Source organism: Muntiacus reevesi, chromosome 7, assembly GCF_963930625.1.
Source record: "Muntiacus reevesi chromosome 7, mMunRee1.1, whole genome shotgun sequence".
Taxonomy (NCBI): domain Eukaryota; kingdom Metazoa; phylum Chordata; class Mammalia; order Artiodactyla; family Cervidae; genus Muntiacus; species Muntiacus reevesi.
Window position 1 is genome coordinate 23,061,029 of NC_089255.1, and position 72,089 is coordinate 23,133,117.

General features: G+C 43.2%; 1 protein-coding gene, 2 pseudogenes and 3 gene segments (V, D, J or C); 1 reads left to right on the plus strand and 5 right to left on the minus strand.

The window, feature by feature from the left end:
• Positions 1–6,528: 6,528 nt before the first annotated feature.
• On the minus strand, positions 6,529–7,157 carry LOC136172540 (T cell receptor alpha variable 22-like). The segment is given in 2 exon segments: positions 6,529–6,887; positions 7,106–7,157. Coding segments are annotated over 2 exon segments (411 nt in total).
• A 5,865-nt stretch (positions 7,158–13,022) lies between these two features.
• Positions 13,023–14,392, minus strand: LOC136172296 (endogenous retrovirus group PABLB member 1 Env polyprotein-like; annotated as a pseudogene).
• A 1,749-nt stretch (positions 14,393–16,141) lies between these two features.
• LOC136172541 (uncharacterized) lies at positions 16,142–24,148 on the minus strand (annotated as a pseudogene).
• Positions 24,149–35,653: 11,505 nt separating this feature from the next.
• Positions 35,654–41,389, plus strand: LOC136172049 (uncharacterized). Its single transcript, XM_065941168.1, is given in 4 exon segments — positions 35,654–37,612; positions 37,615–38,371; positions 39,080–41,228; positions 41,353–41,389. Coding segments are annotated over 4 exon segments (4,902 nt in total).
• Positions 41,390–49,044: 7,655 nt separating this feature from the next.
• LOC136172542 (T cell receptor alpha variable 22-like) lies at positions 49,045–49,629 on the minus strand. The segment is given in 2 exon segments: positions 49,045–49,307; positions 49,506–49,629. Coding segments are annotated over 2 exon segments (387 nt in total).
• Positions 49,630–51,950: 2,321 nt separating this feature from the next.
• On the minus strand, positions 51,951–52,807 carry LOC136172543 (T cell receptor alpha variable 26-1-like). The segment is given in 2 exon segments: positions 51,951–52,330; positions 52,768–52,807. Coding segments are annotated over 2 exon segments (420 nt in total).
• Positions 52,808–72,089: the final 19,282 nt, after the last annotated feature.

The following is a 72,089-nucleotide window of genomic DNA, read 5'->3' on the forward strand; positions in this document are numbered from 1 at the left end:
ATAATTGTTTTCTCAGACTTTTTTCTTTAGCAATATAAGTATTTAAAAAGATAAATCTCTCCTATGTAAAATATTAACTGTATCTCATAAACATTTGTATGTATGTGTTCTCACAATATTTTCTTTCAAAACATTTTCTTATAGCCCACTAATTGTTTCTTTAACCTATGGGTTTTTTTTAAAAAGTTTAATGCCTAAATTCCAAATATTTGGGAGTTTCTAAAGATATCTTTTTGCTATTGATTTTTTAAGTCAATTCCAATTTTGATCAAAGAATAGATTCTATACAATTTCAGTTTCCTTAAATGTATTAAGACTTTTCATGCACAAACCAATGTGTGTGTGCGTATTTATCTAAATGGCAGGGTGTGTCTGGAGCCTTGCCTGCAGATCTGGGTTCAGGCTGCAGGTGCCCGGGGAGCACTGTGCACTTGCTGCAGAGGTACGTGCTGAGTCTCAAGGCTGGGAGGCTGTGATGTGCAATGAGAGCTGTTTGACACTGTACTGAGGAAAACTATGAGCCGTCCATCTTCCTTTTTATTCATAACTGAACCTATGGCTATCAAGCATACAAGGTCTTTGCCAGGGAATTGACTGTACCATGGGAAGTGTCAAATGTACTCCTCTCCTACAGTTCAGAATGGAAATCTCTCCTTCCTGGTCTATCAAAGATTGAGGGCTCTGTTTCACCTGCTGTTGGTCACTTTTTTCCTTCTCTTGTCCACCCACCCCTGTTTACAGAGATAAAAAGTCATTAGGTCCACAAATTAATATTTCCTTCTTAAAGTTCCTATCTGCATGAATTTGTCCATTCCCCAGTTTTCTCGTTCCCCCCAATTAATGAGATATCTTAGTTTTTGTCCACCACAACCCACAGTCTAATTGAAACCACAGAAGTAAAAATGATGCTCCCAGAATCTTGTCCATTGTTCTTGGCACCAAAGGTCAGTGACAACTCAAGTTCCTCTTCTGGTCTTCTCAACCAGCTAGAACTCTGACTTTAAGTTCACATCTGCTCTAATGCTTTCAACAGACCTCATCTTCTTACAAGTGCTTTCACTTAAACCTATCTCTCTCAAGGAAAGTATTCCCCATATTGAGACTAGAATTGCTGTAAATTAATTTCATTAGGAATCGGAAATACTCTGATTACACATGGGTAAAGAGTAGGTTAGAATTTCTCTCCTGCTCTCCACCTCTTCTTTTTCTTAACACCTCCTAGAAAAACTCCTATATCAGGACAGCATGATATGTTAATGGAGATTACATTATTTTATAATGGGAAAGAGAGAGAATCCCAAGAAGTTACAAATTAGTGTGCAGAGAGATAGTTCTTTTTTTATTATAAATACTAATTAAAGTTCATTGAAGATACACAGAAGCATAATATATATCATGACAAGATAAAGTCATGGATCTGAACAGAGGGACAGAACTTCAATTTTGACACAAATTTTCAGATGTGTCCACGTTTTACATGATCCTAAAAAAATGACAGAAAACCAATCAAGTTCAATTTACTTTTCCTAAAATATAAATTAGGCAAATGGAATATTTCCAAGGTGATCATAGATCCTGACATTAGGGTTGCTCAGAACACTTTTGACAAGGGTTGAAGTATAAAGAGTGAGTTTTAAATTATGAATCTGTACAGATTTAAGACATCCGCATACTCTGTCTCTTCGTTCACACACATCGATATCACAGATGTCCCTCAGCTTCTGATGTCATTAAGATCACATGACCATTTCTGCTGATATTTTATCAGAGATATTTTACCATCCACCACCTGTGGATGGTAAAGATGATTCTGGGAAATATAGTGAATAAGAGGAGCAATATCAAGGGTCAAAGAGTAAGAGGTCTGAAGGAAAGGTTGGGGAAGAAATACCCAGGGTCAGGAGAGAAACACGGGTTTGTGAGTAAAAAGTGTCCTTCATCACTTAGGGAGCAGAGAAGCATGAAGGTTTAAGTGGATAGTGCTGGGACAGTGGCTACATTAGACATTGTTGGTACCTTGCTCAAATTTTCTCAGAAACCTCATCTGTGCTCAGTCCCCAAGTTCTTTGTGTCTTGCTGCCAGCAGCTTAGATAATAACTGATTTCTGGGACTATCCAATTCTCTTGTCTAAGTGGTACAGTATAGTCTGATATGTGCTCTAGCGCTCCCCACAGAACCAGGCAGACAGAACATCAGGAGCATCTGAAACCTTCCTCTTGTTTGGCCTTTTCCTTTTCCCTAGTCAGTGGGCTTCCCAGGAGGTGCTAGTGGTAAAGAAGCCGCTTGCCAAGGTAGGAGACCTGAGACTCCAGTTCGATCCCTGGGTCGGGAAGATCCCCTGGAGGAGGATATGGCAACCCAGTCCAGTATTCTTGCCCGGAAAGTCCCACGGGCAGAGGAACCTGGTGGATCTTCCCCTCGAGGTCTGAGTCTGAAGAAGAGGACCCAAGGCAGAGAGTATTTAAATAGCTTGTCCATTATTTTCATTAGTGAAAACTTATACTACTTCTCATAATTATGCTATCTTTGATACACTAATATTAGATATTATAAAAACCAGCACTAATGATGCCTTCTGTTGAAGACTTAGAAGACATGACTGTTAATCTTTATACTATGTATAATAGCTCTAAGTACAAATAGTGTTTCAGAAAAGATATGATATTCCTGTTTTTCAATATTAATACTCTCAGAAAACATGATTGTGTTAATATGGAGATCCATGGTAGAATTATTTTTGTGGCAGGTTTAAGCTAAAAACAAGAAGACAGCTTTTTTTGTCCATGGAGAAAGCCAATGAGTCTCAAAGAAAAACTCAACTTTTGATTATATTCTGTCTAATCCTATTCTATTTGTGCTAATAATGTAAATAGCAGATTGTACCTTCCAGAATGACTTTGTGAGTTGATTTATGGATACTCTCTCCAAAAAAACAGTTAAAACAGATGAAAATTATTTTTAAGAAACTAAACCACTGGACATAGTCTTTAGGTTATAGAGCATATAAAAAGGGTAATAGAGACACATTTAGTCATAAAATCTACTAAATCTCCATGACAGCAGAAAGAATCTGTGACAATTGTACCATGACTCACTCCCCGGCCCCAGCTCAAGATGATGGAAGTTCTACTCAAGGTAGAACCAAGGACACAATGTTCCTCCTCCCTCCAGTCCGCAGGGCAGGGCTATCGTATCTCCTACCGAGGGGCTGCCTGCTGTCCTTTCTTACCTCCCCCAGTCCTGTGTTACAGAAACTGTGTTGCAAACAAGAAAAGCTGACAGCTCTATGGCCACTTCTCACCTCACTTACAGCACAGAGGTTCTATGTCAGGCATGGTAGGCTGAGGATACTGGGTCCTCTCGCTCTCATTCCAGCTCATATAGTGGTGATTTCATGCTGGCAAAGGCAAGCCAAGAAGACAAGCAGCTACTGTTCCCTTCCATCACGCTTCTCATAACACAGGGATGTCACTCTGAGACAAGCAGCCAACTGTCCCTTATTACAGGTTCAGAGCAGTGACTCAGGTGCTGTGCCCACGGAGAGAAGCAGCTGTAAAAACAGAGGTCTCCCTTTGAGATGACTTTATTTGAAACCATCATTGGGAAGCCCAAGTTTAAGGGTGCTGTTGGAAACAATGGAGATGCTTATGGTAAACAATTAAGAGGAGGCTGGCAACTCAAAGAAAGCAACAAGTTAATTCATAGACAACAACTTAAAATCTTAACAGAAAGTACAGGAAAGGGGATAGATAGCAAAAGTCCTCTCTGGTCGGAAGACCTCAAAGAAAAGTTTCAAAGGCTGTCTCTGCAAATAGGCTTGATTTAATTAGATGAGTTCAGGGAACAATTTTTGGCTTCATAGCATTGTTGGAAAAAATCAGCTAGCGATTAGTGGAGTCTATTGCTTAGGTACCAAAGAATTGATGCTTTTGAACTGTGGTGTTGGAGAAGACTCTTGAGAGTCCCTTGGACTGCAAGGAGATCCAAGCAGTCCATCCTAAAGGAGGTCAGTCCTGAGTGTTCATTGGAAGGACTGATGCTGAAGCTGAAACTCCAATACTTTGGCCACCTCATGTGAAGAGTTAACTCATTGGAAAAGACCCTGATGCTGGGAGGGATTGGGGGCAGGAGAAGAAGGGGACGACAGAGGATGAGATGGCTGGATGGCATCACTGACTCAACGGACATGAGTTTGAGTAAACTCTGGGAGTTGGTGATGGACAGAGAGGCCTGGCGTGCTACGACTCATGGGGTCACAGAGAGTTGGACGCGACTGAACTGAACTGAACTGAATACAAACAGAAGCAAATAGTCTAGCATAGAAATTAGAGAAAAAGACAGTTAAAGAGCCTTGCTAACCCACTACTGCATCAGGATGTCTGAGAATGTACCCAAGACTATATTCTTTAAGGAACAACATCATAGGCTGTACACTATGGGAAAAATTAACTTACCTGAAATAATCAAGTCACTAGGCAAATAAACAAGCAGATAACAGCAAGTGCCAGAGGGGTGGAAAACAGATAGTCAGAGTAGCTGTAATAAATGTGGCAGCCTGAAGAAGGACTCCCAAAGTTATTCAAGTCCTAATGCCTGGAACCTAAAAATATGACTATAAAAGCTATACATTTCTGGACACATACAGTCTTCCAAGACGGAATGTGAAAGAAAAAGAAAATTTGAACAGACCAATTACTAGTAGTTAAGTTGAACCAGTAATCAAAAAATTTCTGAGAAACAGAAATCCAGGTCCATATGCTTCAAGAAGAAATTCAACTGAATATTTAAAGAAAAATTAGTACCCACCCTTTGCAAATTATTCCTAAAAATCAAAGATGAGGAAATACTCTCACTCTCATTCTCTGAGGCCTGCAATATCCTGATACCAAAATCAGACAAAGATTCTACAAAAAGGAAAATTCGGGCCAATATTTCTGATGAATATAGATGCAAAAATTCTTAACAAAATAGTAGCAAACTGAATTCAACAAAACTTGAAAGAATCATGCATTATGACCAAGAGATTTATTTCAGGTGTGCAATGATGGTTCACTTTCCACAAATCAAGCAAGGTGATATACCATGACTATGTCAATAGATGCAGAAAAAGATTTTGACAAGATCTAACATTCATGATGAAAACTGTCAACATATTTGGTATAAAGAGAGCATGCCTCGAAATAATAGACCATTTGCTACAAATCTACAGCTGACATCATACTAAATGGTAAAAAACTTAATCTGTTTCTCCAAGATCAGTAACAAGACAAGGATGCAACTCTCACCATTTCTATTTAACATAGTACTGAAAGTCCTAGTCTCAGTAATCAAATGGGAAAAAGAAATAATTGGCATCCAAGTTGAAAAGAAAGAGGTAAACTGTCTCTAATACAGACAGCATGATACTCTACATAGAAAATTGTAAAGATGCCGCCAAAAAAACTAATAGAAACAATCAACAAAGTTGATTACAAGATAAAGTTGCAGTATACAAGATTAATATATGGCAATTTGTTGCATTTCTATATACCAATAATAACTATCAGAAGGAGAATTTAAGAAAGCAATCCAATTTCTAGTTGAATCAAAAAGAATCAAAAGTACCTAGGAATAAATTTAACTAATGAGGTGAAAGATCTGTTCTCTGAAAACTGTAAGACATTGTTGAAAAGAATTTAAGACAATGTAAATTGAAAAAGGAAACTGAGAGGGCTGCAGTAAACAAGAGTCCATGACTTTTCATTGGCTGAGTCCTTGCCAGGAAATAAGAGGCGTCCTCATCTTCCTTTACCCTCCACTATGTCCACAGGTCATGAGAGCTCCCCTTGTCTTCCAACTCTATTTAACTGAGATTTCTGTTTAATATTTTTTATATCTTATAGGACAGAGACAGAAAGATATTTGACTCCAAAAGAGGAAGGAGCTATAGTGAGGGAAGCAAGAAGTTCTAGTGATTCAAGAAGCAGTCATGAACCAAAGAATTTAGTTAGCTTTCAAAAGCTAAAAAAGGCAAGGAAATGGATTATCCCTTAGATCTCAAGAAGCAATCAACTCCAAGACCTTGACTATGGAAATAGATTTAAGATTTCTTGCATCCAGAATAATTTTCTTCTAGGTTATCAAGCTCATATTAAACATTGAGTAAGGTTTATTGTTGTTGCTCACTTTGCTGCACTCATAGGATGGGATGGTGCAAGTGTCTTTGGGACACATTCTGGTGAGGCAGATCTGAACATTCTTGAGACAGCTAACTAATCGGGATAACAACTTTATTGGAGTAATTTTTTTTCTCTGAATTCTTCTCATTTTTTACCACTTTTGAGTTCAGCATACTATGGTTGAATATTTATCTATTTTGTCCTCTTATCGGCTATTCTGCTCATTCCAAGTTAGAAGTCTCTAGTGCCGAAGGAGATACAGATTGAGAAAGGAAGACAAAGACCGAAGTTCATAATCTGTAGGCGGAAAGTGTCTGTGATTAAACTGTACCAGTGTAGGTAAGAGACAATCAGCACGGCAAATGGGCCTCACGGTGTGACTGAGGCTGGAGGAGGGGCTGAGCCCGGGAGGGTTCGTGTCGAGGCTGCAGGTGCCTGGGGAGCACCGTGCTGCGCAGCGCAGAAGTAAGTGCCCGAGTCTGTGGTCCGCGGAGAGGAAATGTGCAGTGAGCTGCGGCGTTCTGCAGGGACTGTGGTGGCCTTTAATCTTCCATCCTGCTTTGTCCCTGAAGGAATGTAAATGAGGTGGATAAGGCGGCCGCTGAGGTTCTGAAGATACCACTGTACATTGGTCGCAGAGGCAGAAAAATTACACCTCAGCACGTGACTGGCTCCCTCCTGGAGACTCAGGGCTGCGGGACTCTGCTCCACATCCTCCCCTCGCACACCTGATGAAAACAGAAACAGTCACAGGAGAAGGTCACTGTAACTCTGACAAAACCTTGGAAGTGATCCCCCCTCCCCCCCCCCCCCCCCCACACACACAACTCCCATAGATGAAGAGAAGGATAGAAAGTCTGCAGGACTTGTCAGTTCCTCTCCCTCCCTTAACAATACAGCAGCTGCTCAATCCTTCAGAAGCCCCGGTAACGCAGCCCCAACTCACAGCAAACCTGGGCAAATAAAAGCCCCAGCACAGCGCCTGCTAGCCTCTTCATGATGCTTCCTCTTCTTACTGAGACATTTTCACTGTCAGATACTTCACTAAACCCCGAGGGAGGGAGTGTCATAAGCTGCTGTGGAAATGTTCCTGCTCCTGTAGTCAATCAGCTCACCCACCAAGTCCTGCTCAGGCCCTCACTTTGCGACAGGAAGCCCCGCCCTCCCACCTCAACCAGTTCAGAATGGGCTGGAGAGGAGTGGAGGGGAGTGGAAAATAGAAAGGTCATTATTTTAGGACCTGAGGGGCATTTTCTAAGAACACTGCAGTGAAGGCAGACTCTGATTTGGAATTTGTGGAGGATTTTAAGGGAGAGAAAACCAAAATTAATTATCTGGTCATAGTTTTAGTCTCAGATGGCATGGATGCGGAAGATTCTTGCATAATGAAATATTTTCTCAGTTCTCAGGATCTTTTTTTTTTTTTTTTGGCATCCGCTGTGTACTCACCTGTGATTCTGAAGGGTGCTCACGAATCAGCACAGTATTCGTAACAGTCTTGGCTGGAACACTTTTCAGTATTGAACAGTTTCATTTTTAAATTATATATATATATGTATTCTAGACTGAACTTACATAAAAAGTTATATTATTTTTAATCTCTAGATGGGCACTGAAATTTGAATTGTAAATTGTTTTATTTTTTATTAAAACATAATTTTTAAATAAAAATAAATTTTAAATTTATTTATTTTGTTATTTTTTTAAATTATAGGATAATTGCTTTACATTCTTGTGTTAATTTTGGTCATACAACAATGCGAATCAGTCATGGTTATATATACATATATATACCATCCTTCTTGAGCCTCCCTCCCCTTTTCCATACCAACCCTGTAGTTCCTCACAGACCACCAGTATGGGCTCCACATGTTATATTGCACCTTCCCACTAGTTATCTATTTTACACTAAATATATTTTAACTGTTGATTATTGTTATTTGTATTCTGCTTTTTACCTCTAGTAGGTTATTTTAAAAGAACAGTACGCATTTTTTAAAACATGTGAAAATCAATTCTGTGCTTTTTCTCAGAGTCTATGATTAATAATGTTTCCCTGTATATGGATTTAGAGGTAAAGGGGATAGAAAATGAGGACTTGTATATTTTCACTGAAGTAAAACTGAAATGATCTGCAGACTCAGGATCAGATGGACAGTTTGAAACGGCTGCAAATGTTGACTAAAGGAACTGTGAGAAACAGTGTAGAAAAATTAAAGTAATAATAATTATTATTGGTCACACAGTGGATATTAGAGAAATAGAATTAGAAGAGAGAAAAGAAGAGAGGGGCAACCAGAGTGGGTCAGTTGGAACTTTGCCACAAAAATGTGCTTAACCTAGAATGCCCGTTATAGGTGACCCCTGGGTAAACAAAGCCTTTTTTTCCCCTTCATATTCTATTGTTTGGACATATAAGAAGAGATAAGGAAGTTCACTGGAGGTAGGAATAGTTGCACCTCTTCTTCAGGGGGCCCCTTTAGAGCCAGTGATGTGATTGTCAGGTGGGTCACTGACTGGCCTCCGGTTCTTCATGCAACACTAGTGCTGAATCAGTGAGACCAGGACAAATCTGCCTACAATAAGACAATGTCTCTATTCAGATTTCAACCAGAACTGTTTGTTCTATAGAGGAAGGAGCATGGACTATAATGTTACTGATTCCCTGTGAAGAGCATTCCCAACAGGCAAAGGGTGGTAGAGAACATGGCTATAGAGAAAGGAAGCTGAGAGTCATATTTCAGAAGATCTCCCCTGAGAAGGAAGGAATGTGCCAGAGTGCACTGAGTCCTATTGCAGGGAAATTGAGATTCAAAGGATCCCCATGCAAGCAAGTTCTAGTGACTATCAATAAGAGATACTTCCTTGATAATCACTGCTCGTGGTGTTGAGCCTGTTCAAATGTGCACCTCAGTGAGCTGTGAGGTACACAAGCTCATAGAAGTGAAATGGAGCTTTTATTAGAGGTGACATTTCCAGTTAATGCAACATCAACCCCTGGAGGTCAAAAATTGGAGTAAATTTCCTACTGAGTCTTTTGTGCCCCATTTCCTCCCTGTTCTTACCTAGGCTTAAATTTCTTCCCACTCTAAGCTGATAAGAGTGTTCTCTGGGGTTTGCATATTAAACTGTTGTTGTTGTTGTTCAGTCACCAAGTTGTATCTGACTCTTTGCGAAGTCGTGGACAACAGCATGCCAGGCTTCCCTGTCCTTCGTTATCTCCCAATATGCTCAAACTCATATTCCCTGGTAGTTCAGCTGGTAAAGAATGCACCCACAATGCAGAAGACCCATATGGATTCCTGGGTCGGGAAGATCTGCTAGAGAAGGGATAGGCCACCCACTCCAGTATTCTTGGGCTTCCCTGGTGGCTCAGCTGGTAATGAATCCTCCTGCAGTTCAGGAGACCTGGGTTTGATCCCTGGGTTGGGAAGATCCCCTGGAGAAGGGAAAGACTACTCACTTCAGTGTTCTGGCCTGGAGAATTCCATGGACTGTATAGTCCATGGGGTTGCGAAGAGTAGGACATATGTAACTTCCACTCATGTGTTCACTGAGTCAGGGATGCCATCCAACTTTCTCATCCTTTGTCGTGATCTTCTCCTCCTGTCCTCGATTTTTCCCAGCATCAGGGTCTTTTCCAATGAGTTAGCTCTTCGCATCAGGTGGCCAAAGTATCAGAGAATCAGCTTCAGCATAAGTCTTTTCAAAGAATATTCAGAGTTGATTTCCTGTAGGATTGACCGCTTTGATCTCCATACTGTCCCAGGACTCTCAAGAGTCTTCTCCAGTACCACAATTCAAAATGATCAGTTCTGTACTCAGTCTTCTGTAGGGTCTAACTCTCACATCCATTTATGACTACTGGGAAAACCATAGCTTTGACTATATGGATCTTTGTTGGTAAAGTGATGTCTCTGTTTTTTAATACACTATGTAGATTTATCATAGCTTATATTCCAAGGAGAAAGGGTCTTTTAATTTCATGGCTGCAGTCACCATCCCCAGTGATTTTGTAGCCTAAGAATATAAAATTTGCCACGGTTACCACTTTTCCCCCACCTATTTGCCATGGAGTGATGGACCAGATGCCTTGGTTTTAATTTTTTGAATGCTGACTTTCAAGCCAGCTTTTTCTCTCTGCTCTTTCAGCCTCATCAAGAGGCTCATTTGTTCCTCTTTGCTTTCTGCCATTAGGGTGGTATCATCTGCGTATCTGAGGTTATTGATATTACTCCCAGCACTCTTGATTTCAGCTTGTGATTCATCCAGCCCAGGGCTCTGTGTATTGTACCTTGCATAGACTTAAATAAACAAGGTGACAATAACAGCCCCAACATACTCCAATCCCAATTTTGAACCAGTCTGCTGTTCTATGTCTGATTCTAAATGTAGCTTCTTGACCCACATACAGCTTTCTCAGGAGACAGTGGTGAACTTCCCCTATCATTGCTCCTTTCAGATATCGAGTGGTTTTTACAAATGCAGAAGGTTGAATTAAACCAAAATCAAAATCTCCAATGAGTTAATGAGGCACAATTGACTGTTGTGGTATAAAACATGCAGATTTCTATGCCAGGTGTGTGAGAAGAAGGCATATCTCCATGTTGCATTCATGCACGTGAAGAAATACCATAGAAGGTTTAGTCTCAAGATGTAGCAACAATAAAGTTTAAATGTTGCCCTAGGTGAGCCACATCATTTTGTTTGACATCTTTGTATAACCATTTAGTGCACTTTAAATCATGGTAAAAGAGAAGGCTAGAGATCTCATTCAACAATGTGGCCAATATACTGGTACGAGTCAAGGTTCCTGGTGTTCACTAACAGTCCAGTTAGTTGAGGGAGCTACAGTGACTGGAATGCCTGTTTATCTGTGCCTGCATTTCCCCCTGATTACCAAAAACACTGTCATTCATTGAATTTCCCATTTCCCCCCGACAATGGCTCTTCCTCAGTGCTGGTCCCAGAGCAGCAGCAGGCCTGGGTTTGGGTGTGGGCTGCAGGGGGTTGAGAAGCACTGTGTGGAGGTGCAGGGGTATGTGGCTGAGTCTTCAGGCTGGAATCCTCCGATGTACATGGAGCTGTAGCCCTCCTTAGTGTTCAGAGTGGCTCTCACTCGTCCTTGCTTCTTTTCATCCCCATTTGCACTCACTACAAACAGGTTCTCGGGGCCCTTTGCAGGTTCCCATCTGTACTAGCGTGAAGCATAGAAAGACCTGGAAGGGAAACTGTGGGTGAAATTGGCACTCTCTCCTTCCTGAACCCACAGCAAGGCAGGATGCTGTTCCACAGTCAAGCAGCTGCTCACTCCTGTTCAGAAAGACAGTGTCAGTCACAGAAACTGATTTCTCTACAGAGTGTTCATTCTTCACATTCTCAAATATTAGAATCTGGAGGTGCCTGACTACAAAATCTTCTTCGCAGTGAATAACTGAAATAAGCAAAGGAAACAGCATGGTTGTTGTTCAGTCACTAAGTCACGTTCTACTCTTTGTGACCCGTGGACTGAGGCACATGGGTCTCCTCTGTCCTCCACTATGTCCTGGAGTTTGCTCAAATTCACGTCCATCGAGTCAGGGATGCTATCTAACAACCTCATTCCGTCTCACCTAAATAGTATGGGGTAAGTGCTAAAAGTCAGAGCAGTGCCTTCCACTTACTCAAACTTAAATTGTGTTATGAAAAGTGAAACAAGATTGGAAGGCGTCTCAATGGCCAAATTCTGACTAAATTCCCAAGAAAAGAGATGCAGCTACAGTTAATAAAGGAATATCTGAAAAGCCTTATTAACATTTCTTATTTAGAAGTATGAATATATGGTTGGGGAAGGAATGCAAGATAAACAGTAGTGTAGTGTAGTGTAGTGAAAGTCGCTTAGTTATGTGTGACTCTTTGCAACCCCAGGGACTGTAACCAACCAGGCTCTACTGTCTATGGGATTCTTGAGGCAAGAATACTGCAGTGGGTTGCCATGCCCTCATCCAGGAGATCTTCCTGACCTGGGGATTGAACCCCCATTTCGTGTTTCCAGCATTGGCAGATGAGTTCTTTACCACTAGTGCCACCTGGGAAGCCCTGACACACAGAAGTCACTACAAATCAATTTCCTTTTTTTCCCTCTAGATCACAGCAGTCAGCCCACTTGCAGCAATCAGACAGCTTGAGGATAAGAATGTGGGACAAAGACCACACCATTCAAAAAACTCATTCACTATGGAGCTTATTTCTGATGATGTTATAGCCATGTTTTCTGGAAAACAAACTCATTCAGAAGGACAATGCAGATAGTGGAGTACAGTTTATCACACCGGCGGGTCCAAGGCAGAGTCTCCTCTTAGCCAAGGACCCCGACCAGCATTTGTGAAAATCTTTTATACCCCATGTGTACGTGTCCAAACCCACCACCCCAATTCCCTTGAGACTTACATAAACAAAGGTAGGGTAAATACAATTACAATAATCCCATCATTCATGTGTTATGTGTTCAAACAGTCAATAATCAAGAAGCCCGAAGTTACATTCCAAACAGTTAATAATCAATAAGCTTGTGGTCATGTTCCAACCAGTTAATAATCGATAAGCCTGTGATTACATCCTGATAGATATGGAAAATGTTTATGACCTGTCCGGAGACAGGGGTGATTACGGTATGTTTCCTCTTAGGCAATGAGTAACCTGGATGTGATCTTCAAGATTCTCCTGTCTGGAGGGGGTCTTATCCTTCCCTTGTCATTCCCACAGGCACCAAGCAGAGAGTTCAGAGTCCACTGGAGAGACAGCCAAGCATGATCAGTAGAGATAGGCCTGAGATAGAGTCCTGGCCCTATGAATTCCTTCTTCATTCCCCCCTCTGGATGCTCTTAGTTTCCATAACAAGTATCATTCATTGAGATATATTGTACCTTAGCCCTCCTGCCACCCACATGAGAGAATACTATCAACCTCTGGGTTACAAAATTCACAAGGCATTGTAGGAAGCAGGGCCCACAAAACAGTATGATTAAGATTACTATAACAACAGTTACAATGGTTTTCTACCAGTTTCCCTTTACCCAGAAGAGGACTGAAGTCCAAAATGGAATATTTCTATTGCATATCCTCCAAGGCAGTAGATACATTTTCAGACAGGTCAGGGATGTACACACAATATTTGACTTTAATTATGGTGCAAGTCCCTCTTTGGGCTGCTGTGAGTATGTCTAATGTCATCCTATTTTGAATTACTGCCTTCTTCATCTGAATCTATTCTTCGTTAACGGTTTCACGCCCTCTTGAACTCTCTCTTTAAAGTTTTTTTTAACTTTTTCTTATGGTACTTGTTGACTATCGGTCTCGTGCCGGTATTCAGCCTTAATGGCTTTAGTACTGCCTAAGAGGGCCTGTTTAGTGAAATTAGTTAAGGCCTCTACCTTAACCATGATATCTGTTGTCCCTACAGAGGGTACAAACGAGGCAGCAAGATAGTCATCGTGTCCATCTTGCATGCAGATAAGGCAGGTTACTGGAGGCTGGTGTAAGCTAGGCTTAATCTTAATGTGCAACGCCCCACCCAGCCAACTGGTAACCATGGCCATAAGTTAAGCCCACAGAGTCACTGGGTCCCATTGGGGGCTACCCAGCAGATTCCAGGATTATAACCGGGCCACTGAGTAGACTGATTGGGGTGATAGGTAACTTCTAAGATTTGTTTACATTGTTTAGGGGACAAATAACAATTCTTTTGGGTCTAGGGGACGGTCTCCAAATCTAACTTTCTGGGTTTTTTTGTTTCCAGCAAATAGTAGCAGGGGCAATCAACTGTCTTTTTTCAGGAGTCATCCAGAAATATTCATCCCAGACCTGGTAGTACTGCTTAAGGTTCCGGGAAGCCTGTCCCCCTTTTGTAAGGGAGCCCTTTTCCTCTTTAATTTTCATATATGAGGTATAAGCCTTTGTTATCTCTGTAAGGCTGGTGCTCATGTTAAATGTAACCCTATGTCCCTGGCCCATTGATGGCTTGTTCTTACACCAGGAGAGCAAAGAAAGGTTATGGTTGGTGAGAGAGAGGAACGGAGTGGCGATACCCACCAGGGGAGTCTGTCCATTACTGACAGGGGCATAGCCCCACATACCCAACAGTTGGCAGAGTTGTGGCCCACGAGATGAAGACATTGTCCTGTGCAGGAGCAGTGGTCAGGTTCAGAACTGCATTGGTGAGGCCGAGCAGCAGGAGTCTTTTACCCAGCTCCATCCTGTAGAGGGCTCGTCTGGGACCTCGTTTTCTTCTTCCTCCTCAGAATGATCTTGGTTTCCCGTGGGTCAGTGGGGTCCTTCTGGGTGGTCCACTCGGCGTCCTCTGGGTCAGCGTGGTATGACTTTTTCGCTCTGGTGTGATGTATCAAGGGACAATACCTGCAATTTTAACTGCAGTAGGGGTAGTTAGAATAACATAAGGGCCCTTTCACCAAAGGGCTAGCAAATCATGTTTCTAATCTTTGACCCATACTTGGTCACCAAGTGTAAACTCATGAATCTGTTCCCCAAGGGGGAATGGCACCCTTTCTTGTACAAACTTAGTTACCCGATTTATTACCTTACCCAGTTCCATCTGCTATGAAATCCTATCCCCTCTTACCTGAGGCAAATTTGTTGACACCTATTTTATTATGGGATGAGGCCTCCCATACACAATTTCATATGGAGAATAGCCTTGGGACTGTGGGGTCATCCTGAGTCTGAGCAGAGCCATCAGAAACAAGTCCACTCAGGAGCAGTCAGTTTCTCTGATCCACTTGGAGAGTCTCTTTAAGTGTCGGGTTGATTCATTCCACCATCTCAGAACTCTGGGCCTATATGCAGTGTGCAGTTTCCATTTGATGTTTAAAGTTTTGCTTACTTGTTGTACTAAATCAGCTGTAAAAGCTGGGCCATTGCCTGATCCATTGCTGGTAGGAAATCCAAATCTGGGAACCATTTTCCTAAGCAGGCACCGGGCTACTTCTGATGCTCTTTCAGTCCAGGTAGGAAAAGCTTTTCCCTATCTCAAGAACGCACATATGATGACCAGCAGGTAACGGTAGTGTTGGTGAGGTTTCATTTCAGTGAAGTCCACTCCCAGGTGTTCAAGGGGCAGTGTGCCTTTTAGCTGAATACCCGGAGGTTTTTGTCTGAATACCCGAGAGGCAGCATTAACCTGTGAGCAGGCAGCATGGCCTAGGTGGGTCGTTTGGCGTGTTTGGCTTACCAGAGTGTGTGCCAGCTCTTCCGGGACCAATAATTTGCCACTTGGCAATTCCCACCATCTCTTTTCAGTCTTGATGGCTCCTTCCGCTTTGGCTAACCTGACAGCTGTTGTCTCTGTTTTATCAGGCTAGTGCCATCAGTATATAGGACCCAATTAGGGTCTGGAACCTTGAACCCTTTTTTAAAACAAACCCCAGATACCTTACCTCTTCTTTGTAGATTGTGCCTTGTTTGACACCCACTAACCTGCTTCCATCAACAGCTGGAGCAGTGCATTTGTCCCTTTCCATCATTTTTCTTTGGTCTCAGGCAGCCAGCAGCAGTTCATTCACGTATTGTAGGAGCTGACATCCATACTCTTCTGGATGGAATGAGTCTAGATCAGAAGCCAAGGCTTCCCCAAAGATGGCTGTGGAGTAAGCCTTTGTTATCTGGTGCTCCCAACTGGATCTTCCCATTCAAAGGCAATGGTGGGCTGTGATGCTGGAGCGAGGTGTATGCAGAAGAAGGCATCCTTGAGATCTAGGCAAGTGTAAACTTTTGTCTTCAGTAGGAGGAGGCTAAGCAAGGTATAGGGGTTTGGAACAGTGGGGTGTAAAGTCACAGTAGCCTGGTTGACTAGCCTGAGATCTTGTACAGGCCTATAGTCTTGCCCTCCTTCCCTTTTGACTGATAGAATTGGCGTATTCCAAGCTGACTGGCACTCTACTAGAATGCCTGCTTGTTTCAATCTATTGATGTGGGGCAATTTGCCGGTTCAGGCCTCCATCCGTAGCGGGTACCGGCGCCCTCTAACCGGGATGGTGCCTGGTTTGAGTTCCATTATCACTGGGGCATGATGTTCAGCCAGCCTGGGGGATGGGGGGGTTGTCTTCCACCCAGACCTCAGGCTACAATTGAGTTAGCTCTTTCATGCTCTTCCGGCCCACCCGGCTCTGCCTTTAGAGGCTCATGCAACCTCCACTCATCTTGGGTTGGCACTGAGAGAGAGGGCAAATAATTCATAGAGTCCGTCCAGAAGGTGGGCCTCTCTTCAGGGGAGAAAGTCATTTGTGCTCCTAGTTTGGAGAGCAAGTCTCCTCCCAACAGGGGTACTGGGCACTCAGGAATGCCACTTGGTGCCTGTAAGAATGCTGTGACAAGACAAAGAGAGCGCCGGAGTATCAAGAGGCTTTTATTGGGCAATCGCTCCCGGGCAGAGCTCCCAGGTGTGAGCAGGGGAAAAGCGGGAGTCTGCAACCTGCGGGAAGGGGGGCGACACCTATATACCCTGGCGGATATGGAAGTGGTGGAATCAGGGTGCTGATTGGACTTTTGGTCCCGTGTCGGTTTTTTTGATTGGCCGGAGTCTTGGCGCCTTTGTGTCCATCAGTCTGCCTGGCAACGGGCTGTTGATTGGTGGATGTCTGTCCCTCTCAGTCTGCCTGGCAACAGGCTGTTGATTGGTGGATGTCTGTCCTTGGGGCTTATCTGGGACTTCTCGGCGGGGGCTTTTCTGTCAGCATTTTCTGGCTGGTGCTTTCCCGCCTGTGGTCAGTGTGACCTTTCAGTGCCCCCCCCCCCCCCCCACCATCTGATATTTTCTGGATTGGCAAAACGATTTAATCATCTCTTTTCCTGATACCCCAGTTACATCGGTAGTCTTTTTGGACAGTGGTGCCACAGGTTTTGTTACTACAGACAGTTCTGCTCCTGTATCCACCATGAAGTCAATATTTTGGTCCCCCACTTTTACAGTTACCATGGGCTCTCAGGGACCTGATATCTCTGAGCCCTGGCAGCCCTAGTTAATTTCCAAGTCAGCACGCCCCACAACTGCAGGAGCTTCCTCTTCCTTCCTTGCCTTAGGGCATTCATTTTTCCAGTGGCCAAAAGCTTGGCACCAGGCACACTGGTTTGGCTGTAACAGGCCCAGGGCCTCCCTTGGGACTGGTTGAAGGACTGTCCTGTCCCTGGGGCAGATGAGGTTTTCTGGAGGGCCTGAGATAGACTTTCCCAGAGCAGCAGCTTGCACTGTAAGTCTCTTGTCTGTTCTCTTTCGTTCCCTCTGGCTCTCTGGCAGAGTGCAGTCTCTGCTTAATTCCAACGTCTTCCTCCCCTTCTTGTCAGTACTCACCAGGAGAGGCGGGTATACCTTGGGCGGTTCGGTTGGAGCCGGATCCTGGAAGTGTTGGCCAGACGGACTCTATGAATTATTTGCCCTCTCTCTCAGTGCCAACCCAAGATGAGTGGAGGTTGCATGAGCCTCTAAAGGCAGAGCCGGGTGGGCCGGAAGAGCATGAAAGAGCTAACTCAATTGTAGCCTGAGGTCTGAGTCACCGGGATCGGAGCCTACCCAAACAGCAGCTCTACGAACTCCAGGAAAGCTGGCGGAGGAGCAGTGTTTGTTGCAGAAACTTCACCTGGCCCTGGATCGGGCATTAAGGAGGCCTCCGGTCCTGGTGAAGCACTGGAAGGCAGGAGTGTCATTATCCAGCATGGGGGAGGGGTCAGGTCATCCCCGTCTAAATCCTGTAGAATTTCCTTTTTTATCATCAGTCAATTTTTGTGCCATTAATATTTTCCCCTTTCCCTTCTGGATACAGAACCTTGTCCAAGTAGGAGGGTCTTAAGCTAACCCTAGCCATGAGTCAATAGATGGGTATTGATCCAGGTGTCCTGGCTCTCCTGTGACTACTGTATAGACTGCTTCCACAATTTTTAAGTTTACGGTGTTCTCTGGTGGCCATCCTCCTCCCATAGGGGTCCATTCGACCTCACAGAGTATGTGGAGGCAGTTAGGCTTCATCTTTACCGCATAGTCTCCTCCTAATCTCTTCTTTAAATTTTTAATCATGCACTCCAATACAGTTGCCTTAGATTCACTTCTCCCCATCTTGCTTACCTTCTCAGACCTTTTTTTACTTTTCCTTTTCATTCTGTCTACGAAGTTCTCAGTACCCTATGTACTTCTGATATTTCCACTCAGTGACACTTAAATTGCCATTCTACCTCCTTCCTAATTGGGGTGAGAAGAGCCTTACCTGCCAGATCCCAGAGGGAGAAGGGGGATCAGCATGTCTTCACCTGCCGGTCAGCACAGCTGAACCAGAACATCACATGGTCCAAGACTGTTTCTCCATTCTGCCTTGGTGGGCTTGATCAGGTGCGGATGAAAACACAGATGGGTTAAATATCTCATGTCCCAGGCCATCTCCGGAAAAGCCAATTCATACTCACTTCTGTATCCCCCTCTTTCTAGCCTAACAATTCCGAGGGGGACAAGAATTTCACAGCAGACAGGACACCTCCTGGGGAAGGGCAGAATACGAGCATACAAGGACCAGTTTCCTATCCTAAAAATCTCCTGGCGATCGCTTGCTAATAATTTTCCCCAAGACGGCGTGGACACACCTCTTAAATGACCTTCACAAATTTCCTTCCTATACCCTAGCACGCTCGTCGACCTGTGTACCAAGCAATCGCCGCCTGCCTATTCCAGGCTCCTGTGAGTCCCCGCTCCTTCTAGTCCCTCCCAGGGGGGTGATCAGGCCCCCTCTTCCACCCTGCTGGGTGGGTTCCTCCTCACCAGAGCGCTCAGTTCCCCTGCTGTCATCCACTATCTGCTGACGTGAAAGGTCCGGGCATTGAAAAGCAGAATCCTTCCAGAGGGGCGAGGCGCCTTCTCCCCTCTAGGAGATTCAAGCTACAAAGCCTCGGGGTGGCCTCAAATGAGACCTGTCTCATCAAAGTGAGGAGTTTCCCGGCCAATGCACCAAATGTTATAGCCATGCTTTCCGGGAAACAAACTCACTCAGAAGGACAATGCAGATAGTGGAGTACAGTTTATTACACCGGCAGGTCCAAGGCAGAGTCTCCTCTTAGCCAAGGACCCCGACCAGCATTTATGAAAATCTTTTATACCCCATGTGTACGTGTCCAAACCCACGACCCCAATTCCCTTGAGACTTACATAAACAAAGGTAGGGTAAATAACTACAATAAACCCATCATTCACGTGTTATGTGTTCAGTCAATAATCAATAAGCCCGAAGTTACAATCCAAACTGTTGTACCCGGATCGAGGAATCCCACCAAACACCACAGGAGCCGCGGGTCGATGCAAAAGCAGTGAGGAACTTTATTACAAGCTCGAGCACGGACTCTCTTCACACAATGGCGAAGGAGTCCCCCGTGAAACAGGCAAATCATTTTTATACTGTATAGCAGGGGAAGCGGGAAGGGAAGCTTAAGGGGATTGGTTAATTCTTCAACTAAGGGTGTCGTGTTAGCTACTGACTGGTGGGTTAGAGTAAGGGGGGAGGGGCTTTCCTGTCCTCCCCTGATTGACTCATTGAGTTTCTTTCTCTTTAAATATCATTTTCTCTCCTCGGGAGGGGATTTTACTCAAAATGGCGCTGCTATCCTAAAATGGAGTCATTTGGGTTTCACATTTCCCCCTCTTCTAGTTTCTATGGAAGGCCCAATCATGGGTCTTCTACAGAGTCAACTATATCATCTGTGGAGACAGTCGAATATTGAGATCTGATTAACATTAGGTGGACAGTATTAAATCTACCTTTATAAGGGGCTCTGTAGGTGGAGACATGTCGGCTATGGGAGGAGTGTGTGGAGTAGGCCCAGTATCCCGACCTTGGTTCTGGGAGGGAGGTTTTGGGGTTACCACCTGGGAGGAACGTTTTGGGGCTATCACCTGGTTTGGTCCCAAAGCTACCTTGGGGGTCAAGTAGAGTGGTCCCATCTTTAATTTAAGTTCAAATCGGACTCCATTGTCAAACCCAGTCTTATAAAGACCTAGGCCCCAGGCTCGGCCTACATCCCACCTGGTAAACTTTTCCCCTTTATCTGTGAACTTAATCTATAATGGAAAACATTGTCCAGGTTTAGCCGATATTCCCCGAGATCTGCATTTTGGGGTATTCTGGGGGTAATTTTATCTAAATGAGGTCATTGCCAGGATTGATGGGCCAAGGGACCGTTTCCGAGGTTTCACATCCCCAAGCGGCGCAAGAAAAAAAGTCAACTCCCCCACATTTTTCAATTTGGTTCCGATCCCTTCCCCCCACTGGGCAGACATAGACAGGCACTTGTTGTAAATACTGTGGGCCCTTACCCTCACAGTTACGGGTGAATAAGTCATAGGAGCCATGCACAAAAAAGTTGGTCAGTTGGCTGGGACCATGGAAGCCGTTACTGTTGGTCGCCAGGACGCAAAATTCAAAGCTCAATACGGGTCATCATGTCCCTTTGTGGGCTACGTTGGAACTCAAATTAAGTATTTCTCCAGTCTCAGGGTTGTAGACTATCCAGGTCATGTTAACCGGATGATGAGGATTGGCTGAGGCAATCCTCTGGAAGGCTGCCCAGAGTACAAAGTACCTTAAGAGGGAGATGCTTCTTTGGGGCGTTTCCAGAGTTCTAGCTTGAATGGATTGTCCGGATGTTTGGAGACTCTCCATTGTGGCAGAACCTCGTGGAGGTCAGTGAAAGGATCAGCAGGCCTCACATGTGAGAAGTGGACCCATGTTGAAATACCATCTACCTTGAGGGCTGTTGGTGAGACTAGGATGACAGAGTAGGGTCCTTTCCAGCGTGGTTCGAGGGTGCCTGAGTCGTGTCTCCGCACATAGACCCAATCTCCTGGCTGAAAACGATGCGGTTCAGGCGGTGGCTTGGTGAGGTATAGGGCTTCCAGCCGTTTCCAAATGTCCTTGTGCACCCGTTGGAGGAGTCGGAGAGAGGAGAACAGAGCATCAACAGGCAAGTCAGCTATTAAGTCAGTCTTTAAACTAGGTACAATAGGGGGAGGTCTCTCGAACATAATTTCAAAGGGGGTTATCCCCAACATGTAAGGTGAGTTCCCCACCCGAACAAGGCAAAGGGGAGGAGCGCCACCCAGTCCCCGCCAGTCTCTAGGGTTAATTTGGTCAAGGTCTCTTTTAAAGTTCTGTTCATTCTTTCTACTTGCCCTGAACTCTGGGGTCGATAGGCACAATGTAATTTCCAATTTGTCCCCAGAACCGCCGCCAGTCCCTGACTTACCTTGGAGACAAAGGCGGGACCGTTATCGGAACCTACCTGTGGAGGGAATCCGAACTGCGGCAGGATCTCTAAGAGTTTTTTTGTTACAACCTGGGCTGTCTCCTTTTTTGTTGGGTAGGCCTCTACCCATCCAGAAAAAGTATCTATGAAGACTAGCAGGTATCTATATCCGTATTGTCCCGGTTTTACCTCAGTAAAGTCTCCTTCCCAGTAGGTTCCAGGGCGTGTTCCCCTTTCTCTGGCTCCTCTAGTTGCTCCTGAAGTCTTGGTTGGCTTTGTTAGCAGGCAAGCCTTACAGTCTGAGTCAATTTTTTCTATTTTCGCCCGGTAGTCTTTGACGACAATCTTTGCAGTTGTTATGAGATCCTGCATTTTTTTTCGCGTTGGTCACAGCCGAAACCGCATACCTTGTCCATTTTGTACGAAACTGCTCCCATCCGTGTACCAAGTCAGTTCAGCATCCGGAACGGTGACGTCTTTCAGATCAGCTCGGATCCCACATACCTGAGCCAGGATGTCAGCACAGTCATGTAGTGGAGCGTCCAGGTCTGGATCCGGCAGGAGTGAGGCTGGGTTCAAAGTAGTTGGCGGCTGAAAAATGATCTTGGTAGGGTTTAGTAGTAGTCCCTGGTAATGGGTCAGTCTAGCGTTACTGATCCATCGATCTGGAGGTTGTCTCAATATACCCTCAATGGCATGCGGGGTTGTTATTTGCAGTTGTTGTCCCAGGGTTAATTTGCCAGCGTCTTTTACTAACAAGGCCACAGAAGCCACCATACGCAAGCAGGGGGGCCATCCACTAGCCACTGGGTCCAGTTTTTTTGAGAGATATGCCACTGGTCTTTTCCAAACTCCAGTTTCTGGAGTAACACGCCTTTGGCTACCCCTCTGTTCTCATCTACATAGAGAAGGAAGGGCTTAGTGACGTCAGGTAGACCTAGGGCAGGGGCTGACAAGAGGGCTGCCTTAATGTCCTGGAAGGCTTTATCCATTTCCTCTGTCTAGGCAAATGGTATAGTCTCTTTTGTTGCCTGGTATAGTGGTTTTGCCATTTCAGCAAAACCTGGGACCCATAATCTACAGAATCCAGCGGACCCCAGAAATTCTCTAATTCCGCGTTGACTCTGGGGCTTAGGGATCTTTAACACAGTCTCTTTTCTAGCTTTGGACAGCCACCGCTGTCCTTCTTTTAATATGTATCCCAGGTAATGAACCTCTTGTCTGCCAGTTTGTGCTTTCTTTGTGGAGGCCCGATATCCCAGCTAACCTAAAGTATACAGCAAGTCTCTGGTTGCCTCCAGTAAAGGTTTGTTGGGATTCTGTGGCCAACAAAATGTCGTCTACATACTGTAGCAAGGTAACCCATGGGTGTTGGATACGGTAGTCACCCAGGTCCTCATGTAATGCTTCGTCGAAGATCGTGGGCGAGTTCTTGAATCCTTGTGGGTAGGGGCAGTCTGGTATGACCATGAAAGAGTGGGATACCCAGCCCGTGCTCAGATCTAGGTTTCTTCGGGTAGTCCATGAATATTTTTTCATACCAGTGGCCCCCCTGCACCCATGAAGTCTTTGAAGAGAGTTTTCCCCGTGGGTCAAGCAGGACAGAATGTTCGGCCCCAGTGTCCACTAAAAACTCAATTGGGGTCCCCTCCACTTTTAAGGTTACCCTGGGCTCGGGGAGGGGTTCCGGGCCCCGTCTCCCCTTGTCGCTCAGGTCCCCCAGAGCCAAAACGTTGGTTCCTTGTTTGAACTTTTTAGGGCAATCCTTAACCCAATGTCCTTCTTTTTTACAATATGCACACTGGTTCCGTCCTAACTTTGGTTTTCCCTGGGGGTTAGGTTTCGGCTTACCTTCTGCCAGTTGTCTCAATCTCTTCTCTCGTTCATTTGGCTGGGCGCTGGTGGCGGCCAGGAAAATGCGAGCCATATTTCGGGTCTGCCGGTCGGCGGCTCTAGTCTGCTTCTCTTCAGGTGTCTCTCGGTCATTATAAACTTTCTCTGCTACTGCCATCAGATCTTGAATAGATTTTTCACCTAATCTATCTATCTTCTGTAACTTCTTCCTTATATCTGGGGCTGACTGATTAATAAAATGCATCATTAAGGCTGACCTAGTATCCTCCGCCTCAGGGTCCATGGGAGTGTACTGACGGAATGCGTCCATCAGTCTCTCCAGGAACGCCGCAGGACTCTCTTCTCTCCCTTGCTGTACATTACCTACCTTAGCCAAATTAGTGGGCCTGCAAGCGGCCGCTTTGAGACCCCCCAACAGAGCCTGGCGGTAGACCCGGAGCCGCTCCTTACCTTCCGCCGTGTTATAGTCCCACTGTGGCCTAGATAAAGGGAAGGAGGAGTCAATCGTCGCAGGGTTAGCCGTGGGTTGCCCATTATCTCCTGGCACCAGTTTCCGAGCCTCTAGCTGGATCCTTTCTCTTTCTTCTGTGGTGAATAATATCTGGAGTAGCTGCTGACAATCGTCCCACATAGGTTGATGAGTAAACAGAACAGTTTCTAACAAATTAATAAGCTCTTTAGGTCTCTCTGAAAATGGGGCATTCTGGGTCCTCCAATTGTATAAATCACTAGTAGAAAAGGGTCAATATTGAAGGGGCTGATCTCCATCAGCATCAGGGGGGCCCAGAGCCCTGAGAGGAAGAATAGCTGCTGAAGTAGAGTCGGCAGGCCACCTGGGGGAGGCGGCCCTACGATTTCGGGAGGTCATTGCAGGTCCTCCCCCAGCCGCTTCTGGAGGAGGTTGGGGAAGTGGGGGTTCGGGCTGAATAGGAGGGGGGAGAGAATATGGTGGAGGTATGAGAAGGAGATCAAGAAGAGTCTAATCTTCCTGCAAAACAGGGGCAGAGGGGGAAGCCGGAGGTTCTTCCTTTTCTTCAACCTCTAGGATATCCATGAGTATTTCTTCCTGTGGAGGTAAAAAGGGTTGCATCCAAGGGGTTGGGCTGACTATTAGATCTTCCCAAGCCAGGAGATATGGGACCTGGTCGGGATGTATGCTTCGAGGTCTGGTGATGATTTCTCGGACTCTCCGGACAATCCTTAAGTTGAAAGTTCCTTCAGGAGGCCAGCCTACGTTAAAGCTGGGCCATTCAGTCCTGCATAAGAAAACCATCTGAGATTTTTTAATTTCTACACCCAGATTACGAGCTCGAGCTCTAACTTCCTTGAAATGGTCAGTCATTAAGGTAAGCGGAGAGCATCCAGATTGGGTCTGTCCCATCGTCGGTCAGTCACACAATGAACAAACAAGACGACACACCAGACAAATAACAGAGCGCGCAATTCAGAGAACAAAAGGTACAGAGTATATCAGATGTATATCAGATATATATATATATGTATATATATATATAGGACTACTGAGTGGGAGCTGGAAGACGTCTCTTCCTGCTCCCTGCTGGACACCGTATCGGCGCGTCCGCCTAGGTTTAAGTCCAGCTACAGAGCGGGGCCCCCTTACAGACACAGATGCAGCTGCTGCTACTGCTTACCGGCCGTTTGTCCTCCGAAGCGCGGGTCCTGCAAAGTCTGGGGGATCCCGGACGAGCCCCCAAACTGTTGTACCCGGATCGAGGAATCCCACCAAACACCACAGGAGCCGCGGGTCGATGCAAAAGCAGTGAGGAACTTTATTACAAGCTCGAGCACGGACTCTCTTCACACAATGGCGAAGGAGTCCCCCGTGAAACAGGCAAATCATTTTTATACTGTATAGCAGGGGAAGCGGGAAGGGAAGCTTAAGGGGATTGGTTAATTCTTCAACTAAGGGTGTCGTGTTAGCTACTGACTGGTGGGTTAGAGTAAGGGGGGAGGGGCTTTCCTGTCCTCCCCTGATTGACTCATTGAGTTTCTTTCTCTTTAAATATCATTTTCTCTCCTCGGGAGGGGGTTTTACTCAAAATGGCGCTGCTATCCTAAAATGGAGTCATTTGGGTTTCACACAAACAGTTAATAATCAATAAGCTTGTGGTCACGTTCCAACCAGTTAATAATCGATAAGCCTGTGATTACATCCTGATAGATATGGAAAATATTTATGACCTGTCCGGAGACAGGGGTGATTGCAGTATGTTTCCTCTTAGGCAATGAGTAACCTGGATGTGATCTTCAAGATTCCCCTGTCTGGAGGGGGTCTTATCCTTCCCTTGTCGTTCCCACAGGCACTAAGCAGAGAGTTCAGAGTCCACTGGAGAGGCAGCCAAGCATGATCAGCACAGATAGGCCTGAGATAGAGTCCTGGCCCTATGAATTCCTTCTTCAATGAGACTACTAGTTCCTCGGTAAATTTACCCACATACTGGAGGGGCTTTGTCCAAACCAGGAAGTATAAGTCTCCAACAGCAGGGAGCATTCCTTCAACTAATAAGACAAAAGCCTGAAATCTAAAGCCATCATAATTATTTGGAATAGAGGCCAAGCCAATTGACCACTAGGTAAATTAAATAAATATTGCCTGAAGAGGCTTGCAAGGTAGAAATATTGACATCTAGATAAAAAATCAAAATGAGCCCAACTTAGTCTTTTATTTTAGAGCTTGAATAGTGTGAACTGTAGAAATATTTTTATTTTTTGCACTACACACACACACAGGTACACACATGCTCACACACACACACACACACACATATATATATATATATATATATATTGGGTTTCCCAGGTGACTCAGTGGTAAAGAATCCATCTAGAATGCAGAAGATGCAAGTTAGATTCCTGGGTCAGGAAGATACCCTAAAGAAGGAGATGGCAACCCATGGTTACCCAACCCAAGGTTATATATAATCTTCCAGGGTCCACTTGCTCATGCGGATTGCAGTGAAGCAAAATTCAGTGTTTATCACAGGACACCAAGCAAGCAGTCCAGGCAGCCAGGATTCTAAAAGGCTGGAATTCACTGATGGCCTAGGGGGTAGGTGACTATCACTGAGGATGAGTCAGGTAGAACTTTGTGACTAAACAACAACCAAGCATCACAGCAGAGAAGGCAAAGACAAGGGGCACAGGTCTTGATAGGGAGACAAGCTTAGGGTGTCTTTTATTCCTTAAAGGAATAAAATCTCCTTGTAGCCCTTATTTTTCCCAGCACACTATTACACAAGAAACTTACTAAAGCATCCAGCACTGTTAACTGGTTAGTGGATGATTTCCTCATCTACTGATCCTGGGGCAATTGATCTATGGTTTGGCATTTTTTTCCTAGTTCCCTTTAGCATCCAGTTTAAACCAGTAATGTCACCACCACTAAGATTTCTAGCCACTATGTTCTGGGGTCAAGTGCTTCTCCATAGTCCACATCTTGCTCCTAAGGAGCCCCCTAAAATAATAGACTCTGGCTGGCAATAAAAGCTGGAGATGCTTTTCACAGTTAGGAGAGTTATGGCTCATTTCCCATAGATTAAAAAAATGGGAATAATGAAACCTATCTCACAGGATTTTTATATTTAAATTGGATAATGAATCTGAAATGCAAACCACAGTGCCTGACAAAGAGTAAGCTCAATAAATACCAACTTTCTTTGTTCTAGTAAAGCCTACAGCTCCTTCAATGTCCAGGTCTGTGACCTATTACAGTTTGCTCTTTATTCCACATCAGTTCAATGATGGAAGCTTCTAGGAAATTCACTTAATCACTTATTTTCCTGGAGACAGTCATTATTTTCCCTATTCCCTGGGGTCATATTCTCCTAGCCACATTGACACACTCAGAATACTGAAAGGACCCAGATGGAACCCTCAGATAAAGCTTTATTTTCATTAAAGTTTTTATATATTTATTAGCTATTGGATATCATATTTCTCAGTTGGCTCTCCAAGATTTTGTCATTCTCATTATCTGGTTTCTTATTGATTTGAGGAACTTTTAACATATTCTGTTTAACATAATCTTCATCTGAGTCCTTTTTCAGAAATACATATTGCAAATATAGTTTATCAGTCTGTGCACTGACTTTCAAAACTCTTAGTAGTGATGTATAATAAACACAATTTAAAAACACATTTTCATGTTCATAAGATACTACCTTGAGAGTTTTGTTTGTTTTTTCTCTTTAAGCACTTTAAAAATATTTTACCTTGGTGGCTTCTGTTGCTTCTGATCTGAAGTTAGGTATCATTCTTAATGATGTTTCCTAGAATATAATATGGAAAATTTCCATGGGTATTGGCAAGATTGTTTCCACTAAAATAGACTTTTGAATTTGCCTTCAATGCGTTGCAGTGAAAGTTGCAATTTTCCGCCAAAACCAGACTGGTGGACGTGCAGAATTCCTTATTCAAATTTATGGCTTTCCTCATAGCATTGCTTCTGAATAAAGGGATTGTTTTATAGGAAGTCAAGTATAGCAGTGAGTAGAAATGCTTGCTATAAGCAAAGAGGTTATGGGATGGATAATAGAAGAGGTAGTTATAAATACCAGCTATAATCATGTGGTCATTTGCAGGAATGAGAACAATAATACTTATGTGAATTTGTTTTTCATTTCAATATAAATACATTTATGTATTACATTAACCAATTTTAACTCCCCTCTCCCATTTGCCTGCCTGTAGTAACATAAGATATGCTAACATAAGTCAATCTTTTATCTTATTATAGCTCAGTAGTGAAGATAAAGGATTCAATGGGAGAATGTGGCTTAGCTAGAAAAGAAAATAACTTCACCACAAATGGATAAATGAACTTGCTATAATCTTTGCAAGATGAGGTTAGAATCTTTTGGGATGAATGAGGGATTACTGCATTATATTAGCAAGAACCATGGTGTTGGAAAAGACTCTTGAGAGCCCCTTGGACTGCAAGGAGATCAAGCCACTCAATCCTAAAGGAAATCGACCCTGAATATTCATTGGAAGGACTGATGTTGAAGCTGAAAATCCAATAATTTGGCTACACGATGAGAAGAGCTACTCATTGGGAAAGACCCTGATGCTGGGAAAGATTGAACACAAAAGGAGAAGGGGGCAGCAGAGGATGAGATGGTTAGATAGCATTACCAAATCAAGGGACATGAATTTGAGCAAACTCTGGGAGATGGTGGAGGATAGAGGAGCCTGGCAAGCTGCAGTCCATGGGGTCACAAAGAGTCAGACACGACTTAGTGACTGAACAGCAACAACAACATTAGCAAGAAGCAGAGTTTTGCTTTCTTTATTCAAAAGTTGTTAAGAGAGTACAGATGGATGCCAGGTTAACAAAAAGGGTACTGTAGCAGCTTTGTACTATCTAAACTAACTGGAAATCTTTCCCAGACAGTGCTTCCTGTATTGTTCTTGGTTAGGGTTGGCCACAAAAGAAATTTGTGTAACAATTGCAAGGTGGTTGTGATCAAGCAGCCACAGTTTTTATGTTTGTGGGGTTGGTACAGGGCTCCAGGGAATATGGTTGCTCACTCGTGTTGCTGCTGATCTGATAGCTCAACTTATTGTTGACTCACAACTCCTTCACTTCCCACCAAACCTCTTCTCTGTTTTTGGCCAAGTATGCATGTAGCATGAGGCCAAACGACACCCACTTCTCCTAAGGTCACCCACTACTGTGAGACTGAAGGAGGTGAGACACAGACAAATTTTAGTGTGTCTTTGTGGTTTCCATTCATCTCATGGTTCTAGTTTGTCATTATGAGTCATAGTTTGTCCATGCTTTGGTCTATATACAACTTTCTTCTACAAATATTGCTCTAGCTGACAAACAATGAGTTCAGTCTCAACATCAGATACAAAGATAACAGTTTTGTATACATTCTTCCACCATATCTAGCAATTAAGTTCAGTTCAGTTCAGTTGCTCAGTCGTGTCCGACTCTTTGTGACCCCTTGAATCGCAGCATGCCAGGCCTCCCTGTCCATCACCAACTCCTGGAGTTTACTCAAACCCATGTCCATTAAGTTGGTGATGCCATCCAACCGTCTCATTCTCTGTCATCCTATTCTCCTCCTGCCTTCAGTCTTTCCCAGCATCAGGGTCTTTTCAAATGAGTTAGTTTTTCACATCAGGTGGTCAAAGTATTGGAGTTTTAGCTTCATTATCAGTTTTTTCAATGAATATTCGAGACTGATTTCCTTTAGGAGGGACTGGTTTGATCTCCTTGCAGCCCAAGGGACTCCCAAGAGTTTTCTCCAATCCTACAGTTCAAAAGCATCATTCTTTGGCACTCAACTCTCTTTATGGTCCAACTCTCACATCCATACATGACTACTGGAAAAACCATAGCTTTAAGTATATGACTACTCTCTGGCTCACCACAAATCTTTACTTTGTCTACGTATTTTTCCCTGGCCATTACATTTGGCAGAACCTGAAAAGGGGCATGAAGAAAGCAATTAACATTAAAGGTTTGAACTGAGGGAAACTGATGATTAAACAAGTTGACATACATCAGTAATTATTCTGTAAAATAATTTTTACATCCTGTTTAAGATATAATTTTGCGTAGCCTATGAAACATTCTTGTAATCTACTGATTAGTCATTCATTAGCCTTTGCTTACTTTTCTCCACCCAGAATCTAGTGACTGTTTAAAACATTCACAGATCTTAGGCCTTCTGGGTGAAAAGCGATATTATCCAAAATAATTAATGTATCTCTCTCTCTCTCTCTCTTTTTTTTTTTTTTACTGAGTTCCAGGGCTCTACTTAGATTTTTCAATAAATAAAACCACTTCAACATGAAATTATTTTTTAAAAATCAGTCCATCTGAACTTCAGAATCTATTCAGTGGTTTGTATTTAAATGAAATTATAATAGGAATAAAATATTCTTTTGAAATCTGATATTGATTCTTATGTATTAGATTTTGAGGGGGATCAGGGTATTCAATCCTGTTACCTGTAAATATAGAATTGTACTTATTAGATCATGTGTCCTAGAATTATCAGGTCACATTTTCTGTGTCATTGTTCCAGAGTATTCAGTCTCACTTGTCAGTCACTCATTATTATTTCTCTTTGTAAAATAAAGTTAAGATAGACATGCTGGAATTTTCTCTGATGTAATGCTATAATGCACTCCTACAAAACTTAATATCTACAGACTGCAAACACTTAGTACATGTCAACCCCACAGAAGTTGGTGACTGAAGTTTTCTGCACTGTTTCATGTTCATGTGGAATGTAGCTGTCAATCTTCCATTTGGTTTCATTGCTGTAATAGATGAGTTAATATAAAAGAACCAAAGGCAAATAGACAAGTAGAAAAGAAAATACAGACAAGTTCTAAAACAGTGCCAGTTCATGTGATTTAAGATCAAAATAAGTCATGAATGGGTGAAGCAGAAAGGAAAGTTTGAATTTATATGAGACATCTACTCTTCTGTCTCATTTCACTTCTGAGTGCTGACAGGCAATGAATGCCTGGGCTTGAAATTATTTGTAACTAAGCAGAGGAGATCATGAATGACCACAGCAGCCTGTGCAGCAGCATGATGTTATAAAATGTAGATATATATTAATATAGTAATTACATATACATTAGGAAACTTGCCAGGGTCCAGCCTCAGCAAGATCCAGGGGTACCCTCAGGATGAATGGCATCAGCAAGAGAGAGAGAGAGAGGAGAGAGAGAGAGAGAGACCAGACTGGGGGTGTGCAGCAGAGTCTGGCAAGTCTTTATTTTTTACTGTAGCTTTTATGTTCTAAGTTAGTACATTTTTAAGGGGAAGATAGTTTAATATTACATCAGCTTATCCTTCACAAAACCTGGGTGTTTTCTCCATACTTTTTTCCGAGAGTCTTGTACATTATCTTCTGGCCTTGGGGCCTATTGACATTTTATGACCTAGGTGAATGCAAAGCTGTTTTCCTTAATCTATTCTTTGTTGAACACAAAGGTCAGTCCTTTTGCAGAAGTTATCAGTTAAATTTATCTAAAAAGTTTACCATACAAAGACTCTGCAGCTCCAGTGAGGCAGCCCCTGTTTAGCATTCCTGGTTAAAATTAACAATTCTAAACTCTTATTTTTCTAATTCTTAAACTATAACCACTTACAGAATAATATTTTTGTGCTCTCTAATAGGGCTTCCTCACCCTCTGAAAGGGCTCTGTGCCTATTAGGGCCTTTATGTGGTCAGGTTCTTTATGCTGTTTTATGATTAGGGTATTATGAGCAGTCATGCATATTAGTACTGAGGGCATAAATGCATTTGCCAAACAAACTAAAATGCCAGCAAAGGAGTTTAAATTGAAACACTCCTTTCATCCTGAATAATCTTATAGGATACCACCGTTCGGGGGACATATTGATTAAAGTTCTAAGTTGATTCTGTTTGTAAAGAGATTGGGGAAGGCCTTCTACCTGTGTCACAGAAATTAGGGAGTAGTCTAATATAGTAAGCATCAGAAAGACAGAGATCATCTTTAAGGTGAGCGCCGGGGCAGCTTTTCGAAATCCCTGAAGTCCTGATCTGCCTTGCTTGTCAGGTCTTCTCCTCATGACCTTGTCATGGGTGGGATCTCCTGTGCTGGCTCCCAGCAGAAACTGATACTGATAAAATTTTTTTTATCACAATATAGACCATAATATTACACATCGGTTTTTATATGTGCTCTTTGGTTTTGATATGAAGCTCTGTGAAGTTTTATCACATTTATAGGTTCTTGTACCATCACTAAAATCATGCCACAGGATTGTTCCATTTCTCTAAAGAAACCCTCTTTGTATACCCTCCCCATGCCTGCAATTCTTTATAACCCCAGTAACTACTGATATCCTTTTCATCTCTGTATTTTGTCCTTTTGAGAATGTTATATAAGTAGAATCATACTAGGTATATAATCATAATAATCCAGGAAGTGCAATCATACATCATGTTGCCTCTGTGATTGACTTCTTTTCATTCAGCATAGCATCCTGAGATCCATCTAGGCTATATTTGTTTAGTCGCTAAGTTCTGTCTGACTCTTTTATGACCCCATATACTGTAGCCCACTAGGCTCCTTTGTCTATGTAATTTCCCAGGCAAAAATACTGGACTGAGTTGCATTTCCTTCTCCAGGGAATCTTCCCAACCCAGGGATAAAACCCAGGTCTTCTCCATTATAAGCAGATTCTTTACCACTGATCCACCTAGGAAGGCCTATCTAGGCTACTAAATGTATCAGTAGTCTATTTCTTTTAATCACTACAAACTGTCACCAATTTATGTTATTGATTGCGGTTTTTTGACTTTCCAGTGGTAAGAAAGCAATACACATTCGGTAGAAACCATACTTGGAATTTTAAAATTTGGTCTTTTCCCATCCTAGCAACATGTGGCATGATATTCCCTGGTGATTCTGGGCAGCAGCAGTGAGCTGAGCTCCTGGCCAGCCCTGAAATCATGAGGGTAAACAACCGACATACTTACATTCATTCTGTACTCATACAACCATTCTGGTTTTCACTTTCAGTGTGTGTGTGCTAAGTTGCTGCTGTCGTGTCCGACTCTTTGTGACACTATGGACTGTAACCCACCGGGCTCCTCTGTCCATGGAATTCTCTAGGCAAGAATACTGGAGTGGGCTGCCATGTCCCCCTCCAGGGAATCTTCCCCATCCAGGGATTGAACTGTAAGACCCAAACGTCAGGTCTCTGTTCCGGAGAGGAGCTCCCGCGACTCAATAAACAGTCCAGCAGATGCAATATGCAAGAGGCTTTATTGTCGGTTTGCACAAGCCGGGCAACTCTAGTCTCCTCGGAGGCAGAGTCGCACCGTATAGCAGTGTAAGCTGACTTTTATAGGCAGAAGTCACATTGTCAGCACATCCAGTACAGTGAATGAATAACATAATGTATACCTTTAGTACATCCAGTACAGTGAATGAGTAACATAAAAGTAACATAATGTGTATCATATGGGGTCATCTTATCTGTGAGTACAGGTGCTTGACGTCAGTTGGTTCCGGAAAACAGCAGGCTTCTTTGTGCAGTTATTGGGAAACCTATAGACGTTCCGTTTACATTTCTCTATCCTTATTTTGCAAACGGAAAATTCTGCGCAAGTGGAAAATTTACACAGGCCAGGGAATTTCATGGTGTTTTTCAGATTCTTTCATTCCCCCCTTTTCTTTGTCATTAGTTTTAATCTTAAAACTTAGGGTTCTTGTTGTTCATATCCCCAGGCCTTGCAGTATCCCTCTGGGGGCCCTCCGCACCTCTGGACTTCAGGACGGGTCCGTGAGTGACCCGGACATACATAAAAGTCAAGTGCTCGGGTTTTTACCCGCCACCCGGGGTGCAAGCATTTATATCCAGGGAAGGGCTCTTGGGGGTTGGGATCCCAGCTTTTTCCCACTATGTCACACAGATCTACAGTCAAACTGGGGAAATACATGGAGACTGGGGCTACACCGGTAGTTTCAGTTGCTGTCTCTCTGGTTTCTGTGTTGAAAACTCTCCAGGTGATACGGTACACCTGGTGGGGGCTCCCGCCCTCCTGAACCGAGGGCGAGGCGCCCTGGACAAATAGCAGAATCATTATAAGCGAGAAAGTCTTAGCTTTAGAGGATTTTGAGTGCGGTGGAGTTTCCATCCGTGTTCTGGCGTCTCCTCGCAGCAGCGGCCGTGTGCAGCTTTTACGTGGGAAGTGTGTATCCATGCTGCAATACCGTTTATCTTTAGTGTGGTAGGAGTGGTCAAGAGGACGGTGTAGGGTCCTTTCCAGCGAGGTTCCAAAGTCTTGGTTTGATGTCTCCGCACCAACACTGTGTCACCGGTCTTAAAGGGGTGGGGACAGGAAACAGGGTTATCCACACGGTATGCGGCTGATACGGACTTCTAAATTTCTTGTTGCACCAGCTGCAGAGCCTGTAGGTGGGCCTGCAGGGTAGGGGAAGTCGCAAGGACATCAGGGTCAAAGAAGGATGTAGCTGGTAGGGGGCTTCCATAGATGATCTCAAACGGGGTGAGCCCGTGTGGGCCGGGGGTATTTCTGGCTCGATATAAAGCCAGTGGTAGGAGTTGAACCCAGTCTCTAGTGCCAGTCTCCAGCGTTAATTTGGTTAAGGTCTCTTTAATTGTTTTATTCATCCTTTCTACCTGTCCTGAACTCTGGGGTCTGTAGGCACAATGTAACTTCTAATCAATCCCCAATGATTTGGCCACCAACTGACTTAACTGGGAGACAAAGGCCGGACCGTTATCTGACCCGAGTACCTTAGGTAAGCCGAATCGGGGAAAATTTTCTTCGAGGAGCTTCTTGACCACAACTTGAGCTGTTTCTTTCTTTGTGGGATATGCTTCTACCCATCCTGAGAAGGTATCTATGAACACTAGCAAATACTTGTTATTATATAGGCCTGGTTTAATCTCGGTGTGAAAGAATCTGAAAAACACCATGAAATTCCCTGGCCTGTGTAAATTTTCCACTTGCGCAGAATTTTCCGTTTGCAAAATAAGGATAGAGAAATGTAAACGGAACGTCTATAGGTTTCCCAATAACTGCACAAAGAAGCCTGCTGTTTTCCGGAACCAACTGACATCAAGCACCTGTACTCACAGATAAGATGACCCCATATGATACACATTATGTTACTTTTATGTTACTCATTCACTGTACTGGATGTGCTAACGGTGTACATTATGTTATTCATTCACTGTACTGGATGTGCCAACGGTGTACATTATGTTATTCATTCACTGTACTGGATGTGCTGACAATGTGACTTCTGCTTATAAAAGTCAGCTTACACTGCTATACGGTGCGACTCTGCCTCCGAGGAGACTAGAGTCGCCCGGCTTGCGCAAACCGACAATAAAGCCTCTTGCATATTGCATCTGCTGGACTGTTTATTGAGTCGCGGGAGCTCCTCTCCGGAACAGAGACCTGACGTTTGGGTCTTACATTTGGGGGCTCGTCCGGGATCGAGGAGACCCCGGATTCAATACCAGACCTCAGCAGGAGGTAAGTCCGGCCGGCAGTGAGTTTGTGTTGACTGTTGTCCTTTGTGCTTTGTGTTTAGTACCCGTACGGTACGGGCTTAGTAGAAATTCGTGAAGCGGACCGACGGGTCATAGGCCTTCCTAATTTCAACCCTGGAGGACGCTCCGGGGGGGTTCTGAGTGGCTGGGGAGGAGCAGGCCGTCCTCAACCCCGGGGGTCAACGACTTCGGCCTCTGCCCCCGTCTGATTCTTTAGTTGAACTTTGGCGCCGATACTGTGCCGCGCGGCTTCTGGTCTGCATTCTGTGTGTCTGTACTGTCTGTGTGTTGGTGTACTTTTGTGTCCCCCTTCCCTCCGGCATGGGACCCAGACTAACTACCCCCCTAAGTTTGACTCTAGAGCACTGGAAGGACGTCAAAGGACGAGCCAGTAACCTGTCAGTAGAAATCAGGAGGAAAAAGTGGCAAACCCTTTGCGGCTCCGAGTGGCCAGCCTTCAATGTGGGATGGCCTCAGGAGGGCAGTTTTAACATTGATTGTATTTTGCAGATCAAAGAATGGGTGTTTGACACAGGACTTCATGGACACCCTGACCAAGTCCCCTACATAATTACCTGGGAGAGTCTGGCCCAGGACCCGCCATCCTGGGTGGCACCTTTCGTGGCAGAAAAGCCGAAGATTCCCGGTGCCGATATACCCACGGCCCCACCAGCCCAGTCCTCTCTTTACCCCATTTTAGAAAAAGAAAAATTGACTGCCAAAACGAAACCAGTCATCCCGCCGGAAGATCCAGTTCTAATTGATCTCCTGTCTGAAGTTCCCCCTCCCTATCAACCCCCTCCAGTACCAGGTTCTCTGGCCAGGCCGCCCCCGTCCGCCTCCCCTGAGGCCCGCTCCCCTGACACCACCGGCCCAGCGGCGACCAGCGGGGAGATTAATACTTCATCCCCCGTCGCCTCCCGGTTGCGCCAACGAAGAGATCAGGGAGAGGGAGGGTCGGGAGAATGGAGGTCCCAGTTATTTCCCTTGAGGACTGTGGGGGGACCAGGAAACCAAGTCCAATACTGGCCATTCTCGGCCTCTGATTTGTATAACTGGAAGACTCATAACCCACCCTTCTCTAAAGATCCAACAGCCCTCACGGGGTTAATTGAGTCCATCTTACTAACCCATCAGCCCACCTGGGATGATTGTCAACAGCTTTTGCAGGCTCTGCTGACCGTAGAAGAGAGACAGAGAGTTGTCCTGGAAGCAAGAAAAAACGTGCCCGGGCCCAACGGGGCCCCTACTCCCCTTCCAAATGAAATTGACGCAGCCTTCCCCCTGACGCGTCCGGACTGGGACTACAACACCCCTGCCGGTAGGGAGCAGCTCCGTCTCTATCGCCAGGTTCTCCTTGCGGGTCTCAAGGGAGCCGGGAGACGCCCCACCAATTTGGCCCAGGTAAGAGCAGTAACACAGGGACCGGAGGAGACCCCGGCAGCTTTCCTTGAAAGGCTCATGGAGGCATACCGTATGTATACCCCTTTCGATCCTAGTAGCCCCGAGCATAGGGGAAATGTCTCCATGGCCTTCATAGGGCAGTCAGCGCCGGACACTAGAAATAAATTACAAAGGTTAGAAGGACTTCAAGATTATAGCTTGCAGGATCTAATGAGAGAAGCAGAAAGGATTTACAATAAGAGAGAAACTCCAGAAGAAAGAGCAGAAAGGCTTAGGAAAGTGCAAGAAGAGAGAGAGGACAGATTGAGAAAAGAACAGGAAGAAAAAGAAGAGAAACGAGAAAAAAGGCGTAACAGAGAGTTGAGCAGAATTTTGGCCACCGTAGTTCAGCCTAGGTCAGAGCCAGGAAGGAGAGATAGGTTGGGAGGCAATAGGCAACCGAGAATAGACCGTGACCAATGTGCCTACTGTAAAGAAAGAGGCCACTGGATAAAAGAATGCCCAAAGAAACCACGGGATTTGCGAAGAGAATCCTCCAAGGTCTTGTCCTTGGATGAAGATTAGGACAGTCAGGGCCAGGAGCCCCCCCCTGAGCCCCGGGTAACATTAAAAATAGGGGGGCAGCCAGTGACCTTTATGGTGGACACAGGAGCTCAGCACTCTGTATTAACCCAGACCAACGGACCCATGAGCACCAGGACCGCGTGGGTACAAGGAGCTACAGGAGGAAAGCTGTGCCGATGGACTACTGAACGGAAGGTGCACCTGGCCTCCGGTAAGGTGACTCATTCCTTCCTCCATGTTCCGGACTGTCCGTTCCCCTTGTTGGGGAGGGACCTTCTCTCTAAAGGTGGAGCCCAAATTCAGTTTCATGAAAAGGGGGCCTCCATTACAGGACCCGGAGGGGCCCCCTTCAAATTTTGACCATAAAGTTAGAAGATGAATACAAATTATTAGAGTCCAAAACCTTGCCAATGGGTCCCATCCAAGACTGGATACGGAAGTACCCTCTAGCCTGGGCAGAGACTGCAGGAACGGGGCTAGCAATGGGACAGCCGCCCATTGTCGTTGAATTAAAATCCTCGGCTACCCCCATTTCGGTGAAACAGTACCCCATGTCTGAGGAGGCTTACAAGGGAATCAGACCCCATATACAACGGCTCCTCAAGCTGGGCGTCCTTGAGCCCTGCAGATCAGCCTGGAACACTCCCCTACTCCCTGTCAAGAAGCCAGGTACGGGAGATTACCGGCCAGTGCAGGACTTGAGAGAAATAAACAAGCGGGTAGAAGACATCCACCCAACAGTGCCGAACCCGTACAATCTGCTTAGCACCCTACCCCCTTCCCATACCTGGTATACGGTATTGGATTTAAAAGATGCCTTCTTTTGCCTGAGGCTAAGTCCACAAAGCCGACCCTTGTTCGCTTTTGAATGGAGAGATCCAGAAGCTGGCCTGTCGGGGCAGCTGACATGGACTAGACTACCGCAAGGATTCAAAAATAGCCCCACCCTGTTTGATGAAGCCCTACATCAAGACCTGGCTGCCTTTCGGACACAACACCCCGCCCTGGTGCTTCTGCAGTATGTAGATGACCTGCTGCTGGCGGCCCCCACGGAACTGGATTGCAACAAAGGTACGGGGGCCCTGTTGGAGACTCTGGGAGAACTGGGGTACCGCGCCTCGGCAAAGAAAGCCCAAATTTGCCAAACTAAAGTGAATTATCTGGGGTACCAGCTAGAAAATGGACAGCGATGGCTGACAGAAGCCCGGAAACAAACGGTATCACAGATACCGCCCCCAACAACTCCCCGCCAGATGAGAGAGTTTCTAGGCACTGCGGGATTCTGTAGGCTTTGGATTCCCGGGTTCGCAGAAATGGCAGCTCCCCTTTACCCCCTAACCAAGCAAAACACCCCCTTCCTTTGGGGAAAGGCCCAACAAGAAGCATTTGATAACATCAAAAAGGCCCTCTTGAGTGCCCCAGTCCTAGGGCTCCCGGACATATCCAAGCCCTTTGAGCTCTTCGTAGACGAAAAACAAGAGATTGCTAAGGGGGTACTAACCCAAAAGCTAGGACCCTGGAAGAGGCCCATCGCATATCTCTCCAAAAGATTGGACAATGTTGCGGCAGGCTGGCCACCATGCCTACGGATGGTGGCGGCCATTGCCACGCTTATCAAAGACTCTAACAAATTAACCATGGGCCAACCCCTTAAAATAACTGCACCCCATGCTGTAGAGACTATAGTCCGCCAGCCTCCAGACCGCTGGCTCTCAAATGCCCGAATGACTCACTACCAGTCTTTGCTGCTGGATACGCAGCGAGTGCGTTTCGGTCCAGCCGCCGCCCTCAACCCTGCTACGCTCCTCCCGGATCCCCAAGAAGGGACCCCACACGACTGCCAGCAAATCCTGGCAGAAGTGCATGGAACCAGGAAAGACCTCACCGACCAACCACTGGCAGACGCAGAGATCACCTGGTTTACGGATGGGAGCAGCTACCTTTTAGAGGGAGAGCGGAAAGCCGGGGCTGCAGTAGTTGACGGAGAAAACGTCGTTTGGGCCAGCGCTCTGCCTCCGGGAACCTCGGCCCAAAGGGCCGAACTCATCGCCCTCACGCAGGCACTCAGGAAGGCGGAAGGTAAGAAAGCCAACATATACACTGATAGCCGGTATGCCTTCGCCACAGCACATGTACATGGAGAAATATATAGAAGGAGGGGGTTGCTGACTTCAGAAGGCAGAGAAATAAAAAATAAAAGAGAAATATTAGATTTACTACAAGCCTTGTTCTTACCAAGGAAACTAGGGATAATCCATTGCCCAGGCCACCAAAAGGGAGATACACCCATTGCACGGGGAAATCGGCTGGCAGATATAACTGCTAAACAAGCGGCATTAGGCCCCCAAATACTAACTGTCTCACTCGAGTCAGCATCAAAAAATGATGATGATGCGGCACTTGTTTATAGTGAAGCAGACCTAGACTTCCTTCAAGGACTTGGGGCGGACTATGACAAGGTCCATAAGAGATGGATATACCAAGGGAAAACAGTGATGCCTCAAAGCACCGCCAAGAGACTTTTGACTCACCTGCATAGACTGACCCACTTGGGAAAAAGAAAAATGGCTGACCTCCTAAATGAAAATAAATTAGACTATTACATCCCTCAGAGAGACTTACTGATACAACAAATTGTAAACGGTTGTGAGGCCTCTGCAAAAGTAAACGCTGGCAGACTAAAACTCCCCTCCGGAGTTCGAGCCAGGGGGCATAGGCCTGGAGTCCACTGGGAAGTGGATTTCACCGAGATTAAACCAGGCCTATATAATAACAAGTATTTGCTAGTGTTCATAGATACCTTCTCAGGATGGGTAGAAGCATATCCCACAAAGAAAGAAACAGCTCAAGTTGTGGTCAAGAAGCTCCTCGAAGAAATTTTCCCCCGATTCGGCTTACCTAAGGTACTCGGGTCAGATAACGGTCCGGCCTTTGTCTCCCAGGTAAGTCAGTTGGTGGCCAAATCATTGGGGATTGATTGGAAGTTACATTGTGCCTACAGACCCCAGAGTTCAGGACAGGTAGAAAGGATGAATAGAACAATTAAAGAGACCTTAACCAAATTAACGCTGGAGACTGGCACTAGAGACTGGGTTCAACTCCTACCACTGGCTTTATATCGAGCCAGAAATACCCCTGGCCCACACGGGCTCACCCCGTTTGAGATCATCTATGGAAGCCCCCCCTATTATGAGGGACTGGCCACATTGGGAAACTTCTCCAACACCACCCGGGCCCCAGACCAATGCAACAATCCCGGCCTACACAGGCTCACTCTGCCTCAGGTAGGGGGACAAGGACTCTGTATTGGAAAGGTCCCCGCTGACCATGCCGGGCTATGCAATCAGACTGTTACGGTAGACCCGGGAGAATACTATCTGGTCCCCCCCAACAATACCTGGTGGGCATGTAACACCGGACTCACGCCCTGTGTGTCAGCCGCTGTCATGGACTTAACCCAAGATTTCTGTGTACTCGCTCAAGTGATGCCTCGTATTCTTTACCATTCTGAAGAAGCCTTGTTAGATACTCTTGAACATAGACGAAGAAAGAAAAGAGAACCGGTTATGACATTAGCTCTCTTGCTTGGACTTGGGGGAACTGCAGTGGGGATCGGAACCGGGACGGCCGCCTTAATACAAGGAGGCCAGCAGCTAGCCCAGTTACAGCTTGCCATAGATACAGACCTTAGAGCAATTGAAAACTCTATTTCCCTGCTTGAAAAATCCCTTACCTCCCTGTCGGAGGTGGTACTCCAAAATAGAAGAGGGCTAGATTTGCTATTTTTAAAGGACAAAGGCCTTTGTGCTGCCTTAGGAGAAGAATGCTGCTTCTATGCTGACCATACTGGGGTAGTAAAAGATTCCATGGCAAAGCTAAGAGATAGACTAGACCAGCGGCAAAAAGATAGAGATGCACAACAAAACTGGTTTGAGGGATGGTTCAACAGGTCCCCCTGGATAACTACCCTAGTCTCTACTCTTATAGGACCCCTTTTTATACTCTTGCTTTTGCTTACTTTCGGGCCTTGCATTTTAAACCGCTTATTACAGTTCATCAAAAATAGGCTATCGGTGGTCCAAGCACTAGTGCTCACCCAACAATATCAAATGTTAAAACAACAAGAGCCCTGAGTTTTAAGATTAAAACTAATGACAAAGAAAAGGGGGGAATGAAAGAATCTGAAAAACACCATGAAATTCCCTGGCCTGTGTAAATTTTCCACTTGCGCAGAATTTTCCGTTTGCAAAATAAGGATAGAGAAATGTAAACGGAACGTCTATAGGTTTCCCAATAACTGCACAAAGAAGCCTGCTGTTTTCCGGAACCAACTGACGTCAAGCACCTGTACTCACAGATAAGATGACCCCATATGATACACATTATGTTACTTTTATGTTACTCATTCACTGTACTGGATGTGCTAACGGTGTACATTATGTTATTCATTCACTGTACTGGATGTGCCAACGGTGTACATTATGTTATTCATTCACTGTACTGGATGTGCTGACAATGTGACTTCTGCTTATAAAAGTCAGCTTACACTGCTATACGGTGCGACTCTGCCTCCGAGGAGACTAGAGTCGCCCGGCTTGCGCAAACCGACAATAAAGCCTCTTGCATATTGCATCTGCTGGACTGTTTATTGAGTCGCGGGAGCTCCTCTCCGGAACAGAGACCTGACGTTTGGGTCTTACAGGTGAAATCCACTTCCCAGTGGACTCCAGGCCTATGCCCCCTGGCTCGAACTCCGGAGGGGAGTTTTAGTCTGCCAGCGTTTACTTTTGCACAGGCTTCACAACAGTTTACAATTTGTTGTATCAGTAAGTCTCTCTGAGGGATGTAATAGTCTAATTTATTTTCATTTAGGAGGTCAGCCATTTTTCTTTTTCCCAAGTGGGTCAGTCTATGCAGGTGAGTCAAAAGTCTCTTGGCGGTGCTTTGAGGCATCACTGTTTTCCCTTGGTATATCCATCTGTTATGGACCTTATCATAGTCCGCCCCAAGTCCTTGAAGGAAGTCTAGGTCTGCTTCACTATAAACAAGTGCCGCATCATCATCATTTTTTGATGCTGACTCGAGTGAGACAGTTAGTATTTGGGGGCCTAGTGCCGCTTGTTTAGCAGTTATATCTGCCAGCCGATTTCCCCGTGCAATGGGTGTATCTCCCTTTTGGTGGCCTGGGCAATGGATTATCCCTAGTTTCCTTGGTAAGAACAAGGATTGCAGCAAATCTAATATTTCTCTGCCTTCTGAAGTCAGCAACCCCCTCCTTCTATATATTTCTCCATGTACATGTGCCGTGGCGAAGGCATACCGGCTATCAGTGTATATGTTGGCTTTCTTACCTTCCGCCTTCCTGAGTGCCTGCGTGAGGGCGATGAGTTTGGCCCTTTGGGCCGAGGTTCCCGGAGGCAGAGCGCTGGCCCAACCGACGTTTTCTCTGTCAACTACTGCAGCCCCGGCTTTTCGCTCGCCCTCTAAAAGGTAGCTGCTCCCATCCGTAAAACAGGTGATCTCTGCGTCTGCCAGTGGTTGGTCGGTGAGGTCTTTCCTGGTTCCATGCACATCTGCCAGGATTTGCTGGCAGTCGTGTGGGGTCCCTTCTTGGGGATCCGGGAGGAGCGTAGCAGGGTTGAGGGCGGCGGCTGGACCGAAACGCACTCGCTGCGTATCCAGCAGCAAAGACTGGTAGTGAGTCATTCGGGCATTTGAGAGCCAGCGGTCTGGAGGCTGGCGGACTATAGTCTCTACAGCATGGGGTGCAGTTATTTTAAGGGGTTGGCCCATGGTTAATTTGTTAGAGTCTTTGATAAGCGTGGCAATGGCCGCCACCATCCGTAGGCATGGTGGCCAGCCTGCCGCAACATTGTCCAATCTTTTGGAGAGATATGCGATGGGCCTCTTCCAGGGTCCTAGCTTTTGGGTTAGTACCCCCTTAGCAATCTCTTGTTTTTCGTCTACGAAGAGCTCAAAGGGCTTGGATATGTCCGGGAGCCCTAGGACTGGGGCACTCAAGAGGGCCTTTTTTATGTTATCAAATGCTTCTTGTTGGGCCTTTCCCCAAAGGAAGGGGGTGTTTTGCTTGGTTAGGGGGTAAAGGGGAGCTGCCATTTCTGCGAACCCGGGAATCCAAAGCCTACAGAATCCCGCAGTGCCTAGAAACTCTCTCATCTGGCGGGGAGTTGTTGGGGGCGGTATCTGTGATACCGTTTGTTTCCGGGCTTCTGTCAGCCATCGCTGTCCATTTTCTAGCTGGTACCCCAGATAATTCACTTTAGTTTGGCAAATTTGGGCTTTTTTTGCCGAGGCGCGGTACCCCAGTTCTCCCAGAGTCTCCAACAGGGCCCCCATACCTTTGTTGCAATCCAGTTCCATGGGGGCCGCCAGCAGCAGGTCATCTACATACTGCAGAAGCACCAGGACGGGGTGCTGTGTCCGAAAGGCAGCCAGGTCTTGATGTAGGGCTTCATCAAACAGGGTGGGGCTATTTTTGAGTCCTTGCCGTAGTCTAGTCCATGTCAGCTGCCCCGACAGGCCAGCTTCTGGATCTCTCCATTCAAAAGCGAACAAGGGTCGGCTTTGTGGACTTAGCCTCAGGCAAAAGAAGGCATCTTTTAAATCCAATACTGTATACCAGGTATGGGAAGGGGGTAGGGTGCTAAGCAGATTGTACGGGTTCGGCACTGTTGGGTGGATGTCTTCTACCCGCTTGTTTATTTCTCTCAAGTCCTGCACTGGCCGGTAATCTCCCGTACCTGGCTTCTTGACAGGGAGTAGGGGAGTGTTCCAGGCTGATCTGCAGGGCTCAAGGACGCCCAGCTTGAGGAGCCGTTGTATATGGGGTCTGATTCCCTTGTAAGCCTCCTCAGACATGGGGTACTGTTTCACAGAAATGGGGGTAGCCGAGGATTTTAATTCAACGATAATGGGCGGCTGTCCCATCGCTAGCCCCATACCTGCAGTCTCTGCCCAGGCTAGAGGGTACTTCCGTATCCAGTCTTGGATGGGACCCATTGGCAAGGTTTTGGACTCTAATAATTTGTATTCATCTTCCAACTTTATGGTCAAAATTTGAAGGGGGGCCCCTCCGGGTCCTGTAATGGAGGACCCCTTTTCATGAAACTGAATTTGGGCTCCGACTTTAGAGAGAAGGTCCCTCCCCAACAAGGGGAACGGACAGTCCGGAACATGGAGGAAGGAATGAGTCACCTTACCGGAGGCCAGGTGCACCTTCCATTCAGTAGTCCATCGGCACAGCTTTCCTCCTGTAGCTCCTTGTACCCACGCGGTCCTGGTGCTCATGGGTCCGTTGGTCTGGGTTAATACAGAGTGCTGAACTCCTGTGTCCACCATAAAGGTCACTGGCTGCCCCCCTATTTTTAATGTTACCCGGGGCTCGGGGGGGGGGGGGGGGCTCCTGGCCCTGACTGTCTTAATCTTTATCTAAGGACAAGACCTTGGAGGATTTTCTTCGCAAATCCCGTGGTTTCTTTGGGCAGTCTTTTATCCAGTGGCCTCTTCTTTTACAGTAGGCACATTGGTCACGGTCTATTCTTGGTCGCCTATTGCCTCCCAACCTTTCTCTCCTTCCTGGCTCTGACCTAGGCTGAACTACGGTGGCCAAAATTCTGCTCAACTCTCTGTTACGCCTTTTTTCTTGTTTCTCTTTTTTTCTTCCTGTTCTTTTCTCAATCTGTCCTCTCTCTCTTCTTGCACTTTCCTAAGCCTTTCTGCTCTTTCTTCTGGAGTTTCTCTCTTATTGTAAATCCTTTCTGCTTCTCTCATTAGATCCTGCAAGCTATAATCTTAAAGTCCTTCTAACCTTTGTAATTTATTTCTAATGTCCCTCGCCGACTGCCCTATGAAGGCCATGGAGACATTTCCCCTATGCTCGGGGCTACTAGGATCGAAAGGGGTATACATACGGTATGCCTCCATGAGCCTTTCAAGGAAAGCCGCCGGGGTCTCCTCCGGTCCCTATGTTACTGCTCTTACCTGGGCCAAATTGGTGGGGCGCCTCCCGGCTCCCTTGAGACCCGCAAGGAGAACCTGGCGATAGAGACGGAGCTGCTCCCTACCAGCAGGGGCGTTGTAGTCCCAGTCCGGACGCGTCAGGGGGAAGGCTGCATCAATTTCATTTGGAAGGAGAGTAGGGGCTCCGTTGGGCCCGGGCACGTTTTTTCTTGCTTCCAGGACAACTCTCTGTCTCTCTTCTACGGTCAGCAGAGCCTGCAAAAGCTGGAGGCGATGGGGGATGAAGTATTAATCTCCCCGCTGGTCGCCGCTGGGCCAGTGGGGTCAGGGGAGCGGACCTCAGGGTAGGCGGACGGGGGCGGCCTGGGAGGAGAGCGGGCGGCGGGCGGGAAGGGGAGGGGAGCGCGCTCCTGCGGCGGCGGCGGCTGTCCTCATCCCGGCGGGATGACTGGTTTCGTTTTGGCGGTCGATTTTTCTCTTTCAAAAATGGGGTAAAGAGGGGACTGGGCTGGTGGGGCCGTGGGTGTATCAGCACCGGGAATCTTCGGCTTTTCTGCCACGAAAGGTGCCACCCAGGATGGCGGGTCCTGGGCCAGACTCTCCCAGGTAATTATGTAGGGGACTTGGTCAGGTTGTCCATGAAGTCCTGTGTCAAACACCCATTCTTTGATCTGCAAAATACAATCAATGTTAAAACTGCCCTCCTGAGGCCATCCCACATTGAAGGCTGGCCACTCGGAGCCGCAAAGGGTTTGCCACTTTTTCCTCCTGATTTCTACCGACAGGCTACTGGCTCGTCCTTTGACGTCCTTCCAGTGCTCTAGAGTCAAACTTAGGGGGGTAGTTAGTCTGGGTCCCATGCCGGAGGGAAGGGGGACACAAAAGTACACCAACACACTGACAGTACAGACACACAGAATGCAGACCAGAAGCCGCGCAGCACAGTATCGGCGCCAAAGTTCAACAAAAGAATCAGACGGGGGCAGAGGCCGAAGTCGTTGACCCCCGGGGTTGAGGACGGCCTGCTCGTCCCCAGCCACTCAGAACCCCCCCGGAGCGTCCTCCAGGGTTGAAATTAGGAAGGCCTATGACCCGTCGGTCCACTTCACGAATTTCTACTAAGCCCGTACGGGTACTAAAGCACAAAGCACAAAGGACAACAGACAACACAAACTCACTGCCGGCCGGACTTACCTCCTGCTGGGGTCTGGTATTGAATCCGGGGTCTCCTCCATCCCGGACGAGCCCCCAAATGTAAGACCCAAACGTCAGGTCTCTGTTCCGGAGAGGAGCTCCTGCGACTCAATAAACAGTCCAGCAGATGCAATATGCAAGAGGCTTTATTGTCGGTTTGCACAAGCCGGGCGACTCTAGTCTCCTCGGAGGCAGAGTCGCACCGTATAGCAGTGTAAGCTGACTTTTATAGGCAGAAGTCACATTGTCAGCACATCCAGTACAGTGAATGAATAACGTAATGTATACCTTTAGAACATCCAGTACAGTGAATGAGTAACATAAAAGTAACATAATGTGTATCATATGGGGTCATCTTATCTGTGAGTACAGGTGCTTGACGTCAGTTGGTTCCGGAAAACAGCAGGCTTGTTTGTGCAGTTATTGGGAAACCTATAGACGTTCCATTTACATTTCTCTATCCTTATTTTGCAAACGGAAAATTCTGCGCAAGTGGAAAATTTACACAGGCCAGGGAATTTCATGGTGTTTTTCAGATTCTTTCAGAACCTGCATCTTTTATGTCTCCTTCATTGGCAGGCAGGTTCTTTATCACTAACATCACCTGGGAAGTCTCACTTTCAGTACAGTACTCAATAAATTACATGAGATTTTCAACACTTTTGTATGAAATAGACTTTTCTCCCACCTGTAGGCTAATGTAAATGTTGAGCACATTTAAGGGAAGCTGGGTTAGGTATATTAAATGCATTTTCCACCTATGATATTCTCAACTAAAAATGGTTTATTGAGACACAACTCTATTGAAAGTTGAGGAAAATCTGTAAATAAGATCTCATTGTACAGATGTATTACAGTTGCATTTACCCAGTGAAAGATACTTGGCTGATTTCCAGTTTTTGGTGACCACAAATATAGCTGCCATGAATATTCAGGTATTTTGTGTGAATGTAAGTTTTTCATTTTTCAAGCATAAATACCCAGAAGTGTGCTTTGCTGACTTGTAAGGCAAGTGAGTATTTAAGCTTACGCAAAACTTTTGGACTGTTTTCCAGAATGACTGGAGCATCCACCCACCAGCAATGTATGAGTGATCCAATTTCTCTGCATCTTTGCCAGAATTTGATATTGTCAGTATTTTTAATTTTAGCCTTTATGATAGATGTGAAGTGGTATTTCTTTGTGGCTTAATTTGCACTTCCCTAACTACTAATAACACTGACCATCTCTCTATATGCTTATTTCCTTACCACATAACTTTTTGGTAAAGTGTCTGAATCTTTTGTCCAGGTTTCAACTGGATTGTTTGTTTCTTCCTGCTGAGTTTAAAACAGTTCATTGTATTCTAAATACAGTTTTTTGATGAAAATGTATTTTGCAAATATTTCCTGCCAGTCTGTGGTTTATCTTTCTCCTTCTCTTAATGGTGTCTTTCACAGAGCAAACATTTTTATTTTGATGAAATCTAAGTTATTTATGTTGTATGGATTGTGTTTTTGGTGTCATGTCAAAAATCTTATTGTCTAACCCTAGGTCATGAAGATATTCTCTTATGTTTTTCCTAAAAGATTGAATGTTACATTTTATAGTTGGATATATGGTTCATTTTGAGACTTGGATATATGGTTCATTTTGAGACTATACACAATTTTTTTGTACAAGATGTGATATTTATGTCAATTTTCAATTATTTCCTAAGAATATACAATCATCCCAACTTCATTTGCTCATAAGACTATGTTGTTACCTCTATTGAACTGCCTTTGCATTTGTCAAAAAGTAAGTTTTCCTGACCTGTGTGGATCTACTTCTACACATTTACTCAGCGACATAAACTTGTTAATGATATTCTTTCATTACATTTATAACATTATAGAGCATGTAGAATAGTTCTCTTTTTTATTACTTATATTTATATGAATAATTCATCTTTTTTCTTTTTTCCCTTGATAATTATACCTAGGAATATATTGATTTTATTAATCATTCTAACAAAATTAAATTTCTGTTTCATGGTTATCATTATAGTTTTATTTGTATTTCACCAATTGAACATTTTATTATTACATCTTTCATTTTATGTTGGGTTTAATTTGCTTTTCTATCATCTTTTGCTGAGTCTTCATAACAGATTTTCAACATCCTTCTTTAGTAATGTAAGTACTTAAAAAGATAAATTTTCTTCTACGTATTATTTTAGCTGCATTTCAGACATATTTATATAATATGCTCTCACAATATTTACTTTCAAAATATTTTCTAATAGCAATTGCAATTGCTTCTTTAACCTAGAGTTATTTTAAAGTTAGTGCATATAATCCAAATATTTGGAGTTTCTAGAAACATTTCTTTGCACTTGATTTTCTAATCATTTCCATCTTGGTCAAAGAATAAATTCTGTATAATTTCAGTTTTATTAAATATATTAAGACTCGTTACGCACACACTGATGTGTGTGTGTGTGTGTGTATGTGTCTCATCTACACAGCAGGGCGTGTCTGGAGCCTCGGCTGCAGGTTTGTGTGGAGGCTGCAGGTGCCTGGGGAGCACCGCGCTGCGCAGCACAGAAGTTAAGTGCCCGAGTCTGTGGTCCGCGGAGAGGAAATGTGCAGTGAACTGCGGCGTTCTGCAGGGACTGTGGTGGCCTTTAATCGTCCATCCTGCTTCGTCCCTGAATGAACGGAAAACAGGTGGATGAGGCGGCCCCCAGGGTTCTGAAGATACCAATTCACACTCTGGGAGGAAGTGGAAAAATTACACCGAAGCGTGTAGCTGGCTCCCTCCTGGAGACTCAGGGCTGGCGGACTCTGCTCCACATCGGCCCCTCGCACACCTGATGAGGAAAGAGAAACAGTCACTGTGAGGGTCACTGTAACTCCTACTAAACCCTGAAAGTGCCCCCCCCCCCCCCCCCCCCCACAGATGATGAGAAGGGTAGAAAGTCTGCAGGACTTGTCAGCTCCTCTCCCTCCCTCAACAATAGAGCAGTGCCTCACTCCTTCAGGTTCCCTGTGGGGCAGCCCCAACTCACAGCAAACCTGGGCAAACTGAAGCCCCAGCACAGTGCCTGCTAGCCTCTTCATGATGCTTCCTCTTCTTGTTGGGACAGTTTCACTTCCAGACACTTCACTAAACCCTGAGGGAGTGAGTGTCATAAGTCGTTCCTGCTCCTGCAGCCAATCAGCTCACCCAACCAATCCTGCTCAGGTGACGCTGACAGGACGCTCCATCCTCCACTGCAACCAACTCAGAATGTGCTGGCCAGGGGCGGGTGAGAGTGGGAAATAGAAGTCGTTATTTTATGACTTAAGGGATACTTTCTGAGAACATTTCGGAGAAGGTAGACTCTGATTTGGAATTTGGGAGAATTTTAGGGAAAAGAAAGCAAAAATTAACTGTGTAGCCCCATCTTCCTCTCACATGGCATGGATATAGTAGATTCTTCCATAGTGAAATGCTTTTTCCCAGAAGTGCTGAGGATCCAGCTTTTGTTTCTCTTATGCTCTCACTTGTGGTTCTAAAGGGTGCTCATGGATCAGCACAGTATTGGAAGTTGCTCCTATTGGCTGGAACACTTTGCTGTATTAAACAGTATTTTTTTTAGTTTATTTTTAAAATTTATTTATTTTTAATTGGAGGATAATTGCTTTACAATGTTGTGTTGGCTTCTGCCAAACAATGATGCAAATCAGCCATAAGTATACATACGTCCCCTCCCTTTGAACCTTCCCCCCATTCTAGGTTGTCACAGAGCACCGTGTTGAGCTCCCTGCATCACACAGCAACTTGCCACTAGCTATCTCTTTTGCATATGGTAATGTATACGTTTCAATGCTATTCTCAATTCATCCCACCCTCTCCTTCCCCTACTGTGTCCAAAGTCTGTTCTCTATGTCTGCATTTCCATTTTTGTCCTGCAAATAGGGTCCATCAATAGATGAATGGATAAAGTTGTGGTACCTATATACAATGGAATATTACTCAGCCATAAAAAAACACATTTGAGACAGTTCTAGTGAGGTGGATGAAATTAGAGCCTGTTAACCAAAGTGAAGTAAGTCAGAAAGAGAAAAACAAATATCGCATGTTAATGCGTATATATGGATTCTGTAAAAATGGTACTGATTACTTGAAAAGTTATATATATTTATTTTAGACTAGGGCTGCATAAAGAGCAATTTTAGTTATCTTAACCACTAGCTGGACATTGAAAACTGAATTGTAGTAGTTTTATTTTTATTAAATCATCTATAATTTTAAAATAAATTATTTTAAAGAAAATTTCTATTGTAAATACATTTTAAAAACTGTTGATTACTAGTTTTGTATTCTGCTTGTTAATTTTAGTAGTAAGCCACTTTAGAGAAAAATGAGTGCTTTTGAAACCATATGAAGTGCTCTTATCTCAGACTTTGTAAATAATATTGATTCTCTGTCAGTAGATTTGGGGGTAAAAGGGATGGAAGATGAGGACCTGTATATTTTCACTGCAGTGAAAGTGAAGTGATCTGCAGGCACTAACATTCAGATGGACAGTTCAAGGATGCTTCAGTAGTAGCAGCACGTAGGCCTGGTTGCTCCAAGGCATGTGGGATCTCAGTTCTCCAGCCAGGGACTGAACCTGTGACCCCTGCATTGGCAGGCAGATTCTTTACCACTGAGCCACCAGGGTAAGCCCCATGTGCTGCTTGCACGCCTGCATGCTAAGTCGCTTCAGTCATGTCCAACTCTTTGCATCTCTAGGATCTGTAGTCCGTCAGGCTCTTGTGTCCATAGGATTTCCCAGGGAAGAATATTGGAGTGGGTTGCCATACCCTCCTCCAGGGGATCTTCCCAACCCTGGGATTGAACCCTCGTCTCTCTCCTGCAGCTCCTGCAGTAGGCAGATTCTTTACTGCTGAGCCAAAAGGGAAGCCCCATGTGCTGCTTAGGGAATATCAAAAGTGATGAAAACTCTTTAGAGAAGCAGCATTTCCAGACCTGCCTAGAAAGTGAAAAATTATTATTCAGTTAATTTTTGTTTCTTTCAAAAAACTTCTTAATGGGAAATATGAATGTTCTAGACAAGCAACAATAACATTTCAGATTTTTCACAGAGAAAGAGTAGTTTGTTTCTGGTAAGTGGAACAACTGTAACACATCAGAGTCCAGACTTGGCCCTGGATCCAAATGAAAGAAGCCTTTGGTACAAGGAGAAGTATTTGTATGTTTCCCACTTCTTATGTTGGGACTAGTGCACTAAAACCAACATTTTATTGACATGAGGACGAGCCATAACAAATTATTAACTCCTGTTACTTTATTGCTATGCTAAAATTATGATTCTGACACGCCTCAAAATTCTTCTCAGATTCATAATAAACTAGGTGCTTATTCCTTCTCCTCTTTCTCTTCTTTTCTTTATCCGTCTTCTTCCATTTCCCTTCCCTTCATTTCCCTTATCTCTTACTGCTCTCTGAGTTCCTTCCAGATGACTCTAGATTTGCTCTCGTGACTGCTCCCCCACTGTGTCCCCCCTTCTTCCCACCAGAGATACTGCACAGGTGCAGCCCCATCTGTCCCACTGTGCCTCTCTCAGGATGCAGTAGTACACAGCGGTGTCTCTCAGGGTGACCTGGGGCAGGACCAAGGTGTTGGACTTTCTGTCTGAAGCTATGGTCAGAGAGGCCAGGCTGCTGTTCACTGTGCCTCGTAAGCCATGAATGACATACTGTGGACTCTGATTGGGATTTTGCCGATACCAATGTATATAGTCATCTCCACCAATGGTAGAGTGGTTACAAGGCAGGTTTACATCTTCTCCTTCAGCACAATCCATGGAGTTGGGCTGGGTGGTCTTAGCATCAACCACAGTCCCTAAAGGGTCAAGAAAATAAAATTAGCCCCTGTCTACATATCAGTGTAATTCTATGGATCAAGGGTACAACACTCCCATAACTGTCTGGACCCTATTCCAGTGTTTTTATCTTTGTCCTGCAAAATATCATTGATGTTTATTATATAGAGACCAAAGACACATGGCAAGAATCTGAGACTCTATAACCTTTATCTAATGGATCCTTTACTCAGTAAACCCAGGGATTTCTTACAAACTGGTTACTGCTAAGTGCTCTTCTGGGATCATGGCTATGATTTAACCTGTCATGTAGAAGTTTGTGCTCCCTAGCAAATGCATAGATCAGTTCTAAATTCCATTGTTATAAGGCTGAATAGGGCACAGGGAGAGCAGAGAGCAAATAATACTTCATGGCCCTTTGCCCTCAAGTCATCCCTTGTAGACACAGAGCACTTACCCAAGGTCAGAAACACGGTTACTCCAGTCACCAGCCTCATACTCCAAGTACAAACCAGGATCAAGGGCTCACAGCTCAGACTTGTGTCTGCTCCTGGGCTTGTTTCCACAGAACAGAAGCAACCACTGTTGGTAAAGACTTAGAACCAGAGCAGGTATCAGTGTGGTGTTGCCAAGATCTGTCAGCCAATGATCAAGCAGTTCCTTGTCTAGGTCTTCCTGCCCTGTTTTAGTCATGTCCCCTAAAGAAGGAGAGACATCCCCAACTCACACGGTGTCTGCTGCCATCCTCTGTGAAGTTTAAAGTCTGGCTCTGTAAAAGGAACACCAGTCACAATGATATGTCTATCCAGAGCCATTTTCCTATCATTTGGTTCCTTAAACAAATTGGGTGGTGTTCTATGAAGCTTATGGAAAACATTAATTAATACCAGAAAACTGTACTGAACTCGGTATTGTAAAGAGATGAAAATTTCCATCCGCATTCCAGAAAATGTACGTGAAACTCCAGAGCAGGCAGTGATGTTCTCTGGAGTACAGAAAATATTAATAATGTTGAGACTAAAGCTATACAATCTGGAGTTCTGGGCTCCTGTAAAGGTCATTGAAATCATGTGTCTACCACCATCTAGGTAAACATTTCTCAATGCATCTGTTCATGATATAGTAACTGATGACTCAGATGGTGTCCGTCTCACTCTTCTTGAAGAGTGATCATGAATCCTCATGTTCTCTATGCCCATGCTTGTAGGCGCTGTGCACCAAGGATGCTGAAGCAGAGAGAAAAGACAGGAGGGAATGCAAACAAAGTCGGGGTGGGGTGTAGGGTGGGTGTAAGTGGTAGAAAAAGTCAGGGGAAGGGATAAAAGCGTAAGTAATAGGGAAGGGAAAAGATAATCAGAGGAGGGAAACAGAGAAAGCAGTGTCAGGAAGGTACATGGAAAGGACTTGGGCTGTTGGGCTAAGATGCCCGGAATCCTTGGCCACGGACCCTCAGCCAGGGATTATAAAGTACAAGCTGTCAAAGAGAATAACATCTTCCCAGTGTTGGGATGTTGGGACCACAGTAAAGTCTCTGTCAGGGAAGACCACTCATTCCAACTCCACTGACCACAGAGGGCGGTTCCGTCTGGATCCTTCCTTCATCACTTTTCTACTTTCATCAACTCAAAAATGGCCTCACTTCTCCATTCTAGTCTCTGCAAATGGCAAGACAGGTGGTATATAAACCCAACAACCATCTCTTCCCTCAAAACTGTACTATGTGTAATACACCACTGTCACCCATTATGTAAAGGACCAGTATGGGTGGTGGAAAATTTATGCTCAAATATGGAGAGCAGATATTTTTTATATGTAAAATAGGCAATATACTAAAACACTGAAAGGTGTGTTGGAATAAATACCTTTTCAGATAAAAGCATGCAAAGCTGTAGCTTTTAAATGTACAGACATCCTGCTCAGAAATATCTAAATTGATGGTGGGAGACATCAAAACCTGATATTGTGAAATGCACTGAATTAGAGATGCAGCCTTTAGAGGGAATGGCTTCTGTTGGGACTGTGGATGGAATCTACCAGAACATTTTGATCTTACTCTTCCTTACTTTTGGATTTCTAGTTCCTTTTCTCTTACTTTTATTTTTTTTTTTCCTGGAAATATTTCAGAAATAAAAGTGACTTTGTTGTTCAGCAAAAAGGTATTCTAACAACAGGGTAACTCATCCTTTTTAACATGAAAATAAACATTTAAACATTAAAAAAAAAGAGAGAGAGAGAAAGAATGGAAGTATGTCATTTTTCCTTTTTCTTTGGCACATCAATGGAAAACACGTTTCCTTTTCCCTCTCCCAGAAAGGACCACCATTTTCAGTTGAAGCAGCCCCCTCCAGTGACTGAGTAAATGAACTGCAGAAGTAAACCCAGGCCGAAAGTCCACTGGTGTGGCTCAGTGGTGAGTCCGCCAGCCAGTGGAGAAGATGCCGGAGATGCAGGTTTAGCCTCTGAGTCAGGAAGATCCCCTGGACGAAGAAATGGCAATGCACTCCAATATTCTTGCCTGAAGAATGTCATGGACAGAGGAGCCTGGCAGTCTACAACAGTTCATAGGGTCTCAAAAAGTTGGACACGACTGAGCACTATAGCACTACTATATAATCTTTTAAAGGGGGGCTTCCCAGATGGCTTAGCAGTAAGACTCTGCCTGCCAGTGTAGGAGATGCGGGAGACATAGGTTCGATCCCTGGACCAGGAAGATACCCTGTAGACGGAAATGAAAACCCACCCCAGTATTCTCACCTGGGAAATCCCATGGACTGCAGTCCGCCAGGCTCCTCTGTCCATGGCATTTCCCAAACTCGAACACCACTGAGCATGCAAGCTTTGGAAAAGCTCAAATTTGAAGGTAAAAGAAGTAACCTAAATGTTCATTGACAGAGAAGTGTATAAAGAAGATGTGGTCTATATACACAATGAAATATTGCTCAGCCATTAAAAAGAATGAAATAATACCATCTGTAGCAACATTGATGGACCTAGAGAGTTTCATACTGAGTGAAGTAAGTCAGACAGAGAAGGAGAAATATCATATGGCATCCCTTAATATGTGAGATCTGAAAAGAAATAATACAAATGAACTTACTTATAAAACAGAACAAGACTCACAGACTTAGAAAACAAATGTATGGTTGTCATAAGGGGAAAAGGATAGTTAGGGAATTTGGGATGGTCATGTATACACTGCTATATTTAAAATGGATAACCAACAAGGACCTTTTGTATAGTACAAGCCACTCTGCTCAACATTACGTGAATGGGAGGGGAATTTGGGGGAGAAAGGATACATGTACATATATGCCTGAGTCCCTTCACTGTTCACCTGAAACCATCACAACATTGTTCATCAGCTGTACCTCAAGACAAAATCAAAAGTTCAAAAGAAAAATAAATCTTAGTTGTAAAACCTTTGTACTCACCTGTATTTTCTTAGTCATCAATTATTTTTGACTGTTTTATTTCAGTAAAACCCCTATTATGATTCTCCATTGTTGGCATCTCTTTCATTTTTCCATTTGTCTTTAACCTTCCCATATTTAAAGGTTACTTCAAAAGTCCACATAATTCAAGCATTTATAAGAGAGGTTGTTACAGTCTGGGAACTCAAGAATGTTTCCTGAATGAATAGTTGAATCTATATTCATGAATTTAGTGAAAGAAAGAAATTGTGCTGAGCCACTATTCTGAAAACAATCTTCCAATTTAATGGAAAGCATGTTAAATAAAAAGACTCTAACAGGGTAAGTAAAGGGTTATAATTATGGGCAAATTCAACAATAGGGAAAAAACATTCAAAATCTAAGATGTAAGAAGATTATATTGAAGACATGGGAGTAAACGTCATGGCAATCATGCTTCATTCATTTAACAAATATTCATAAGTATTTACTGGGAGCCTGTTCTGTGGCAAATCACACACACACACACGTAAGCCAACAAGCACTACTACTAAAAATATAAGAACAAATAAAAAGGAATTATTTATAGTAAGTATGAATGTATTAGTTAATTATATTAGTATAAATCAAAAGAAAAGCAATTACCAGTACATTTTTTGTTTGTTGGGTTCTTCGCCTTTGTTTTTAGAAGATGGTAAAAACGACTACCAAATGTCCTTTTAAATAATACTGAAAAACAAAAAATACTCTGTATGACAATGAGGAATCTAAAAATGTGTTCTTGCCTATTGGTTCTTTTCAGAGTTCTTAATTTTATAGGATTATATCTCTAAGATCATATGAGGTGAGGTTATCTTCCTTTGTTTGATGAAAACCCACAATAATGCCCATAACTTACTTTCAGAAAATCAAGATGACTCGATGAAAGGCTAATACCTCTGATGATGAATACTTTCAACAGTCCAGAAATGGAAGAGAAATTCCTGAATCTAATAAAGAGTATCAATGAAAATATAAAAAATCAATATTAGTCTCTAAAGGATCACAAACAAGACAGGTAGACTATCATTGCTTCTATTCATTGTCTTCCTGAAGGGCCTGGCATCAAACCAGGAAAGGAAATAAGATGTATTAAGTCTGAAAAGGAAGAAATAAGCCATTTTTATTCATAGGTGCATGTAAAAAATGCAAAGGAGTATATAAGCAAACTACAAGAGCTAAAATAGGGGAATTAAAACAGTCACTAAAGACAAATATAAATTTTATTTCTAGATACTAGTGAAATAATTAGAAAATGAAATTTAAATTTCATTTATTAAATACATGGAAATTAATTTAACACAAGATATACAGTCGACTCTTGAGAGTCCCTTGGACTGCAAGGAGATCCAACCAGTCCATCCTAAAGAAGATCAGTCCTGGGTGTTCATTGGAAGGACTGATGCTGAAGCTGAAACTCCAATACTTTGGCCACCTCATGTTAAGAGTTGACCCATTGGAAAAGACCCTGATGCTGGGAGGGATTGGGGGCAGGAGGAGAAGGGGATGACAGAGGATGAGATGGCTGGATGGCATCACCGACTCGATGGACATGAGTTTGAGTAAACTCCGGGAGTTGGTGATGGACAGGGAGACCTGGAGTGCTGCGATTCATGGGGTCGCAAAGAGTCGGACATGACTGAGCGACTGAACTGAACTGAACTGAATAGAGTCCTCTACCAAAAAAAAAAAAAAAAAAAATTAGGATCTATATAAAAGGGAATAACATAAGATTCCATATGTCAAGATAAAAATTGTCCCAAATGAATCCGTAAATTCAACACAAGCCCATTCCAACTACTAGCAATGTTTTTTGGTAGACAATGAGAAGCTAATTCTATAAGTTTGGTGGAAATTAAAAAAGACCTAAAGTAAACCTTGAAAAAGAAGAAAAGTTTGAATTACATTTCCAGATATCAAAATGTATATGAAGCCCCAGTAATTAGGACAGAATGTTCTGTTGGAAAAAGATAAAATAAAGATGAATAAGCAGGATCAAATCCAAAAATAGGCCCATTTGTATACATTATCAATTGATTTTCTCCAAAGGTGTCTATGCAATTCTATGGGGAAAAAGAGGGTCTTTCGGGGATAACAGCTAGTGTTAGTTGCTCAGTCATGTCTGATTCTCTGTGATGCTATGAACTGTAGCTAGTCAGCCTCCTCTGTCCATGCGATTCTCCAGGCAAGAATAGTGGAGTGGGTTGCCATGCCCTTCTCCAAGGGATCCTCCTGATCCAGGGATTGAACCCAGGTCTCCCACACTGCAGGCAGACTCTTTACCGTCTCAGCCACCTGGGAAGCCCCCACCCTGTGCTGCGACCACACAAACACTAGAATGTGGTCTTAGTGATACCTTATTGTGGTTTTCATTGCATTTCTGGCAACTGGCTATTTGCATCTTCTGAAAGTACTTTGACTCCTTCCTCATAACATAAAAAAATTAACTCTAGATGGATACAAGTTCTAAATGTGATCAGTGAAACTATAAAACTTCTTAAAAATATAAGAGAATTTCTTTATAAGTTTGACAGCATAGATTCCTTCAAAAGCACACACACAAACCCAATCAGAAAAGGAAAAATATTACATTTCACTCTTTCAAAATTAAATATATCTGTTCCCCAAATACACCACCAAGAGAATGAAAACACAAGTTATAGACTGGGTTAAAATATTTGTGTTATGTATATCTGATACGGGCTTCCCAGGTGGCTTTGTGGATAAAGAATCTACCTGAAATGCAGGAGATGCAGGAGACGTGGGTTCAATCCCTGGCTTGGGAAGATCCCCTGGAGGAGGGCATGGCGACCCACACCAGTATTCTTGCCTGGAGAATCCCCATGGACACAGAAACCTGGCAGGCTACAGTCCATAGGGTGGCAAAGAGTAGCATATGACTGAAGTGGACTGAGCACATATACATGCACGTATCTGATAAACAACTTGAATACAGAATAACAAACATACCTATATATTTTAAAATGGTAAAAATAAATAATCTACAACCTAAAAATACATAAGCAAATGATGCAAAGTGATACTTCTCAAAACAAATCACCCAAATGGCCAATAAGCTTAGGAAAATGTGTTCAACACCATTACTCATCAACAAATGTAAATTAAATCCACCTTGTGCTCCTTCCCTCCCCCCTGAGTCATTCAGTTTTGTCCAACTCTTTGCAACCCCGTGGACTGTGGTTTGCCAGGCTCCTCAGTCCATGGAATTCTCCAGGTAAGAATACTGGAGTGGGTTGGCATTCCCTTCTCCAGAGGATCTTCCAGACCCAGGATCGAACTGCAGTCTCCCACACTGCAGGCAGAACCGTCTCAGGCACCTGGGAAGCCCCCACCTTGGGCTGCTACCACACAAACACTAGATTGTGCTCTTGGTGATATCTTATTGTGTTTTAATTGTATTTCTCTGATGATTTATGATGTTGGATATATTTTTATATGCTTATTTGCTATCTGTATACTTCTTTAGTGAAATAGCTCTTTGCCCATCATCTAAGTGAAATGTTTGCCTTATTTAAATACTGTTTAGCTCTGAGAGTTATTTATATATTCTAGATACTAGTTCCTTGTGGAATATATGGCTACCAAATAATAGTTTTTCACAGTTGGTAGCTTGTCTTTTCATGCTCTTACAGGTTGCTTTGCAGGGCAAAGATCTTAATTTTGAAGTCTAGTTTGTCATTTTTAAAAATTTTTATTGACTGTTGTTTTGTTGTCAAGTCCAAAGACTCTTGGACCATACACATATCAAAATTTTGTCCTGTATTTTTTCCTAAACTTTTTTATAATTTAACATTTTACTTTTAAGTCTGTGATCTATTTTAAAGAATGTAGGTATGAAGTGTGAGACCTGAATCAAGGTTAACTTTTCCTGCCAATTGACTTCAACTTTTTCCAACACTATCTGTTGAAAGGGTAATCTTTCTTCTATCAAATTTATTTGACATTTTGCCAGAAAAGGTCAGTTGGGTATATTTGTGTGGATGTATTTTCTCTGTACATTTTCACTGAACTGTGTGTTTATTCCTGCACCAGTACTAAATAACCTCAGTGACTGTAGTCTGAAATCAGATTGACAGATTGTTCTGACTTCTTATTTTTCAAGATTTTTTTTCATTAATTTATATTAGTTGAAGGCTAATTATTTTACAATATTGTAGTGGTTTTTGCCATACATTGATATGAATCAGCCATGGATTTGCACGTGTTCCCCTGCCTGAACCCCCCTCCCACTTCCATCCCCATCCCATCCCTCTGGGTCATCCTAGTGCACCATCCCTGATCACTTGTCTCACGCATCAAACTGGCGATCTGTTTCACAATTGATAATATACATGTTTCAATGATAATTTTTCAGATCATCCCACCCTCACCTTCTCCTACAGAGTCCAAAAGTCTGTTCTAACATCTGTGTAGATTTTTCTGTCTTGCATATAGGGCTATCATTACCATCATTCTAAATTCCATATATATGTGTTAGTATACTGTATTGGTGTTTTTCTTTCTGGCTTACTTCACTCTGTATAATGGGCTCCAGTTTCATCCATCTCATTAGAACTGATTCAAATGTATTCTTTTTTTCCCCATTTATTTTTATTAGTGGGAGGCTAATTACTTTACAATATTGTAGTGGTTTTTGCCATACATTGACATGAATCAGCCATGGATTTACATGTGTTCCCCATCCGGATCCCCCCTCTCACCTACATCTCCATCCCATCCCTCTGGGTCTTCCCAGTGCACCATCCCTGAGCACTTGTCTTATGCATGCAGCCTAGGCTGGTGATCTGTTTCACCCTTGATAGTATACTTGTTTCAATGCTGTTCTCTCAGAACATCCCACCCTTGCCTTCTCCCAGAGAGTCCAAAAGTCTGTTCTGTACATCTGTGTCTCTTTTTCTGTTTTGCATATAGTGTTATCATAAACATCTTTTTAATTCCATGTATATGCGTTAGTATACTATATTGGTGTTTATCTTTCTGACTTACTTCACTCTGTATAATGGGGTCCAGTTTCATCCATCTCATTAGAACTGATTCAAATGAATTCTTTTTAATGGCTGAGTAATATTCCATAGTGTATATGTACCACAGCTTTCTTATCCATTCGTCTGCTGATGGGCATCTAGGCTGCTTCCTTGTCCTGGCTATTATAAACAGTGCTGCGATGAACATTGCGGTACACGTGTCTCTTTCAGTTCTGGTTTCCTCGGTGTGTATGCCCAAGAGTGGGATTGCTGGGTCATATGACAGTTCTATTTCCAGTTTTTTAAGGAATCTCCACACTCTTCTCCATAGTGGCTGTACTAGTTTGCATTCCCACCAACAGTGTAAGAGGGTTCCCTTATCTCCACACCTTCTCCAGCATTTATTGCTTGTAGACTTTTGGATAGCAACCATTTTGACTAGTGTGAAATGGTAACTCATTTTGGATTTGATTTGCATTTCTCTGATAATGAGTGATGCTGAGCATCTTTTCATATGTTTGTTAGCCCTCTGTATATCTTCTTTGGGGAAATGTCTGTTTAGTTCTTTGGCCCATCTTTTGATTGGGTCGTTTATTTTTCTGGAATTGAGCTGCAGGAGTTGCTTGTATATTTTTTAAATTAATTCTCTGTCTGTTGCTTCATTTCCTATTATTTTCTCCCATTCTGAGGGCTGTCTTTTCACCTTGCTTATAGTTTCCTTTGTTGTGCAAAAGCTTTTAAGTTTAATTAGGTTCCATTTGCTTATTTTTGCTTTATTTCCAATATTCTGGGAGGTGGGTCATAGAGGATCTTGCTGTGATTTATGTTGGAGAGTGTTCTACCTATGTTCTCCTCTAGGAGTTTTATAGTTTCTGGTTTTACATTTAGATCTTTAATCCATTTTGAGTTTATTTTTGTGTATGGTGTTAGAAAGTGTTCTAGATTCATTCTTTTACAAGTGGTTGACCAATTTTCCCAGCACCACTTGTTAAAGAGGTTGTCTTTTTTCCATTATATATTCTTGCCTCCTTTGTTGAAGATAAGGTGTCCGTAGGTACGTGGATTTATCTCTGGGCTTTCTATTCTGTTCCATTTATCTATATTTCTGTCTTTGTGCCAGTACCATACTGTCTTGATGACTGTGGCTTTGTAGTAGAGTCTGAAGTCAGGCAGGTTGATTCCTCCAGTTCCATTCTTCTTTCTCAAGATTGCTTTGGCTATTTGAGGTTTTTTGTATTTCCACACAAATTGTGAAATTATTTGTTCTAGTTCTGTGAAAAATACCGTTGGTAGCTTGATGGGGATTGCATTGAATCTATAGAATGCTTTGGGTAGTAAACTCATTTTCACTATATTGATTCTTCCAATCCATGAAATAATGGTATATTTCTCTATCTATTTGTGTCCTCTTTGATGTCTTTCATCAGTGTTTTATAGTTTTCTATGTATAGGTCTTTTGTTTCTTTAGGTAGATATATTCCTAAATATTTTATTCTTTTTGTTGCAATGGTGAATGGTATTGTTTCCTTAATTTGTCTTTCTGTTTTCTCATTGTTAGTGTATAGGAATGCAAGGGATTTCTGTGTGTTAATTTTATATCCTACAACTTTACTATATTCACTGATTAGCTCTAGTAATTTTCTGGTAGAGTCTTTAGAGTTTTCTATGTAGAGGATCATGTCATTTGCAAACAGTGAGAATTTCACTTCTTCCTTTCCTATCTGGATTCCTTTTATTTCTTTTTCTGTTCTGATTGCTGTGGCCAAAACTTCCAAAGCTATGTTGAATAGTAGTGGTGAGAATGGGCACACTTGCCTTGTTTCTGACTTTAGGGGAAATGCTTTCCACTTTTCACCATTGAGGATAGTGTTTGCTGTGGGTTTGTCATATATAGCTTTTATTATGTTGAGATATGTTCCTCTATTTCTGCTTTCTGGAGAGTTTTTTTTTTTTATCATAAATGGATGTTGAATTTTGTCAAAGGCTTTTTTCTGCATCTATTGAGATAATCATATGGTTTTTATCTTTCAATTTGTTAATGTGGTGTATTACATTGATTGATTTGTGGATACTAAAGAATCCTTGCATTCCTGGGATAAAGTCCACTTGGTCATGATGTATGACCTTTTTAATATGTTGTTGGATTCTGTTTGCTAGAAATTTGTTAAGGATTTTTGCATCTATGTTTATCAGTGATATTGGCCTGTAGTTTTCTTTTTATGTGGCATCTTTGTCTGGTTTTGGTTTAAGGGTGATGGTGGTCTCACAGAATGAGTTTGGAAGTTTGCCTTCTTCTGCAATTTTCTGGAAGAGTTTGAGTAAGATAGGTGTTAGCTCTTCTCTGAAGTTTTGGTAGAATTCAGCTGTGAAGCCATCTGGTTCTGGGCTTTTGTTTGCTGGAAGATTTCTGATTACAGTTTCGATTTCTGTGCTCGTGATTGGTCTGTTAAGATCTTCTATTTCTTCCTGGTTCAGTTTTGGAAAGTTATACTTTTCTAAGAATTTGTCCATTTCTTCCAAGTTGTCCATTTTATTGGCATAGAGCTGCTGGTAGTAGTCTCTTGTGATGCTTTGTATTTCAGTGTTATCTGTTATGACCTCTCCATTTTCATTTCTAATTTTGTTGATTTGGTTCTTCTCCCTTTGTTTCTTAATGAGTCTTGCTAGTGGTCTGTCAATTTTATTTACCTTTTCAAAAGAACAGCTTTTAGCTTTGTTGATTTTTGCTATGGTCTCTTGTTTCTTTTGCATTTATTTCTGCCCTAATTTTTAAGATATCTTTCCTTCTACTAACCCTGGGATTCTTCATTTCTTCCTTCTCTATTTGCTTTAGGTGTAGAGTTAGGTTATTTATTTGACTTTTTTCTTGTTTCTTGAGGTAAGCCTGTATTGCTATGAACCTTCCCCTTAGCACTGCTTTTACAGTGTCCCATAGGTTTGGGATTGTGTTTACATTTTCATTCATTTCTATGCATATTTTGATTTCTTTTTTGATTTCTTCTATGATTTGTTGGTTATTCAGAAGCGTGTTATTTAGCTTCCATATGTTGGAATTTTTAACAATTTTTTCCCCCTGTAATTGAGATCTAATCTTACTGCATTGTGGTCAGAAAAGATGACTGGGATGATTTCAATTTTTTTCAATTTACCAAGGCTAGATTTATGGCCCAGGGTGTGACCTATTCTGGAGAAGCTTCTGTGTGCACTTTAGACAAAGGTGAAATTGATTGTTTTGGGGTGAAATGTCCTATAGATATCAATTAGGTCTAGCTGGTCCATTGTGTCATTAAAGTTTGTATTTCCTTGTTAATTTTCTGTTTACTTGATCTATCCATAGGTGTGAGTGGGGTTTTAAAGTCTCTTACTATTATTGTGTTATTGTTAATTTCCCCTTTCATTCCTGTTAGCATTTGCCTTACATATTGCAGTGCTCCTATATTGGGTGCATATTTATTTATAATTGTTATATCTTCTTGGATTGATCCTTTGATCATTATGTAGTATCCTTCTTTGTCTCTTTTCACAGTCTTTATTTTAAAGTCTGTTTTATCTGATATGAGTATTGCAACTTCTGCTTTCTTTTGGTCTCTGTTTGCGTGAATTTTTCTCAGCCCTTCACTTTCAGTCTGTATGTGTCCCTTGTTTTGAGGTGGGTCTCTTATAGACAGCATATATAGGGGTCTCGCTTTTGTATCCATTTAGCCACTATTTGTCTTTTGGTTGCGGGATTCGACCCATTTACATTTAAGGTAATTATTGATAAGAATGGTCCCGTTGCCATTTGCTTTGTTGTTTTCGGTTTGCGTTCATACAACCTTTCTGTGTTTCCTGTCTAGAGAAGATCCTTTAGCACTTGTTGAAGAGCTGGTTTGGTGGTGCTGAATTCTCTCAGCTTTTGCTTGTCTGTAAAGCTTTTGAATTCTCCTTCATATCTGAATGTGATCCTTGCTGGGTACAGTAGTCTGAGTTGTATTTTATTCTATTTCATTACTTTAAGTATGTCCTGCCATTCCCTTCTGGCCTGAAGGGTTTCTATTGAAAGATCAGGTGTCATTCATATGGGAATCGCCTTGTGTGTTATATATTGTTTCTCCCTTGTTGCTTTTAATATTTGTTCTTTGTGTTTGATCTTTGTTAATTTTATTAATATGTGTCTTATGGTTTTTCCAGTGGTCATGTACGGATGTGAGAGTTGGACTGTGAAGAAAGCTGAGCACCGAAAAATTGATGCTTTTGAACAGTGGTGTTGGAGAAGACTCTTGAGAGTCCCTTGTACTGTAAGGAGACCCAACCAGTCCATCCTAAAGGAGATCAGCCCTGGGTGTCCATTGGAAGGACTGATGCTGAAGCTGAAACTCCAATACTTTGGCCACCTCATGCAAAGAATTGACTCATTGGAAAAGACTCTGATGCTGGGAGCGATTGAGGGCGGGAGGAGAATGGGACGACAGAGGATAAGATGGCTGGATGGCATCACCAACTCGATGGACATGAGTTTGAGTAAACTCTTGGAGTTGGTGATAGACAGGGAGTCCTGGTGTGCTGTGATTTTGGGGTCTCAAAGAGTCGGATACGACTGAGCAACTGAACTTAACTGAACTGAAGGGTGTTTCGCCTTGGGTTTATCCTGTTTGGGACTCTCTGGGTTTCTAGGACTTGTGTGACTATTTCCTTCCCCATTTTAGGGAAGTTTTCAGCTATTATCTCCTCGAGTATTTTCACATGGTCTTTCTTTTTGTCTTCTTCTTCTGGGACTCCTATGATTCAATGTTGTGGCATTTCATGTTGTCCCAGAGGTCCCTGAGGTTGTCCTCATTTCTTTTGATTCTTTTTTCTTTTTTTCCTCTCTGCTTCATTTATTTCCACCATTTTATCTTCTACCTCACTTATCCTATCTTCTGCCTCCGTTATTCTACTGTTGGTTCCCTCTAGAGTGTTTTTTACCTCATTTATTGCATTATTCATTTTTAATTGACTCTTTTTTATTTCTTCTAGGTTCTTGTTAAACATTTCTTGCATCTTCTCAATCCTTGTCTCCAGGCTATTTATCTGTAACTCTATTTTGTTTTCAAGGTTTTGGATCATTTTTATTATCATTATTCTAAATTCTTTTTCAGGTAGATTCCCTATCTCCTCCTCTTTTGTTCAGCTTGGTGGGCATTTTTCACGTTCCTTTACCTGCTGGGTATTTCTCTGACTTTTCATCTTATTTAGATTGCTGTGTTTGGGGTGGCCTATCTGTATTCTGGTAGTCTGTGGTTCCTTTTTATTGTGGAGGTTTCAGGTTTGGACAATTGGCTTGTGGAGGTTTGTTGGTTAGGGAAGCTTGTGTCAGTGTTCTGGTGGGTGGAGCTGAATTTCTTCTCTCTGGAATGCCATGGAGTGTACAGTAATGAGTTTTGAGATGGGTCTATGGTTTTGGTGTGACTTTGGGCAGCCTGTATATTGAATCTCAGGGCTATGTTCCTGCGTTGCTGGAGATTTTGTGTCATATGTCTTGCTCTGGAACTTTCTGGCTCTTGGGTAGTGATTGGTTTCAGTGTAGGTATGGAGGCTTTTGGATGATCTCTTATTACTTAGTGTTCCCTGTAGTCAGGAGTTCTCTGGTGTTCTCATGTTTTGGGCTTAAGCCTCTTGCCTCTGGATTTCAGTCTTATTCTTCCAGTAGCCTCAAGACTTCTCCATCCATACAGCACTGATAATAAAACTTCTAGGTTAATGGTGAAAGGATTCTCCACAATTAGGAACACCCAGAGAGGTTCACGGACTTACATGAAGAAGAGGAGAGGGAGGAAGGAGATAGAGGTGAGCAGGAGGAGAGAAAGGGGGATTCAAGAGAAGAGAGACAGATCTAGGCAGCACTCTGTCCCCTAAGTGTTCTCTGCAGCCCAGAACACCCACAGAGATTCACAGAATTGGGCTGAGAAGAGAAGGGGGAGGGAGGAAATAGAGGTGATCTGGGGTAGAAAAAGGAGCGTCAAAAGGGGGAGAGAGTAATCCAACCAGTAATCACACTCCTGAGTAAAAATGCGTACTGAATATTGGATTCTTAAATGTCCAAAATTGATATCAAATACTGAAAAACAAAGATTAAAAATCTAGAGTACAGATTAGACTCTTAAAAATACAATATTAAAAAAAAACACAAAAAATTTAAGAAATATATATGAAGTTCACTTTTAAAAATAGGGTCCTTTTTTTTTTTTTTTGGCCAGATTATAGTGGGTTATAAAAATGAAAATTAAGAAGTAGTAGAGGAGTAATAGAGGACTTTAAAAAAAAAGAAAGAGAAAAAAATGCTTTTAATTAAAAAAAATAATAGTAAAAATATATCTAGGAATTTCTCTGGAGCTGTTCGGGCAGTGTGAGTTTGGTTCAGTTCCAGATAGCTCCTTGTTCCAGCTTACACTTCTCAAAATCTATAGGCCCCTTCCAGTGTAGTCGGTGTTAACTACAGGGATTTTAATCTGTTGCACCTGTCACTTCTAACGCGGTCCCCTTTGTTTATTTGGCTTCTGTTTGTAGGTCTCTATAGTGTCTAATTTCAGCCCTGACACAAGTGGGCGGAGGTGGTCTCTTGTTTAGGTTCACTTGTTCAGTCGTGCTGTGGGGAGGGAGGGGTGCTGCAGACAAATGTCACTGGTGTGTGTGGGGAGCACTCGCAGTGTTCCGGCCACACTGGGTTTGCCCCCGCTCGCGGCATGTGTGCTTTCCCCATCTACACTGCTCAGGATCCGGGCTACTCTACAGGGAGCGGGCCCTGAGTTGCATGCACTTCTCAGGCCCAAGCCTCTCAGGTTCAGGTTTTCGGGTACTTCACAAAGCTACAGACTTGGTTGGGTCTGCGTTTTGTGCCTTCCCCATCCGAGCAGCTCAGGCAGCCAGGAGCTTGACGGGCACACTCTCCCTGGGTGCAGTGTGCCTTATCCCCTCCGCGGTCCCAGTCTCAGTTTCCACGCACTGGTCTGGTGTGCCTTGTGTCTCTTCTGGGAAGCTGATTTCTGGCTGCGACCTTCCCGGCGAATGTCAACCATCCAGAATCTCAGGAAGTCTTTGGTTAGAGACTGGAAGCCTGTTTGCCGTTTGGTAGGGGGTGCCCTCTCTGGGACCTAGTTTGTCCCTTTCCCCTCCCCCCTGCCTCCTACCTCCGACGGGAGATGGGCGGGTCCGCAGCCGGCTAGCTCTTCTCTGGTATTTGCTCAATCCTTTGTTCTGGGAATGGGCGGATAGTGCCTTAGTTTAGAGCTTTTCCCAGGTTAATTCTCTCTCTCTTGCTATCACACAGTTTAAGTTGCTATCTCACGTTAGCTCCCTCCGATTGCCCTCAGGGCTTTCAGGCCCAGTCCTTACCCTAAGCAATGCCGGCGGCTCCTCTCCATTCAGCCCCCACTTGCTGGTGGTGGATATGAGCGTCTGGGGTACTTTTCTGCTGGGAGTTGCTTTTAGGAATGTAATCTGTGGATTTTATTTATTTTTCCTCCCAGTTAGGTTGCCCTCCGAGATTCGAAAACTTCCCCCAGACCCGCCGGTGAGAGGGTTTCCTGGTATTTGGAAACTTTCTCTATTAAGACTCCATTCCCAGGACGGGTCTCCATCCCTAACTATTATCTCTCTTTTTATCTTTTATATTTTGTTGTACCTCCTTTCGAAGATAATGGGCTGCTTTTCTGGGTGCTGATGTCCTCTGCTAGCAATCAGAAGTTGTTTTGTGGAGTTTGTTCAGCGTTCAAATGATCTTCAATGAATTTGTGTGGGAGAAAGTGGTCTCCCCACCCTATTCCTCCTGGAGAGCAGCATGAGGCATGGATTCCCCTGCGCAAACGTGCTCAGTCTGCCTCAAGCTGAGAGTTCAATGTCTTTGAGTGCCTGGCAGCACATATACATACTACCCAGTACCTGTGTGACTCCCCCCAACAGGAAGTGGGAGTTGTCATGTTCATAAACCACGTGGTCTGTGCACAGATGAGAAAAAGTCTGACTCACTGCAGACCTTTATTTTGTCTACTTGTCTTTCTCTGGTCATGAATTACCTGGTCACTAATGACCTATGCTGTATCTGAAAGGGACATGAAAAAAACAATTCTCATGAAAGGTTTGAGTTGAGCAGAACAGAAGAATAAACAAGTTGACATACATTGGTAATCAGCAGAATAACTTTACCAGCCCATTTAAAACATAATTTAGTATATGCCATGAACCCTTCTTGTAATCTATTTACTGTTCATCATTTAGTCTATGCCTACTTTCCTCCATCCAGAGTCTAATGTCTCTTTTAAGAAGCTCAAAGACCTTCAGCTTTCTTAGTGAAAGGCAATCTTATCCAAATAGTTAATATATCTCTTGTCTACTGGATTCTAAGGCTCTAGTTAGGTTTTCCTGTACATAAGCTACTTCAAGATCAAACAAAAACAAATCAGTCCTTCTGACTTTCAGAATCTATTCTGTTATCTATGTTTTTATGAAATTATAACAAGAATAAAACATTTTTTGAAATCTGACATTGAGTCTTACTTATTAGGCTTTGAGAAGGATCAGGTTATTCAGACCTGCTGCCTCCCAAAGTGGAATCATAGTTATTAGATCATGTGACCTAGAGTTGTCCTCATGTCACGTTTTCTATGTCATTGGCCCAAAGAGTTCAGTCTCACTTGTTAGTGGCTCATTATTTTTCTCTTTGTAAAATAAAGTCAATACAAGCATGCCAGATCTTTCTGTGACACAATGCTACAGTGCACTCCTGCCAAACTTGGTTTCTACAGGCTGCAGACACTTAGTACCTGTCAGTACCACAGAAGCTGGTGACTGACGTTCTGCACACTGGTCAAGATCATGTAGAATGTAACTGTCAACCTTCCATCTGGTTTCACTGTTTTAATGGAAAAATTAACATAAAATAGTCAAAGGCAAATAGACAAGTAGAAAGGAATACAGACAAGTTCTCTAAAACAGTGCCAGTCCTTTAATTTTAGGACAAGGTAACTAGTGATGCAGAAATAAAAGTGTATATTTCGTTGAGATATCTGCTCCTCTGTCTCATTTCACGTCAGAGTGCTGACAGGCAGCTTATGCTCTGGTTTGCAATTATTTATAACTAAGTAAAAGAGACCATGGATGCCCACAGCAGCCTAGGCAGCAGCATGATAAAATGAAATATATATATTAACAGAATAATTACAGATATAAATATAAAGAAATTGGCATTGATAAATTTTCATCAAAACACAGAACTTACTCTGATTCACCAGTTTTTACAGGCACTTTGTTGATGCATAACTCTATGAAATTTTATCACATATGTGGGTTCTTGTAACTGTCACAGAAATCACAAAACAGAACTGTCCCATCACTCTAAAAAATGTCCCTTTGCACACGTTCTCACCCCTGCAATCCCTGATCATCCCTGGCAACTACTGCTCTCCTTTTCATTTCTATATTTTTCCTTTTAAGAATGTCATGTAAGTAGAATCATACCTTATGTATGGAATCATTGTGGATCATAATCATACTATCCAATAAGTGTTATACATCAAGTAGCCTTCTGAGATAGACTTTTTTTCCACTCAGCATAACACTCTTGAGGTCAATCTAGCTTATTGCATGTCTCAGTAGTCTGTTCCCTTTAATCAGTACAGACTTTTCCCAACTAAGGATGGTTTGACTTATGCTTATTGACTTTATGGTGGTGAGAAAGCCTTATGCAAATTTTGAGAGCATATTTTGAATTTTGATCTTTTCCTGGGCTAGCACCATGCAACATGATATTCTCAGGTGATGCTGAGAGTGAGCTGAGCTTCTAGTCAGCCCCAGAATCAGGAGCATAAATAACCTTTCTGTTCCCATACAACCATTCTGTTTTTCACTCTCAACTCAGTAGTCAATAAATTACATGAGGTTTTGCTATACTTTACTGTAAAATAAATTTTGTGTTAGATGATTTTCCCAACTGTAAGTTAATGTAACTGTTGAGCATGTTTAAGCTAAGCTAGGCTAAGCTAAGGTGTTTGGAGGGTTAGATGTAGCAAATGCTTTTTTTCTCCTTAATACAATATTTTCAACTTACAATGGTTTATTAGAAAATAACTCCCTCATAAGGTGAGGAAGATCTATAAATAATATGTCTATTTATTCATCAGTTTACCCAATGAAGATGTTTGGGCAGTTTCCAGTTTGGGGCCATCACAAATAGAGCCACCATGACTATTAATCTACAGATTTTTTGTATGAACATAAGTTTTTTATTTCTCAAGCATTAATACCACAAGTGTGGCTGCTGAATTGTAAGGAAAGTGGGTACTTAAGTTTATGTGAAACTGATGTACCATCTCCTAGAATGACTGTACCATTCACCCACCAGCAATGCTTGAGTGATCCAGTTTCTCTGCATCGTTGCCAGAACTTGGTATTGTCAGTACTTTTAGTTTTAGCCTTTATGACAGATGTGGAGTGTTGTCTCATTGGGTCTCTAATTTACATTCCCTAATGGCTATTGATGTTGAACATTTGTTCATATACTTATTTATATGCTTTTATCCCTACTACATACCCCTTTGGTAAAGTGCCTGTGTTAGTCTTTTGTTCATTTTTCAACTGGATTGTTTGCTTTCTTCCTGTTGAGTTTAGGAATCCATTGTATTCTAAATACTACTCTTTCTATGGAAATATACTTTGCAAACATTTCCTGCCATTCAGTGATTTGTCTTTTTCATTGTTTTAATAATAACTTTTACAGAGCAATTGTTTTTAATTTTAATGAAATCTAAGTTTTGTTATGGATTGTGCTTTTGGTGTCATGTCAAAAATCTTTTTGCCTAACCTTATGTTATAAAGATTTTCTCTTCTGGTTTCTTCTAAAATGTTTATAGTGTTACATTTGAATGTATGATCCATTTTCAGACTGAATTCAATATTTTATATAAGGTGTGAGATTTAGGCCAAGTTCCAATTATTTGCGTATAAATATCCAATTGTCCCAGTATCATTTGTTGATAAAACTGTCCTCTGTTCAATTGTCTTTGCACCTTTGTCAAAAAAATCAATTTTCCCCACTTGTATGAGTTGACTTCTATACTCTTACTCAGTGACATAAACTTGCCAATGATTTTTTAAATTATCCTTTCAGCATCTATAGAATTTTTACAGAAAAGGTTTACTTTTTCATTCCTTATATTCATAATTTATGCTTTTTCTTTTTTTCCCTTGATACTTCTACCTAGAAACAGATCATTTTTATTAATCAGCTTTCTTCCTGTGTGATTCTACTTCTATAGTGTTACCCAGAGACATAAATTTATTAGTAATATTACTCTATTACCATTTTCACACTGCAGAATCTGCATATGACTTTC